The 72,089-nt window shown below is 40.0% G+C and overlaps 1 long non-coding RNA gene across 1 annotated transcript; it reads right to left on the bottom strand.

Annotated features, from left to right (window-relative positions):
* Positions 1–28,437: 28,437 nt before the first annotated feature.
* On the bottom strand, positions 28,438–51,849 carry LOC135982525 (uncharacterized). The gene is made up of 5 exons (XR_010599923.1): positions 51,746–51,849; positions 35,051–35,142; positions 34,474–34,625; positions 33,242–33,336; positions 28,438–32,529 (listed from the first exon to the last, which is right to left on the bottom strand). It is a non-coding gene; the product is annotated as an uncharacterized LOC135982525 (long non-coding RNA).
* Between the last annotated feature and the right edge of the window lie 20,240 nt (positions 51,850–72,089).

Consider the following 72,089-nt stretch of genomic DNA (forward strand, 5'->3'; position numbering starts at 1 on the left):
CCACTCAATAATTTCTGCCAAATGTGTTCAGTTTACAAATTATTTTCTTTCTAATTTTCTAACTTCCAGCTCTTCAAACTTAACCTGAAAGTCTGGCTGGGCTCCATCCTTCTTGTGCAATATCTCCATTAATAAAGGATGTGCAGGACAATTTAGGTTCTCAGTGACACTCTTGGAACCCCACTGTCTTCAAATTATTGCTTCAGCAACATCAGTGCAATCGTATTACTGTCAGTGGTTTTGCATAGATGTGACTAATTGGAGCCTATTAAACAATTCTGTTGATGATTCACAAAGAGGCTCATTTCCTCTTGGTTATTGGCTCTGCAATGCTAAAATGAATAAAATGGCAGCAAAAACATATTTTTGCCACTGAAGTCAGCAGATATGTCACAAAAAGTCAGCTGATCTGATAAGTAAGAATATTTTACATTCACTTTTCAAAACAACTCCACTTTAAGCACTCATGACTCTTCTGATGACCTTTACTATAACCTGCTGATCTAGAGGAAATAGAGGCCAAGACAAATCAAAAGGCAATTGAACTTTCTAGCTGGTCCTTAAGAGGAAAATCCTGCCCTATCTACCTGGCTGCATAAGGCTATGCACTCAGCAGAACTAGAGCCATTCCATGGGAGTAGGGAGGAAGCATAATTTGTGGAGTGCATGCAAAGCTTCCACACCACTTACACACAGCACAGCACAAGAGATCCTTCTTCCCTAGCATACAAGGAGGCTGCAGACTGGCCAGGTGCAACTGCCCAGATTCACCAACCCATATGGACAGATATTTGTACAACCCTGACGAGTTCATCCCTTTACCCTGTAGACCTCCTTGCACATAGCCAATATACTTAAACTGTGTGCTAGGGAGAAGATTTGGACTTAAATCACAAATGACTGCAAAGATGATTAGAAAACATATGAGTGTTATAAGATTACACATTGAAGATATGACTCATAACAATCTGCTGCTATGGTCAGGTTCCCTTTGGAGACTGGCTCCTGGCCCAGCTGAAGGCAGCCAAACTTTTCTGTCCTCTGAGAGGCAAGCTTTGTTGCTATGGTAGTACAGCTGTGATTATGACTTCCTAGGAAGCCTATTCTGTTCTTAATATGAGTGGTAAGAGGAGAAGTCCTATTCCAGACTCTTATTATGGGCCCTGGGGGACCTAGACAGGTGTGTATGAGAAAGGATCATTTACACTAGGACCTAAAGAAAGAGCACTTACAAAGGAGCATAAATATCAAACCTAGTGAGAACAAATGATAAGGAGAGATGCAGCGTAGTCTTGAGAGTTGAAGGAGGCAGAGAGAAGCCCATTAGCCAAACCTATGTCCTGGCACTGGTTGGAAATCTTGGGTTGCCTGTTTGTGTGTTCACAACTCTGAACTACGGACACTGAAATACGGAGACATGACTTGTGCCTCATGTGCTTTGTCCATGTCCAAAGTAGACTTCTTGGGGCAAGAACCATGGTTTCTTGTTCTGCATGCATATCAACAAGGATTCCATAAATATTAACCAATACAGATTGTTTTGTGCAACCCTTCGTGGGTTTTCATGTGTATTTTTATTCCTGCATTGTCAATCCTATCAGGGGCATTGGACAGAAAGCGTCATGGCCTGAGAACTGAGCAAGAAGACAGGAACTCCTGAATGCTAATCCAGGTTCTGTCTTTGTGGCCTCAAGGAAATTCACTTAACCCCTCTATGTATCAGTTTCTCCTTGTGCAAAATGAGGATAATGCTTACTGAGCTTCCCACAGGGATGTTATAGGAATATTTAGTTAATTTGCACAGTACTTGGAAAATCTAAAACTGTCCTCTAAGCATAGCCACTTTTACTCTATTTTGGGAAGTATTAATCATTGAAAATGGTGCACCTTGAAACACACTGGACTTCAGAAATATGTATTGATTGAGTCTGTGTGGTCCCAGAAGTCCTATCTCACTTTCTTGAGGCTATACCTGTGGTATGGGGCTGTTCATTAACAGACCAGTACTTATGGGTATAACCCTAGCAGTTCTAAGGAGATTGTGGGGATACTTCAATCCAGACCTGTCTTGTTTTCCTTCAGTTCTGAATAGTTACTGCTCTGTAAAGCAGATAATTAAAAATTCAAATAAACAATTAATTTTAAATAAATCATATACCACCCATGCAAATCAAGATAATTGTCTTTAAATGAAGCCTAATTATGGCTAGTCACAGATGTTATTCCATAACTAAGAAAAATAATTCTATTTTAGGGTTAGCACTTGGGATTTAAGACAAAACTGTAAAACTTAAAAGATTTAAGAATTATACTGTAGGAAGTCAGACTATAATAAGCTTTAGATCAACAGTTCATATAGCATCAAGGGATTCCTAACCGCCCAAGAGAAAGAGTTCCTAATATACTGTAACCTACAACTTTTCCCTTGAAATGTCTTAGTTCCATGAAGCAATAAAACAGTCTGGACTAAGTTACTGAAGTTCTTTGAAGTACTGGAGAGACCCATAAATAAGGTGAGTACTTTGGAGGGGGGCTCATTTTGTGGTACACATATACAACTATTTCATAGTCATGTTGATTTGTTGCTGCCTGTAAGTCCGTTTCCTGGGAGCTATAAATCTTCATTCAAGTAAAACTAAAATGTCATCAGTATTCATTTGATGCATTTTTTACCCCACCAGGCAAAAAAAAAAAAATGTCAGCATTCATGTAAGCCCTTCTATGCACAACTTGCAGCTCTGCACTAAAATTAGGGTTCATAGATTCATACAAATATTTCATACCATATTGTAAACATTTGGTAACAAATGTACCATTTCATGGCCAGAAAGAGTGGTAACTGTCACTGGAGAAATAAAACTGAGTTATTGTTTCCAGTTTCAAAAGAACAGCAACAAGTATAAAAAAACTATATGTGATCTTTGTCCTTTTCTCCCCTCAGACACCTGCACTCATCTAATGTTTCACTGAGTCCTGAAAAATAAATGCATAGCTTCAGTCTCCTAATCCATGTGGCTCCAGAGACCACTGTTACATGAGACCTTAAACTGATGATGCTGGGCGTCGTAGGGGCAGCTTAATCTTTTTTAATTCAAATCAACTGAGTCCCATGTGGCGCTAGGATGATACTCTATATGCTGCAATCAGACTGACCTAGACTTCTTGTGCTCTAAATGATTAATGAAACTGCCTCCTAGTTTGTTTCCATGGTGATCTGAAACTTGACACTATGTAGGAATCTGCCATTCACACTGAATGAATTGAGAAGGAGGTAGACAGGAACAAAACTCCACCAGTTTTACAGAGTATGTTGAATTTTAAATCATTAGTCGCCTAGTACTCGGATTGTTGACTCTTGAAAATCTGAGTGGGATAATATATCCTAGTTAATATAGTTTTAATTGGGTACTTTATTGGTCAATTGTTTAAGTATACGCAAAGTTAGTTGCTTCGAATACTACCTTTTGAATAATCTGTCTGTATGTAAATGTAGACTAATGCTGGAACAGTTGATCAAACCATTCAAGCTAGGCAAATGTCTTCAAATTTTGTAAAATGTGCATTTTTTCTAGAACAATTTCAGATTTTCTTCAGTCCATGAAGAAGGCCTTAAAGTTCCCTTGCTCATCCATTTTAATAGTTTGTAGTGTAATGAATATTTCAAATATTTCACTGTAGTGTTTTGAGGCTTTTCATATACAGTAAATTCCTTTTACTTCATTTTTCAGAGGGAATATTGGCCACCATTAAGGGGAAAGACTGAATATGTCACAGTGTTAATGGTGAGTTACTGACAATCAGTGTTAGCGTATGAATGTCAGCAATGAGAGGAAGGATTGTCCAGTGGTTAGGGTACAAGCCAGAGACCAAAGATCAATTCCCTGCTCCACCACATACTTGCTGTGCCTCAGATCCCTTTCTGTAAATGGGGACGATATCACTTCCCCAGCACACGGGTGTTGTGAGGATAAATACATTTATGACCGTGAGGTACTTAAATACTATGGTAGTGGGAGAATCTCAGCTTTCCTCTAAAGAAAAAGTTGCAAAGAAAAACTTGGGAAGGGAAACCTTAAAGGTTCAAACACCAGAAGGCAAATAAAAACAACCTAAAAAATATCTTCAAAAAAATCTCATGAATTCATGAATTTTAAGCCAATCTGATTATTTTGGTGAAGAGAGAGGTGTCCATGATTTTTGAACATTTGGGGTTGGCAATACTTAGCCGGTATGTATATGTCACTAGTTCATCTGACTCTTAAAATGAATGGGCCAAATTCCTAAAAAATGAAGGCAGTGGGAAGTCCTATCCAGATGCAAGTGCAGTGCCACAAGTTGTCCACAACCCCAGATTCTCTGCGTACAGATTGCTGGAGAGGGAGATGTACTGATTCCACAGGTGTGGAATAGCAAGTTATACTTGCTTCCACCCACGAGGGTGAATTAGGCCAGATAACTGCCTTTCTCTGTGCATCCTCTTAGATCCAGGAAGTTAAACTTGAGCTTTTAGAGGAGAAAATACACATTTTCACATCCATTAGAGAATAGCAGAAGAACTGAGTGAAAGTCCAAAACATGTTTATGAGGGTGAGATTGAAAGCCACTTCACATACCTGGTGTCTGGCTACTGCCAATGAAATCGGGCAGATTTTAATGCCATTTGTCAAAAGCCACGCAGACAAAAACATTCCAAAATCTCTAAACTGACTCCCTGAACTCAAGCCCCAGACTTGTTTTGGATGAAAATTGTTCATAATTTAATACCTGTGGCATTGATTTTCTTGCATATGGTACATTATGAGAAAACAAGAGCACAATGATATTTCAGGCAGGGACTGGCTATCCCAGTTGAGGGATTTACAGGTTCATGTCCTGGACAAGCATGGAATCAGAACCATGATTGCTACAATCACATTTAAACAGAGATGTGGCTGGGAAAGGTTCTAACATGTTCTCCCTGTCTTGTGTTGAACAAGATTATTTTGTCTAAGGTTCACATTATAAAACTATGCTACAGACTATCTAAGGACATATCACAGAAAAACAACATTCTCATTGCTCAGGGAAACAGTGCTAGAACACAGCCAGCAACATCTATATTTAAAGGCAGTTGTATCTATTATGACCATGATCCCATGAGCCTTAAAGAGGGATATTTGTACAGGTAAAAACTTTCACAGGCTGTGCCTGATTTAACCATAAATCATAGTATTCAGATCTTTTGTGTTTGCGTAGCATTTAGCCCTGTGGGACCACAATCCTAACTGGACTCTTGGACACTGCTGCATTATAAATAAATAATAATCATTCAGATTTTTCTTTTTATTGTTACCACGGTTACAACAATAATGGGCATCCTCTCCCAGAGTTTATCACCAGTGCTAAATTTGTATACAGTATGAAACTGGGAAGAGTGAACATATGTATTTTGGAAGAGAGGACTGAAAAATGAAATGGTATTGATACGTTGGAGAATAGGCTAAAATCAATATAATGAGATTCAATTAATACAAATTTAAAATACCATAATTCTTGTGAGAAACCAGTGATCAAATGCAATAAGAATAGAACTAGAGAATATTGGATAAGTAGGAATGCTATGTATCTGAACAGTGTCTAACACTTTGATTTTGGCCCTTGGGTGCTACTGTAACACAAATAATAAACAGTAATAGCATACTACCATAGAGGGATCTGGGGATTTACATGGCTAATAAAGTGAATATGAACCAACAATGCAACACTATGGCAAAATAAGGCAAATGCTCTGTATTGAGTTGTATTAATAGGAATGTCACAGGTAAAAGAAATAAGGTAATTATTCTGCTCTACTTACCTGGATAAGCCTCATTTGGAGCACTGCATGCTGTTATGAATACCACATTTAAATACACACACACACACACACACACACACACACACACACACACACATACGGTAATGGGAGAACTCAAAAGAGAACAAAAAAATGAGAAATGATTTGGAAAACAATACTTACAAAGAGATAAAAAGCACAAGGGTTATTCAGGTTAGACAGAAGAAAATGGAGGGGATGTAGGATAGTACACAGATATGTAAATTTATGTGATAATAATTAAAAGGATATATTATTCTTTTTATATTAATTTTATGCTAATGGTCTCACTAAGTCCTGAAGAAAATGTAGTGAGTGATAGCAGGGACAATGCAGGTTAAATATTAAGGGGAAATGTAGAACTATAAGAATACTTACGGAACAAGACATCCAAGAAGCTTATGATATCACCATTTTTGGAAATATTACAAATATTGGACTGGACTCTACATCTGGCTGTGGGCAACAATTCCATTTTTTGAAGGATTTTGACATTTTAAAATTTGGCTTTGTTTAGAATCAGAATGAAATGTGAATGTTGAAATTCTCCATGATGGAAAATTTAAAAAAATAATTTCAGATTAATCAAAATGCTAATTTTGAGGCAACACAACCACCCCATGAAGATGGATCTTGATGTCATAAGGATAGAATTGCAGGTTCAGTGTAGGGTCTAGACGAGGATGGGGAAGCTGGGTTCCAAAGGGGAAAAATACTTGTAAAATCACAGATAGTAACAGCAAAGGGAACAAATACTACAATAGGACTACACAAGTACCTAAACTTCGCTCACTAAATTAGAAAGCAATTATGAAAAATGTGCCCAAGTGATAGTTTCTATTTACTTCTATTCATTTCCTACTAACTAGTTTCCAAAACACACAAAATGACTCATAAAAGTAGCTATCTAAAATATTGTCTATTTAAAATTCACATAGCAATATTTGAGGCAGTATTGTTTTTTACTAGTCAAACTTTCTGATTTAGAATCACATTAAGGTCTTTAGTATCAGAGGGGTAGCTGTGTTAGTCTGGATCTGTGAAAGCAGCAAAGAGTCCTGTGGCACCTTATAGACTAACAGACGTTTTGGAGCATGAGCTTTCATGGGTGAATACCCACTTCTTCGGATGTCTTTGACATTTATACAAAAACCCCTCCGTTTTATAGATACACATTGTATTTTACAAGTTTTATAGATACACAATTCAAAATACAATATGTCTATATAACACATAGAGAGAGATCAATTATAGATATATTGCATTTTGCATTGTGACCCTAAAATTTATGCTCCCTCCTCTTGTTGTCAGAAAGCTGCATTAGCAAATTGCCTGTCAGTTTTCAAAGCTCAGTACTTAGACTTTGCAGCCCTGGGGATATCAGTAACACAAAGTTTGCCCCTTGAAGGCTGGAATGACCTGCTCCCTACAGCTCTATCTATCATATAAAAATGTACTGCTCCAGTATTGTCAGTTTTCACAGCCTAATCTTGATATCTCTTTTCAGGTTTCCTGCTGACTGACAATGTCAGATACAACATTGCACACAATTTTTCTTCTCTATGCGTGAAATTACATATACAGGAAATTTGAAGAGAATCAGCAGGATCCTGATGTTGTTTCCCTGTGTGCAATCAGAGTTAACCACTGTTTAATTCTGAAAGAAGAACTGGGCAATTAGTGGAGGAGGAAAAAATAAAAGAGGTTTCTGAATGTTTGTTCACATTTTTAAATGAGTTTGCTAAGAATTGATTTAATTCCCTTTGTGTTCTTTTTAAACAACCATTCCAGTGACTGCATTTACTTACTGGCAAGACAGTTTGTGGAAACACCACATATTAAGTAAATTTTGAAGAATATTGGCAGAAAGTGATTTCTGAATTCTTAAACATAAACATTTACACCCGAAAACAGGTTATGCTCAGCCAACAGAGAACAGAAAAAATACCTGACATATGCATCCAATCAAAATTAACCTATGTATTTCAGATTTTGATTATTAGCCATGACTTGCTTGCTAACAATCTGCAGATCAAAAATTGTTTCCAAAAATTATTAGCCAAATAATTTATAACAAATATTATATTAGTTGCTCATAAAACATTCACATAACAGAAAAAGAGGAGAAATTTGTCTAATAAATTATTCACTGGCAATTATTTCTATATTTCTGTGGACCAGCAACAATAATATGGTATGTGCACTAATGTACCCTCATCCTACAGACTGCTTATTCTAAATGTCCCACCAATTTAGATGGAGACTAAAAGACAATAATTCATCCACCAATATAAGACAATGCTCCATTACTTTCAGATCAGTGAAAAACATCCCAAACAACTTTTTTTACACACTAATTTCAACATATGAATTTAAACAAGTATGGGAGGGATCAGGGAAGATGAATTTGACAAGCAGAATTAAAAGTAGACCATCCTTTTTTACCCCTGTGGATACTTAAATTACAAAGCTAGCTGTAAAAATGTAAGCCAATTTCTCTGCTGATGTAAAGGGGCAAAACTGCACTGAAGTTAGTGGAGCTGTGCCCATAGAGCCAGATCATCAGCTAGTGAACATCAGAATAGCGCCACTGAAGTCAGTGGATTTATATGGATTTATACTAGCTGATGATCTAGTACTTGCACCAGCAGAGAAATCTGGCCAATAGGTGGGTTTTACTTGATACTTTATTTCCCAAAAGACATTTCAACAAGTGGAGAGCAAGTCCAAGCTATAATGGAACTACACTACAGTGGCTACAGTGGCAAAGCTTCCTACACTGATGGAAGGAGTTATTCTTTCTGAGAGGTGGTAGCTAGGTTGATGGAACTAGCCACATCTACAGATCAACCTAATTATGATGCTCAGGGTGCGAAATTTTTCACAGCGCTGAACAACATAGCTTGGTCAATCTAATTTTGAAGCATAGAACAGGCCTTAGACATATGAAGCAGATATTCAAGTGCCCACTTGATAGATGTAACCTCTGCCTATAAGGCAAATATTCCCCTTGATAAATAATAATATACAACACTTCCACAGGACAAAACAATTTATCTTCAATGTATTTTACACATATTAATTAATCCTCAGTAATTCCTGTGAAGTAGGCATATAGGATTATTCCCATTTTAAAGGTGAGGAAACTGAAGTAAAGTGACATGTCGAAAGCCACAGAGGGAGTCATTCTCACAAACGGTGTCAAAACTCAAGTATTCCTGCTTCCTAGTCTTGTGCTCAAAGCACTAAATGGGGGTTCTCAAATATTTCCATAGTGGCCTATATCTCAAAACTAGATATGCATATGGAACACCTATCCTCCAATTCATAATTGCATAAACCACCTTCCCTCCCATCCATAGTCACTTGACATCCCCCTGGTAACTAATGCAAATGCTTACATTATAAGTAACATCAGGAAAGTACAACTATTTTTTCTTCTTCTTTTAATGCAATTTAGCAATTGGAAACAAGGAGAAGAGCATCATATGATGATGTACTGGTGATCAGCAAGTGGTTTTGGGACCACCACTGATCCACTGGCCACAGTTTGGGAATCTCTGTACGCACTCATGGCTCTGTCTAATAAGTGACCCTTAGCGTGTGCATGTAACTGTTCTCCAGCACTCCCAGAGGCCTGCCCTAAACAGTCTCCTAATCAGAGTGAATGGGTAGCCTTTCATTCTTTCTTGCCCTGAATGGAACCTGTATAACAAAAAAGCAGAGCTTTAATTTGCCTAAAGAATTTTGTCCCATCCAAATGGAATTTAAGCCTTCCTTGACAACTAAGAATGAAAACATTTCTCTGTATAGGGGACTGATTTACCTTCTCCTGAACATAAAAATCCCTTCCAGATCAGGCTGGAGAAACAATTGACAAAAGTAAGTGCCACCTGGGCCAAGGTAAAATTTCCCCCCTATTTTTTGATTGTTAGTATTAAACTTATTTTATCATTATTAACATATATGAACTTTCAAAAAATATTAATACATCTTATTTCTAACCTATATTTGTTACCTTAAACACTTATTTGTGTTTTCTCAAAAATGGCAGTCATATATTACATTATATTACGAAATCTATTTGATCCTGTCATTTTTTCATGAAAGGATTGCCCATATTTTATTTCTCCATTTATTAATGTTGGGGGATCTGTCCTTTTCCAGAACTGAGCTATCACACATATGGCTGCTAATAGTAACTGTGTTATCAATGAGGCCTTCCTCCAGTCAATTTTCTTCTTTGGACTATAACCTAATAGAACACTATAGATTCTGTGGAACACTCTCCCACTTGTAAGATGCATTAAAAAAAATCTCCCTGCTACAAGAATTCAGGAGAAGGTAAACCACGGGCACCAAAGACTCAACCAGAATTGCAAAAGAGGCTTTCTGAGGTAATATTGCTAAAGGTATCTGTATGATAGTACCCAGCCTGCTTCGGGGGTTGTTATTCTAAACACTGCATAATTACATAGTAAAAGATTTTTTTAAATGAACAAATTACCCTTTTATTTTTCTTCAAACTTTTTTTAAATTGTGAAAATTCAATATGTAAATTCAAGCTTCCTGCAGGCAACTTTAACATATATGACCAGTACTTGAATAAGATAGGTCTGACTGGTTTGGCAACATTCCCAGGGCTATATTTTCATATGGATAAACTATTTTTGAGCATTTTTTTTCATTATATTGATGTAACCCATGCCTGCTTAGTGTGGTGCTCTGTCCCCCTCTAGTGGCACCTACACCATCTAGAGATTGATGAGTCAGCTACAGCATTGGCTCAGATCGGGGTAGGCAATCTATGGCACGCGTGCCGAAGGCGGCACGCAAGCTGATTTTCAGTGGCACTCACACTGCCTGGGTCCTGGCCACCAGTCCGGGGGGCTCTACATTTTAAATGAAGCTTCTTAAACATTTAAAAACCTTATTTACTTTACAACAATAGTTTAGTTATATATTATAGACTTATAGAAAGAGACCTTCTAAAAATGTTAAAATGTACTACTGGCGCGCAAAACCTTAAATTAGAGTGACTAAATGAAGACTCGGCACACCACTTCTGAAAGGTTGCCAACCCCTGGCTCAGATCATGCAATAGAGGCATGTAGGTATGCAGTAGAGGCTCATGCATTTAGCTCCAGAAATCCCAGGTTTGATCCTGCCCAATGACGACAGGGGTCTGTTGTAGGGTGACCAGACAGCAAGTGTGAAAAATCGGGATGGGGGTGGGGGGTAATAGGAACCTATATAAGAAAAAGACCCCAAAATCGGGACTGTCCCTAGAAAATCGGGACATCTGGTCACCCTAGGTCTGTTGGCATTACACTAATAGTTCCTCCTTTAATGTTAGACATGCAGGTCTTCTCTTTAATTCTCTAATTCTCTTTAAATCTGAGCTTCCGCAAACATACTGTGGCCAGGGACTAAAAATATCCCACTCACTGCTAGTGTATGTCAGTATCTTAGGAAAGTAATTTAGAAAAATGGCTACGTATAAGAGCTTGGCTTCAAATCATTCTTATTTTTTACCCCAAGGATCACAAGCCATAGGACAACCAGGGCCCTAGGTCCTAATCCTAATGTGTTATATTTTGTGTGTGTCACTTTTGTTTGTGTGGCTGCCATGGAGTGAGACTGAGGTAGGATGTCCTCTCTAGCCTCTGAACAGGTATGGCACGAATAATAGCAATACATGCTTCCACAGGCTACTGTACCAATAAACTTTATCCTTGCTCTGGAGGAAATGGGCCAAATGCTGCCCTAGGTTCCACAGTTGTAAATCAGGTGCAACTTCAATTAAGTCAATTCAGTTACTCAGGATTTATGCTCAAACGCTGTGAACAGCAGTTGGCTATATCTAGAGGCGAGATGACATTTCTGTTTTCTATGTCCCATTCAAATTAATGTCAGCAAAGTGGCCAGATAATGCAAATTGTTGTGGTGTTTTTTGTAATACAGACCCTTGTCTACAAGGGAACTGTATTGAGACTACCAAACTATTTTGACTTCAACTGTATATGAAATGGCAGTCTAGAAGTGAAAAAGCATTATACCTCATTACCATTTTGTGAGCCATCCTGTCCCTCATTATTTTACCTTTTTAACTCTGTTTTACTTTTTCTTCTGAATGACTGTGAGCCTATATGATTTTGCCAGGGTTTTTTCTTGGCCATTTTTCATTAGTTTGATGAGAATGAGACGATCACATACATTTTCATTGGTGACCTAAATTAGGATTTGAACTCTGGTCTCCAACATTGAAAGCCCAGTGCACTGAATCATAGGATTCTCTGACCCTTATGGATTAGATTTTCACTGTTACATCCTTTTAAATGTCGTCTATGACTTTAACACTATTTCCCATACAACTTGGCAGGGGAGCTGCTTGGATTCCAAATATGAAGAGGTTGGCATCTAGAATTTCAGTTCATTTTTTTATCCTGATGATCAGAAACCTTTATTTTGGGTCTGAAACAGCCAGGTTTGCGGCTAGTAAAATCAGCATATCAAATATTGAAACATTTTATTCTATCCATCTCAGGTAATCTAATGAAAGCTACAACTCTCATAAACAAGCACTGTACACAACAATTCTTTAAACCTTCTTTACTTTCATTAAGACTGATTAAATGTAATACGAGATTATGACATTTAAGGATCACTGCACTCTTACTTATTATACTCGAATGAATATCCCTTAGAAGGAGCCGAGGTCTGATCCTGTAAAGAACTAAGGAGTTGAAGGCACTCCACACTTTTTAGGATCAAAATCCAGGGGCTACAGACCATACTTTTGTTACTACACTGGTGATTTCAAAGGCCCTGTGATGTTTTTGGGGATCACCCAAAGAAGTATGGGGTTCTGTCACTGGCTGCTTTGTAACTTTGGGTGCCTTAACGCTGTGGATCAGAGCTTTGACATCACTAGCCCGACTACAAGCATCAGGCCTTGCTCTAGCTTCCACCAGCCTAGTTTCTCCCTGCAGTGTGACCTCAACAACCCTTCCAGTCCCAAGTACCCCCAAATCATCTCCCTAAGTTCTTAACTACCAGACACTCAGACTTTCCCCCTCCGGTTCATCACCCCTGAAAGGAGTGAAACCTGACCCCAGTTATCAGTTCACTTTGACACACACACTCCACTAATTTTGCACAACGGAAACCTGCCTGGGGTAAAAGCAAACAAAAAGTTCTTTAAATAGAAAAATCATAGATTCAAGGATGAAATAGTATGGAAAAGCAAACACATACGGAAAATAAACATAAAGGTGCAATCTCAGGCTTTACTCTTCTATATTAGCTAAATTTCCCTTTCTAAAACAAGTTACCAATTCCCTCTGAAAAGCAGGGCCGGCTCCAGCAGAGAAAGCACATGCATGGGGCGGCACATGCTAAGGGGCATCATTCCGTGCATTCTTGGGGCAGCACAGTCCGGGTGGCTTTTTTTTTTTTTTTTGCTTCGGCAGTTCGGGCGGCTTTTTTATTTTATTTTATTTTTTTGCTTGAGGCGGCAAAAATGGTAGAGCCGGCCCGGCTGAACAGTTTCCCAGCATGCCTTCTGTCCTAGAAGAGATCCAATGTTTCACGGACAGCCCTCCAATTAGATGTTCTACACATATGTACATGCATATATTCATAACCATAACATGTACACTTATCTCCTGACATTAAGTTCAGAATATTACACGCTTACGTAAAAGACTACACTTGACATATTTTTATACATAATATTGCTTACTCTTTGGGGTGCAGACCCGCTGTTCTCCCTGGAGTGTCTGAACCGTGCCTGTCATAGGCCCAAATCTGCCATTCTTACTCATTTCAGGACTATACCTATAGCACTGTAGCCAATGGGAGCTTTGTCCTTATGTTCAAAGGGAGCAGGATCATGCTTTTGGAGCAGCACCTGACTCCATGAGCAATTCCATTGAAGGCAATAGGACTACTCATGGAGTAAGGTACTACACAAATGAGTTATGGGTACCAGATATGGGACCTACAAAAACACGGTCTCTGTTCTACTGATGGGATTCAAACTCGGTAATTTTTAAAGTCTGAGAGACAGAACTATTGGCATTTTTTAATATGGTCACAAAAAGTCAGAAAGGAAAGTGAAGTGGGACTAATTTAGATGAGATTACACTCTGTCATGCTCATTGTTTACCTTGTTCTTGATTTCTCCCCCACTTTATTTTTTACAGTTATCGACAATTTGCTGGCTTCTCTTTGTTTGTTAATATTATTCCATGTACATATTACAGCTTTTACAATGTCTGTGTAAGTGTTGTTAATCTCTGCAACTGAACATGTCTGAAACAAAGATCCTGTGCCCTTTGCAGGCCAAATTTACTATTCTAGTATGAAAGACATGTCTCTCACTCTTGGCTTAGTGAAGGCTTTAACTATCCCACCCTATTGGGGTTCTGAGAAACATTGTGCCTCAAGCTGATGCAGAGGAAGGCAATTGTATGGCCTCAGACCTCTTCCCCACCAGCTTTGGTGACTGTCACTATGGCTGCTGGCCTCACACAATCTTTGGATTCCCTAAACCTGTTCTTCTTTCCATGCTGGTATTTCTAAAAATCATTGGAAAGCTTGTAGGAACTAAAACCACTTATATTCTCTTTATAAAAATACAATATACCTCAGCTCTGTCCCATGAATTATTTGCTTAGTGTAGAGGACTGGGTTTCAAGACATTAGGGTCCTATTCTCATTGCTGCCATTGACTCTCTGCATGATCTTGGGCATATCATGTAGAAGTCTGGAGTCATTCTGCATTTAGACCTCAAAACTAACACTCTCAAAAGGCTGGCAAGCTGAGTTCTTTAACCCACTAATGCCTCTATTTAACCCTTTACAAAAGTGGCATGGGGTTCTGTGAGTAGGATACTGAATTAGGATCAAGAGACCTGGGCTCTATGTCCTGCTCTGACATGGACTGGTTATAAACTTTAGGCAGGTCACTTTACCATTCTGTACCTTAGTTTCACTATCTGTAAAATGGAGATAATACTACTTACTCTCTGTTGTGTGATGCTTTGAACACAATGGATGAAAAATGATTTAAAAAAGAGCTAAGTATCATTATAAAAAGTTAACTCACAAGGATACCAATGAGGGTTAATTCATTAATATCCGTAGCATTCTTTGAGACCAACAGCTGAAAGATTGTTAATATTTTAATTAAAATAAACTTGATAAGTGCTTTAAGATCCCAATGTATTAAATCATATTTTTGTAATAAATGACTCATTCTATGTGTTTATATTAAATCATAATCCTGTGGTGATTAATTTAAAATCTATACAAATCTCCATATGCTAACCAAATATGCCTAAGGCTGCATTAATTCCAAGTAAACATATTTTAATTGCATACATTACTGATGTTCTAATACATTACATGACTATAGTTGACTCCAAAGAGCGCAGTACTGTACAAAACATTTATCTGCGTTTTATATGCCAGCTTTTTTTATAGGCCTTTAAACTTTTTCTGATAGCTCACTAAAACTCTTTGCACAAGCAACACAGTTGCACAAAAATAGTCATTTGTGTTTGTAAATGCACACCAGGTTATTGCACATCTAATTGTTCCCCTAGTGCATGCCAAGTGTCCATTTATGTAGGCAAAAGAAGATAAAGAATGTTCACAGTTGTGTGTATGCAATTTTGCAAGCTGTTCCAGGGGCTGGGTCAGAAAATGTGCTCTTTGGGACACATTTTGTGTCTACATCACTATATGGTAAGCATTCATTTTACAAACCATTGCACAGCTTATTCTGTACCAGAAAGCTGACAGAGATTTGAAAACATGCACAATAAAATAAATGAAAACTCATAGTCCATCTAATACATCAAAAAATGAATAACAAGCTCTAATTACAGAGTTCAGTATCAGAGAACCGTGCAGAATACATAACCCAGACCATAAAGGTACATACATCAGCATCAGCATTTCTAGAGTTCCCATCAATGTGATATCTGCATGTCTTGGTTCACATTCAACCTACTTTCACAAACTTCAGCCCACATTTTTAACAGTTTGGTGAAGACAGGCTCAGGTTGTTCACATCAGCCTCGATTCAGCAAAGCACTTAAGTACATTCTTAATTTTAATCACATGAGTAGTCCCACTTAATTCAAAGTTAAGCACATGCTCTGTGCTTTACTGAATCAAGGCCAGAGTTGCAAGGTGTGAGTCCTCTTTTCTGAATCAAGGCCAGTCGCTTTCTCTTTGCTCTCAGCAGCTGCACCCTTCCTCAAGTGAGAGAGACTCCTTCCCCCTTGAAGATACCTAAGTGACAAGGCAAAGTTCCAGGGGTTGTTGGGGGATAGGGATGTCTTGGGGTTATAAGAAGCCAGCGGGTGAGGGGAATCAGAGTCAAACTTCCAAGCAACCCCCAGAGGTTGGTTCACTTTCCAGTCCTGTCAGAACCAAACCACAGGGTACTGTTCCTGACTCCCTTTGCAAGCTGAACACAACACAGTTTGCACAACTCTAGTATCATCACAGATGAAGCGTATTTCTGTACACGGAAACATTCCTTTGTCTGTCATTACATATGCCCAATTGGGTAAGTCATGTTCTTTTGACTGCTTGATTGCAATTTGGCAGTAGTTTCTGACCAATTTGCAAATTTTATATTTTTATGTATCGGATTCTGTGTTTGCAGTAATGCAAACCTGAAGAAAATGTATATTGTCCCCTACGGCCTAAAATGAATACCTACTGTTTAATGCAGGTACATAAAATAAAGCTACATGTCACCACTGTTTTTGTTTAGACTAATCTCTTGATTGACATCAGGCTATAACAAAAACTTATTTTTCAGATATACTAGCCATAAAAGTTTATGTGGAAATTTCTTATGGTAAATTGGTAAGTGCAAATATGACCCACGCTAGTATTTACCTTGATTTTGATGTAAATATTTCAAGGAATTATTCAATCATCCTAAACTACCTAAATATAACATTTCATAAGTTTTCCTCTGAGGCACTGGAGATTTCAAAACACTGTGCATTAAAGCAACAGCACCAAGTCCTGGTCTATGGCTGAGACGCCTAGGCTCTACCATAGTTCAAATAACAATTAAATAAATAAAAATAACAACCCTCAGCTTACACAAATGTAAGTCCTGTGGCTTGAAGCTCTGGAAGGGAAGGCGCTCTCTTCTCCCATCTGTTGGAGAACAGGGGAAAAAGGTCACAGAGCTGCTTCATCTCAATAAGTAGTTTATCCATAACTCCAGATGGATAGAAGCTCTCTGCCCCATCTATTGGTGAATACAGAACAGCATGGCTACAGAGAGAACTACTTTTACATAGCCTTTCTACACAGAATTCCCTCAGTGACACGTTGGAAGCCACCATAACTGGTCACAGATTTAGAATTGGCTGGGTTGTGGAACAGAATTCACAGTGGAGAGAGAGGAAAGGGGCTCCTATCTTGGGGCAAGGAGTGGGTTTAAGGGTCCTATATGCTACTGATTCTTCTCCACTGAAGATCCTGTTCTGATGAGAAATGATGCAGAGGCAGCCCTTCAGATGGAGATAATACAGAGGCAACTCCTTGATGGGGTAAAGTGCAGAGAGGACTCTTCACTGATGAGGGCAGCAGCAGAAAGAGGACACTCTGGTGAGAGCTCCCCCGCCATTAACTAAAGTTGAAATCACTACAACTGGGTTCAGTGACACAGCTTCTGGGCAGGATCAGGCAGCACTTTCCAAGGGACTGGAGACAAGCCGACCTGGGTGTATCTCAGCACTATGGGACTACACTACCCACTGACACCAAACCGTGAATAGAGTTTAGCAAATGCTGAAGCGATGTGGTACGAGGGCATTTGGCTATGGGACATTCAAACAGCGAAGTGAGGGACTAAGATAACAGCCTTCTGTCAAAGTTATTGTGGAGGGTTATTTTTCTTATCATTCATATAGATATATTATTGCTGTGTTTTTCTGAAGTTGATTCTGTGTTCCCCTTTCCCCTAATAAAGTTTGCCTTGCTTCACTCACAGGTGAAATAATGCCTGTTAAGATATGTAGTGATCCCAGAAATTCTGAGCTGGGGCTTGAGCTGGAGTCATTTGTTAGTTTTAAAAGAGATTCCCTAGCTTTTTGAACCTGGCCGTTGTTGCTGCCAATGCCACTTGGGTTACACAAATAATGCAAAGTCTGTTCATCTTGCTGTCAGAGGTAATCTTCTTGCTGAAGGAGATAATCTCCCTTGCTTTCACATATTTGATATGAAAAGTTCCACTTTGAGAAAATGTCATGGACAACTAGCTTTGGAAGACTATGGATTATGCTGAAATGAAACTGTAGTTTTATTCCTTTATTCTGGTAAAGCTTATTAAGAGAAGTTCTTGAGTCCTACTCTCCATGAAACACCCCGACGATAGCAGTATATGAATGTCACTGAAGGGGAAGTGAGCCACCAGTTGCCTACATCCAGTATCCTTGATGCAACTAAGGGAATAAATTAGTCATTAGTTGACATTCCCAGCCCCCTAATGCCACTAGGGGAGAAAGAGTGGTCTCAACTGGTATCAATCACAATAGGGATTATACCATCAGCTGCCTTTCCCTTGGGTCCACCTACGAGTTCCTTTTGTACAGGTTTCCTGCACCAGCCAGAGGGAGAAAAAATCCTTGATGGCCTTGACTGGGGGCATGCCACGGCAGAGACTGCAGCATGATCACCCTCATGTTTAGCTTGTCTTTTATGATTTATCTCACAGGCTTTTACATCCTACTGAAACAACATACATGTGCGTGGGATTTCTTTTCAGAGCTGTACAAGACTGTCCTACCTGCTTAGCTTATTTTCACAGTATACCGCAATCATTTAACAAAAAGCTTCTTGAGCTTTTGTCCAGAACTACCAAGCAAAAACATTAATGAAATATCCCAGATCTTTTTTGAAGGAGCACAGCCCCCAGTCTCCTAGAATTCTCTATCTTTGGTCTCTGCCTTATTACTTAAGCCTAACACGTGAAATGTGCCTAATCTCAGTCTGAGTACTTTTTGCCTTGACCTAAAGTATAAACTTTACAGGAAATCTGCAGGAAGAATCAGGAGAAATAACAGGAAAAACTGTTAGAAGAATTAATAAAAATAAGACGTTCTACTTTTGTAATAAACAGCTCATTTACTGTAATGTGCTTAGGGCCTAATTCTGTCACCTTTACTCATGCTGAGTACCATCTTACTTCTCAAGCAGTTCTACTAGTTTCACAGAGTGAGGTGAGGTTCTACTCAAGGTGAGTAGAATTGGCAGAATCTGGCTCTTTATTCATTGAGTACTGAAATTTTCATTCACCCTGCCACTCTCTGATATCTCTCTTTTGAGCTGGTGCTTGTGCAGCTTGAGTAACTCTGCTCCATACTGGAATCTTCATCTCTTCAGCCAGGTCTACACTACAGACCTATATCGATATAACTACATTGCTCAGGGGTGTGAAAAAGCCATATGCCTGAGAGACGTAGTTATACTGATATAACCCCCATGTAGACAGTGCTACGTTGACAGGAAAGCTTCTCCCATAGATACAGCTACCACCTCTTGGGGAGGTGGATTAACCTATGGGAGAAGCTCTCCCATTGGGGTAGTAGTGTCTACACTAAAAAGCTACAGCAGCACAGCTGTAGGGCTGTGCATGAAGACAAGTCTTACTTCTTCACTACCCCGCCGCGCCCCCCCTTAAAGTTTCAAGAACTTTCTTGGGGGCTGGTCCAAGGCTGTGGAATGAACTTCAAGAGCTAAGAAACACCACAAACCTCATCAACTTCTATTCCAAGCACAAGATGAAAGGAATTCCTCTTGCTTTCTCTAATAAAAGCACATAACAAAAAATTAAAAGAAATCACTTAAAAAAAATCTATAGATAATTTTCCTCAAGTGGAGAGAAAAAGAGAAGGCAAGAACCACACACAACAGATGCTAGTCATGTTGCTTAGCGACTGGAAGGCAATCTGATATCAGCATGATGGGTGTATGGAAAGAACCAGAACAGAATAGAGTTTATTAAATTTAGTGCTCATTAACGTTTTCTCCGAGGAAAGAGACTGAACACAAGTCAAGAAGAAGTTCAAAAGAAGAGTCTTCTTTGTTCTATGCCTATGACCTACTCTTGAAAGCAAAAATCATCTTTGCTCCCAAGGACTGAATTTTGAAGTAACTCTTTCTTGCAAATTGCATTTTGTCTTCCTCCTTTTTCTTGTCCACAAGTCTGCCAACTGTATTACCACCACTTCTGTAATACTGGAATCTTTGGCATGGGAAGGTGGTTATTGTATTAATCAATTATAATGGTTCAGATGCTCAGCCAATGTGAACTGGTGTAGTTCCATTGGTTGCAGTGGAGCTCTGCCAATTTACACTAGCTGAGAATAAGGCTCTGTTATGATTGCTGCCAGAATTCATACTTACTTTAATAGAAATTCAAGTTTTCATTTAACTCCTTCCATTAAATGTTGGTTTCTGATGGACAACCTGTAGCCCTGTTATTCTGTTCCAAAATTTAATTGCCATCTGGAATCTGTAGCAACCACTTGAGAATTTTACACTGTATTATCATAAGACTACCTCTGCATTCTGCCACTGTGTGCTCTGGAATCTAGTTTTACACATATATAACTCCAGTGAGATCAACATAGAATCATAGAATATCAGGGTTGGAAGGGACCTCAGGAGGTCATCTAGTCCAACCCCCTGCTCAAAGTAGGACCAATCCCCAACTAAATCATCCCAGCCAGGGCTTTGTCAAGCCTGACCTTAAAAATCTCTAAGGAAGGAGATTCCACCACCTCCCTAGGTAACCCATTCCAGTGCTTCATCACCCTCCTAGTGAAAAAGTTTTTCATAATATCCAACCTAAACCTCCCCCACTGCAACTTGAGACCATTATTCCTTGTTCTGTTATCTGGTACCACTGAGAACAGTCTAGTTCCATCCTCTTTGGAACCCCCTTTCACGTAGTTGAAAGCAGCTATCAAATCCCCCCTCATTCTTCTCTTCTGCAGACTAAATAATCCCAGTTCCCTCAGCCTCTCCTCATAAATCATATGCTCCAGACCCCTAATCATTTTTGTTGCCCTCCGCTGGACTCTTTCCAATTTTTCCACATCCTTCTTGTAGTGTGGGGCCCAAAACTGGACACAGTACTCCAGATGAGGCCTCACCAACATTGAATAGAGGGGAATGATCATGTCCCTTGATCTGATGGCAATGCCCCTACTTATACAGCCCAAAATGCCATTAGCCTTCTTGGCAACAAGGGCACACTGTTGACTCATACCCAGCTTCTCGTCCACGGTAACCCCCAAGTCCTTTTCTGCAGAATGGCTGCCTAGCCATTCAGTCCCTAGCCAGTAGCAGTGCATGGGATTCTTCCGTCCCAAGTACGGGACTCTGCACTTTCCTTGTTGAACATCATCAGATTTCTTTTGGCCCAATCCTCTAATTTGTTTAGGTCCCTCTGTATCCTATCCCTACCCTCCAGCATATCTACCACTCCTCCCAGTTTAGTGTCATCTGCAAACTTGCTGAGGGTGCAGTCCACCCCATCATCTAGATCATTAATGAAGATATTGAACAAAACCGGCACCAGGACCGACTCTTGGGGCACTCCGCTTGATATCGGCTGCCAACTAGACATGGAGCCATTGATCACTACCCGTTGAGCCCAATGATCAAGCCAGCTTTCTATCAACCTTATAGTCCATTTATCCAGCCCATACTTCTTTAACTTGCCAGCAAGAATACTGTAGGAGATTGTATCAAAAGCTTTGCTAAAGTCAAGGAATAACACATCCACTGTTTTCCCCTCATCCAGAGAGCCAGTTATCTCGTCATAGAAGGCAGTTAGGTTAGTCAGGCATTACTTGCCCTTGGTGAATCCATGCTGACTGTTCCTGATCACTTTCCTCTCCTCTAAGTGCTTCAGAATTGATTCCTTGAGGACCTGCTCCATGATTTTCCCTCAGATCCTCCTTCTTCCCTTTTTTAAAGATGGGCACTACATTAGTCTTTTTCCAGTCATCCAGGACCTCCTCTGATTGCCATGAGTTTTCAAAGATAATGGCCAATGCCTCTGCAATCACATCTGCCAATTCCTTTAGCACCCTCGGATGCAGCACATCCAGCCCCATGGACTTGTGTTCGTCCAGCTTTTCTAAATAGTCCTGAACCACTTCTTTCTCCTCAGAGGGCTGGTCTCCCCATGCTGTGCTGCCCAGTGCAGCAGTCTGGGAGCTGACCTTGTTTGTGAAGACATAGGCAAAAAAAGCATTGAGTACATTAGCTTTTTCCACATCCTCTGTCACTAGGTTGCCTCCCTCATTCAGTAAGGGGCCCACACTTTCCTTGACTTTCTTCTTGTTGCTAACATACCTGAAGAAACCCTTCCTGTTACTCTTAACATCTCTTGCTAGCTGCAACTCCAAGTGTGATTTGGCCTTCCTGATTTCACTCCGGCATGCCTGAGCAATATTTTTATACTCCTCCCTAGTCATTTGTCCAAGCTTCCACTTCTTGTAAGCTTCTTTTTGTGTTAAAGATCAGCAAGGATTTCACTGTTAAGCCAAGCTGGTTGCCTGCCATATTTACTATTCTTTCTACACATATCAGAGTTATACCAGTTTAAAAATGGTTAATGCAGAGGTGATCCAGCCTCTTATTCTTGCTTTTAATCACTGTCTCACCACAACTGCAATTTCTTCTTTTTCCTAAATTTTTATGTTCTAAATTTCAGTGGGAGAATAGAGTTGTAAATGGATAAGGGAGCCTACTCTCTTCTTCCAGGAAGGAAGAAACTTTAATTGTCACCCTCCATCACCTTCAATGACTTCCTTTACATCTGAAAATCCAATTCAAAACTTGTATACATTACCTCTTAGACCTCCTACACACTGCTCCATAGTTGGACAGTATATCTTTCTCCATTATCACCATCATTATATATCTGGAACCTTTTCCCTCTTCTCTCCAAACCACTATGTCCTTTAATTCACCTTAAAACCTTGTTCATCTCCTTAGTTTATGACTGACTCTGGCCAGCTTTTTATGATAAAGTGTCTTAACTACAAATGTACATAAATTTGTAGATTTTCATGTCAGAAGGGGCCATTATGATCATCTAGTCTGACCGCCTGTATAACACGTGCCATAGAACCTCACTCAGTCATTCCTACATCTAGCCCAGGGATCGGCAACCTTTGGCACGTGGCCTGTCAGGTGCGGGCCGAGGGATGTGCTGGCCGCCACTTCCCGCAGCCCCTATTGGCCTGTTACGGCAAACCGCGGCCAGTAGGAGCTGCAATCAGCCAAACCTGCGGATGCTGCAGGTAAACAAACCGTCCCAGCCCGCCAGCAGATTTCCCTGATGGGCTGCGTGCCAAAGGTTGCCAATCCCTGATCTAGTCCAATAACTTGTGATTGAACTGAAGCATATCTTTTAGAAACACATCCAATCTAGATTTAAAGACTCCAAGTGATGGAGAATTTACCACAGCCCTTGGCAAACAGTTCAAATTGTTTGTAGAAGAGACTCTATTGTATTAGGTCTCTTTTTAAAATGAATATTCTTAACTTTATCTTGTTTTTAGGAACAAATATGTAGATATGTTGCTTCTACTTAGTGAAAGATACATGTAAAAACCAAGATCTTAAAACCTCTGGGAATAGTGGGAGCTCAACACCTGTTAGATTTTGGGCCAAAAGGCCCACACAGTGTAGCTGTAGTAGTATGAAGTGTTCATAGTATCAGTACCTAGATATGACATGGTGATAAATGTTTTCAAAAATTATAGATTAATGTTAAATAGAAACCTTGCTGAGATGATCAGGATGTTTTAGAACCAGTTGGAGCAAAATATAGGTACAAAAAACCATAATTGTACGTTGTGTAAAACCAGACAACATATTAAAAAGCCAAACAATGGAATGTTGGGGTCTACACAGGGGCTGACAGAGACTAGAACAGAATACACCTCTCAGTGAGTAGAGTTTTTAGTTGTCTATTACAAAATGTAGTGGGACAGACTAAGGTGGGTGTCTAGGGTAAGTGTGCACCCCACTCTCAGGGCTATTACTGCAAAGGCTTAGGCACCCACTGTCCAAAAACACAGTCGTGGACTCGCAGTAAGTCTAATGGTCTCAAAACACAGACACTCCAGGAGACTAGTGAAGGAAGTCAACTTCCTTAGTATTAAGGGCTGCAAGAGACAAAAAGGCCATTTGAAAATCAATCAGGCAGTGCCTTTCTCAAGGAATTATACACTTACCAACTTGCCTCCCGTTTTGTCTCTTATTTACTCACCTGAGGAAGGCTATACTGTAATTGCTCAGATATACAATGCTGTGTGTGTGTCACCATTTAAGGGTCAGTACCTTAGTTTTGTGGCAGAAAGTGAAAGAGGCCAGAGACATGATACAATGTTACTCTGCAGTTGATGCAGTACTATTCATTTCTTTTAAATGGCACCAGTGACCCACATTCCTGCCAGTTTAGCAACACAACATTAAAAAGGTAACATTAGAATGGAACCTACTGCTGCCTATGATATCAAACAAAGAACCTTATTGAGGCTCCTATTTCTGTCCCTTGCTTGTTGCCATTACTCATGCCATGTTGTGTCATCTAATTTCAGGTTAAATTCTGTTCATCATTTTTAAGCAAGGCCCCTGGCTGGCCCAAGGTCAAAGGACCAGAAAGTTGACTTAGATGAATAGAGCAGGGGGAGAGTGGCTCTATCCCAAGAATTGTGCCCAGTTGGAATTTTGCCATTGATTTAAACAGGGGCAGGACCAAGGTTCAACTGAGGACAAAATTAGGCTCATTGAGTGAAATCTTGGTCCATTGAAATCAGACTTGTCATTGATTTCAGTGGGACCAGAATTTCACTTACAGAATCTAAATAATATGGAATTTTGTCCAGAGATGTAGCAATTAGTTTTACAGGCCAGAATCTCTGTGTTTTCTTTTCCACCCCCAAACTCTGGATGTGCCTTTTTTCTAATATTATGGTGTTTAATAAACTTTGTCTTGCTAATCCGAACACAGTAGAACCTCACTTATCTACAATCCATTAAGGTGCACACTTTAATCTGCAAAACCAACAGGCAGCCCCTCCTCAACTCTAAGCAAATATTTAATAGCCAAGAGCTGTAAGGAGGCCTCATATTACTAAACTATCTTGTCAAATCTTGAGAAATCCTGAGCTCCTGCAACTCTTACCGAAGCCTTACAGAAGCTCAGCACCTCTCATTTTTGCCCCATTACTTTTGCAAGCTGTTGAGTACATTTATCAGTATACTGTGAAATAATAGCACAAACAATTACAGCTAAACTGAAATAAATGATCAGAATATGTTTTCTAATACATCATATTTGCTCTTCCAAAGTATTTGCTCGCTTACTTACTAATTCACAAAATACAGTAATTCCCAAAGGGTTTCCCAGTCAATAGTGTGAATTAGTAAATTGTAAATGTATATGTCTCCTGATCTAACTTTGGTGAGGCATCATCTCTTTTGATAGTGATTTTTGGATATGTATGTTTTAAGGATATGTTTTTACTTCTTTGTATATATATTTTTAACAAGTGAAGCCATGAAAATGAATGCAATATAATCCTGTCTGCCCCGACTGAGCCCATGAGAATGGTGTAGAATATACCCATACGGGTTTTGTTTGGATGTGAGTGAGTGAGAGAGAATATAACAGAAATATGCTGCCACAAGGGGGTTTTCTTTCAGATTTTATTTGCACACATTTAACATAATTATTGCCAAAGTGGGTGATTTGTAATACTCACATAGGCAGTATTTGCCACATAAAGATTCATACTGTCCCACCCACAAGCTGGTTATTTGTGTGATGCACATATAATGATAAAGCTTGTGGTCACTGTGACCAAATCTAATTATTTTCACTTGTGCCGCTTACGTAAACCCTTTTCTCAGGAATTAGTTATTTCATTTCTTTACAATTGCCTTTATGCAGTCCACTATGCAATATATTTGCTTTTTAACTAGATGTTAGCTGAAGCCTGAAATGGCTGAAAGTCATGTAATTGATTAATTAGTTTGGATTTCGGGTGGTAATTTTTGCCCATTTCAAAGATAGGGTCTAATTGCAAAAGTTGAATTTGGCTTTGGGTTCAATTCTCAAGCTCCCCAAAGTTCAGGGGTATTTGGATCATGCAATTTTCATTTTTTTTAATTAATTCAATTAATAAACAACATGACAATCTGGTTCTAAAAGCAGGAAATTTGAATTTGTCATGTATACCTAAACTACCAAAATCTGCAAATATGAAAGCATATAAGGACATACTAAGGACCAACACAAATGAGAATTAGGCATCTAGTTCCCATTGAAAATTTCCCACTAAACATTTTCTTGAACTATTTTGAATGGAAGCATTCTAAATATGCTCTTCTGCTTGGGTTTTCAGACGTCAAATATGACGGCAGAGGCAGCGTGAATTGGTAGGAGCCACGGAAAGGCATCCAAATTAGAACACCTCTGTGTTGTGAATAGTTTCAAAGAGACATCATTTGAATTTATGTAGTATAATCTCAGGGGAACCCATTCCCAACTTCAAGACATTCCTTAGTTCCAAAGCAACCCCCTGATGATTTGAATGCCTTCGAAGTGGGATGTCACTGTAAGTTATGTGAGTATTTTTTCACAGGAGACGCCATCTAAGAACAAGAAATTTTTCAGATGGGGCATTCCCAAACAACATGAAAATCTTCAAAGGGAGAGTCCAAAGCATTATAAATGCTATGAAAAGGGATAGACATGAATACACACACATACACGGACATGTGCACACACACCATGTGAAATTTTTCAGGAAAAACAAGCTGCCCTAAGCAATGTCAAGGGTTTTGTTTTGAAGACGGGATCCCCTGCTGTGGCAGTAAGTATGCATGTATGATTACAAAGATGTCTAATTAAATTATCCTTATCTGAATGCTGTCTGAACTTAACAAAGTAGATAATAAGTTCCAGAAACAGATACTGTGTGTGAGGCCAAAATTATTTTACTTCCAAAAATTAAAGCCTGAAATTAGAGATGTATGGGTAATAGAAAACATGATTGCTTCCCCACCCCCACAGTCTGCACCTGATGTCCCCCTTTTGCCAGCGGAATCATAATGCTAAGACATCATCCCAACTCTACCTCTATGAAGAGAATATGGACTTGATTCTGATTTCATTTATATCAGTGGATTTACTTCTGTTTTATACCAGGGTAAGTTACATCAATAACAATTCCCACTCTGCTATATTTTAGTGCTGAAGCCCTAGCTCCAAAAGTGAAGTATGGGACATCTGGATCAGGGTAGTACAAGGGGAGCATCCTCCCTTTTCTCTCAGATTAGTGGCCGGATCAGATAAGAAAAAAAAAAGTGGTGGTACTCTCCCAAACTCCACCCACAACCCTATCTCCACCCCCTCATGGTGCAAAATGTAATGCCATTCAGAATAGACTGTGTAGATCCTCATAATATGATTATTCTTCTACTTTCTTGCATGCTACAATAACAGTGAAATAGTTAACAACACTGGTATTCAGCTATCATTGTTATGCTTCAGTGAAAACTTGCTTGAAATTAATAAGGGCCATTTGCAACTCCCTACACTTTCTTTACAAAGTAGGATAATTTGACTTCTAGTTGGTGAGTATCCCAAAGCTGACATATATTCAAATTTCTACATGTAATTTTGTTTATTTTCAAAATGTACAAGTTAATTTGTAAACTTTAAAAATACATTATAAAATGTTACCTGTTTACCTCAGCAACCTAAAATCCACTGATTTGTTCCCCCTGAACTTTATTAAAGTCAAAGGGGAGTTCACAGTAAAAATCAACGGTATGATGAGACCCCTTTAAAATTATCATGTACCCAATCCAGACATCCCATGCATTTCAAGAAAAAAGTTAAAAAAAAATTTGACCTGTCTCTTAAGCAGAGGAATTTTGTTCTATTTGGTCAAGGAACGCAAGCACACACCCTTGTTTTACTTTAAAGAGAACAAATAAACCAAGAAAGGCTGTATAAACTCTTTTTAGCTACAGCCCTGATCCTGTAAGGAGCTCCATGAAAGCCCTATGGGATGCCACATGAGTGCAGAGATCTGTCTGCACAGAGCTCCTTGCAAGAACAGGGCCAGAGATGGTTACTCTGAGAGGCTAGTTGATGAGTCATAATATAGCTACAGGTGCCTCCTCTGTTGTACTGTGGTCACAGAGCTTGCTATTCACAAGTACCTTACCTTCTAGGTATGGTGTAAATCTAATAAAAAGGTAGACAATAAGGCCATATCCCTCCCAATTTTCCTCGGTTGAGAAATCAGCCTAATAATCAGTTGAATCAGCTTTCCTATGACATCCCTATTATTTTCAGGATTTGACTGAAGAGGAAATACCATGTGAACACACACAGAGACACACACGTGTGATATTTATTTTATTTTATTTTGATTCTGTACCAGAGGAGCAAGAGAACTAGCAAAGACATTACAAAAAACCCAACACCTTCAGACATTTTTTAAAAAGCTGGATATCATTCAGATGATGTTTTGGGCACCAGTTCAAGTTATTTATTATTTTATCCAAATTGTTGATCCATCCTTAGTTTGGTATTGCAAGACTATTAAAGAATAAAAAAAATTCACTGGTCCTGGAAAATCAGACAAGTGTTACCGACCCAACATTTTCTGGTGATGCCATGTCGTACTCTAGGGCTAAGGTGACAAGAGGCACAATCTGGATTTTTGCCTTTGAAAATGTGGGGAAAAAAATGTCAATTCCTAAAGCTGAATTGCTGCTGTTATGGCCCTGCTTTAGGAAAGTATTTAAACGTGCTGAATGTGAAGCACTTGAGTACTCCCCCCCATTAAATTGCTTAAAGTTAGAGACATGCTTAAGTACCTTTATGGGTACAGAATCAGAGCCTATAACACAGAAGTCATTAGGCCAGACTCTGGATCCATTACTCAACCAGGATACAGGGCCTGTAACGGGGACAGGACAGCATGGGGCTGGCATATTTGATACTTCATTCCCCTCCCCACATCGACAACATAGAGGAGTAGCTGAAGAACTCTGCCCTCTGGCAATCTGGGGCTACAGAGCAGCTCACAGTCAGCCAAATAAGGCTGCCATAATTTAGAGCAACTATTGGGAACAGCTCAGAATCTGCAAGGTACAAAGGTGGCTTACTGCCTCGTTGGGAGATGGGCAGCACAAAATCTGATCCCAAGGAGAGAGTTATAAATATGGAACAAAATTCTTTTGCTGCTTTATTGATCATGGAATGTAATAGCTATCACAAGGTCAGAGTGGTTCAGTCCATTTCTGAATAGGCACTTGCTTGTTAATTAGCTGTCTTACACTGTTATATATTATTACACAGTGTAATGTAATCTCATAGTGCCAGAATGTGGGATTAATATCATTAGGGTCTAAGATATGTGGGCATGCTATTACCATGGTGGAACAGATTAAGGTACTTCAGAAATAAAAATCTTGCAGCAAACTGAAGTTTTTCTATGCAAGATAAGTACAAATAAAAATGTGTTAAATCTAGCAGCTGCCCAGTATCTCTACTGACATTACAGAAGGGTCAAGAGTATAAAGAGAGGGATTTTCCTTGCATTGGCCTCAGCAAACATGTATGATCAAGGAAAAAGAAGTGGAAATGAAGACATGCTTCCCTGATCTTAGAGGAAACGCTGGTTGAGAATAGTTCGTCATTCTGTACAGATTGCCTCTGTAATGCTGCCTAAGTCTGTTTCAGACTGGGTTATCAACTGTATAGATTGCAAATTAATGCTGCTTGTGTTGAACTGAGTTCCCTACTTATTTGTTATTAAAAAATAGTTGGAACCGGTGCTTAGAGGTATATCCTGCTTCCTTGTCTGAGCTGGGTTCCCTCTACTGTTACTGTTTCAATTTCTAGAAAATCAAGCACATTTGCGTCCAGCATCACGGATGCCCGGCAAGGGACCTGATTCTCCTCTCACAGTGATTTTACACCAGTGCTACTCCACTGACCTCATGGGGAGTAGCAGTGGTGTAAAATCATGGGGAGTTATTCCAGATTTACAGGGGTGTGTGAGAGGGGAGAATCAGGCCCAAGATCCCTGCCCTGAGACATCCACACTCTAAGGTCCCAATCCTGCAAACACTGATGCACGTAACTTTAAGCATCTGAGAATCAAAGAAGTCAATACAACTGTACCACATTGTTAACCATGCTTAAAAATTAAGTGCATGACCCACTGTTGAGTGTATGTTATGTGCCCCCCCTCTGTGCCAAATCCACAGACGATATAAGTTCTTTACAGTCCCAGATAGGGAGCCTTTGCTCTTTAGCTCTGGAGGTTCCCAGTACAATCCCTGGTATCAGCCAGAATGGCAGCCGTCACACATAAGTATTTGCAGGCTCAGGGCCTTACTGACATCAGTTCATTTATTCACATGACTGCACAAGTGAATAAGGGCCTCAAGTTCCAGCGCTTTCATGTGTAAACTGCCTTTTATTCTCTCCTACTGTTAATTTGCAAGTAGCAATAATTTACATGTATACAGTGGTGCTTTTAGTCCACTTTACTATGGGACATAATTTAGTTACATAAAATAGTCAATACTTGCTAAAAGAGAAACTTGTGGCCTTGTGCTGTTCTACGCACAAGAGTTGATTGTACACGTATTTTTTCTTTTGTACCATTAAGAACTACCATACTTGCGAAGATTGAGAAGTATACCATAACAAATATAGATCTGCAAGGGAAGAGAAATTGTAAAGCATTACAGACATGTGTAATCCAGGCCTTTTAGCTCCCTAGGCTTCATTGGAACTAAATGAATGTACAAATATGTGGGGTAAAGGAAGAGCCAATATTTGAAAAGCAACAAGAGAAAATCTGTACATAATTTGATTGTTTTTACAACAGCATTTTCACTTGCATGTGACCAGATTATCAATCAAAAGACCAGTAATATCTTCAAAAAAGGACTTTTAAAGATTCATCACTTAGTCATATGCATATGGAGAGATGCATGTGCTACATGCAGGAGAAATGCTCTGAGCTACAGTAAATAAGATGTATACAAATACTGGAAAACCAAAATTTCACATCTAGTGCTAATGATGTTTAGCATTCAACATAAAGCCCTAAGTAGGGTTTTAGTGCACACTATTAATACTGTGTATTTTAGGCAGGTATTGAGCACCCAACTCCAGTGTAATGAATGTACACATAAACCTTAAAATTAGTCTTAAAAGCATATAAACCACTTCAGTTGTTAACATTTTCTAAAACCCACATGTGTGGGTAATATCACTAAAAGCAGGTATGTTGGATAAAAATGAATGATGTCCCTTTTCCAACATAAACCCAGGAGTTCATCTTCCAGTATTGTTTATAAATAGAAGAGAGTCAATTTGCTTAGGATCTGCAGGACTTTTCAGTACTCCATTTAGATAATGACAACATTTTTAACACAGCTATCACTCATTAGGTCAAGAGGTTGTGATTAATCAAGAACTGTTTTGGTTTAGGCTGATAGACATCTAGTCTCTTTAGTTTACAGTTGAATGAAGATGGCTTCAACAGTTTACAGAGTGAACTGTAATGATACATTAGACAAAAATTGAGATGCAGAAGAGAAGTGTGATCTATTTAACCATTCCATTTGCATTACAATGTGCTGTGTGTGGATTAGGCTAGGCAATGCTACAGTAAATTAAAATCTGCTGGGAAATTGTTAATGTATTATACCAGTAGGAGTTCATTGGCAGGTTACAGCCTAGATAGATGTCTGCTGAATATTACCAGGCAATATTAAAGTTTGGACTAAAAGAGGAAGATTCCTTCCAGCAATAACTGACTGATGGAGAGGGCACTTCCTGACTGTTAACAGCTGACTGGAAGAGTAGAGATCAGAGGCAAAACAGGTTATGACACAAAATCTCATGACAGAGTCTGTTCTCATGAGATTTTGGACCAAAATATAGACCAGGAAGTGGGGATCTGTTCAAATAAACTTTGGCATGAGCCCCCAGACTTCCTGAATATTAACAAAAGTGAAATGAATTGCCAGACATTTTAGAATATTATGTACAGCATCCAGCATAAATGTCTACTATGTTTTTATAGTGAATTGCAACTGTTGTCTAAGATTACTTTCCCGTATTTTTCCGACAAACACTTCCTGCTCCAGTTTTCTTGATTGCTGTAGTAGCCTTTACTGAAGTGAAGTTCCTCAGTGACCTAGTGTTAAGATGTTCCATTGTAATACAATATGCTCACTAGGAAACATGGTGGTATACTCATCTACTCAAGATAGATGTGAACACTCATTTGTTAATATCCGTAATCAGACCTTTTTGTTTTTAACCATATCTTGAATCATTGTACCGCTGTTATATATATTACATCAAAAGTTTTCATACTTCATTAAAGAGTAAGTAGGCATTCCTGAGAAGATGCACTCTTTGTACAATCAAAATTTAGGACATTATCCTTCTTTCTATGATGTTCAATACCATCTACATCAGAGTTTCACACAACTTTGTGCTGTAACATTGTTCTCTTCTTCTTCAACTCATGACACTCTTAGATTTGTACTCCCTGTATGGACAAGACCAGGGTGAAATATCTGCAATCATTTTTCTTTTTAAATCAGATTTTATAAACTCAGACAGGGAATGGGCTGCATTGCTCTGAACTGCATTAATGAAGTACCATCTCTCTCCCCCTCCACTTTCCTTCCAATACTGATGATGGGTGTAAAGCAGAGTAGCACCAGAGATACAAAAAGAAGTCAACACATTTTTTAAACTATTCTTTGTTCAATCCATGCCGGCTGTTCCTAATCGGATCCTCTGATAAATCTATTATATGCATCGTATGTGCCCTGTACAATACTGTAATCCAGCAAAGAGAACATTAATGAATACAATGTGTGTGAACATGCGCTAAGATGGAGTCTATGTGAACTGCTGTTGGCTAGAATTGTTTGGGAAAATGATGATATATTGTTGCAACTAGTGTTCTAGTTTGCCCCGGATTTAATGAATTAATCTGGAGACCACAAATAATGAAGAACACAGACTGCTGTAGGATTACTTTCACTCCTTAGTGACTCTGTCTGTGCTTAATAAAAGTTAGCATTAGTTAAGAACATCGAACTGGGTTCTGGTGAGCCATCAATACACCCAATTCATACATACTTTGGAATGTTTTAATCCCTTGTCACATGGCACAGGAAATCTCTCTTTGTGACGTTCCCCCCTCACTCTCTCATGGGACACACTTGTCTTGCTTTCGGTATGAAAATTACCTTTTGAAACTGCTCCTTGTTGAGTTGACCTCTTGCCCTTCAAATGGAAGGTTGTCATGCCCTGGAAACTGGTTCTTCTAGTGATTTCTAATGAACTAAAACATCATTCTCCTACAGTAAAGCACTACTAGTAGAAATACAGTATAGTACCTGCATTAGCTATTTAAAGAATTCTGTGCTTTGAGAAAAGGAAATGCAGGACAGACCTAAAGCCATTAAACAGGGGACATGAAAGGGTGCATTACACATGCCTGAAGGATTAATGTCCCTTTATCTAATGACCTAATTAATGTTTTTATAATTTAGCATGCTATTAGAGAGCTTTCAGTGTGCACAATATTTGCAGATAAAACATGAATTCTAATTCATTAGGACGTTGCTTCTTCTGATCCTATTAATACAAAACATAACCCCCATGTAATCTTTAAAAAGTCGGTTATTTCAGTACATTGTACGAAGCTGTAGGCTTTTCTCAAAGAAACTTCAAGGGACATACCAAGAAGCATACTAAGAAATGCTGTGGCTTGAGAACTAATGCGCAGGAAAATAACAAACAAATAAAAGGCAGGATTTGCACAGGAAAGAGAAACTGATAAAACTGAGTCAAAGGAAAGCAAGCATTTAAGGGGACAGAACAACTCAGCCAATCCAATCATCAAGGCCACAATCTTGTCTAGCATTCGATAAAATCTGGAGATTGATACTTTGATCAAACCACTAATAAGCTGATCACCTACTGACTTTTGTCACAATGATCTGGAACATGATTAGATTTGGGGCTCTGACTAAAATGCTTGACATGAACACAAATCACCCACCTACTGAGGTTCACACTCCTTTCCATTTCACACAGTTCAAATACAAAAGGAACAAAGATGACACCAACTCAAGTCTGCTGTGGAGACAGGTTCTGGTATTCAAGTCCTAAATTTAACATTAGACAACTGTCCTTGACTAGGGGTTTTAACACCCAAAGAGGGAACATGATGACTCTCCCCTTTCTTTATGGCTAACTGGGAGCTCCTTAAACTCTCCTTTCTTGTAACATGGGGTAATGGTATGAGAAATGATTCAGAGCTATTGACATGAGACATTTGATCCATCAGACAGAAGGTCAGGTGATCTTGGCTGTGTTCCCAGCTCTGCCCCGATTAGCTATATGATCTTGGCCAAGTCACTTAACCTATCCAAGACCTTTTTCACATCTATAAAATTGGAATAAAAATACTTACCTTTAAATCCTTCCTTGGAAAGGGGAGTTGTGATTTGCTCCTTCGGAGGCTACAGGGAACTGAAGACGGACAAGGAGCTGTAAGACACTTCAAAAACTCAGATTCTGTCCTCTGAAGGCACAGAATTCTTTATTACCTCAGATAGCACACACCTGTAATGCAGAGCAGAGAGAGACTCAGGATCATAGATGACTCATGCCTCCTATACTGGGGGGCACAATCTAAAGGGGCGGGACATATGACCACCCCACGTGTCTCCTCTGCCCACAAACCTCCCTGCCCTGCACCCAGCCCGGGGTCACCAAGCTCTCCCCACCCCACCAGTTACTTGCGGGGGAAGGGGAGGTTCTGTCCTTCTCCCTCTGCGCCTCCCCCACAACATGCTCGGCTGCTTTCCCTGGCAGCCAGGCCTGGGCAGGGAGTGGTTGCTCGGTGGTATGTTGTTCCCTCGCAGAATGTTGAGTTGAGCAAAACTCAAACTTGTGAAAACTAGAAAACACAGAGTCAAGGTTGCCCACGCAAATTTAACTCTGCCCTCTTTCAACAATGCCCCAACACACCTTGTTAACACACATACCTTTCTCTGACAACCCCACAGTTGCTGAAATGTACAAACTCTTCACCTCCTTTTACAATCCACTCTCTCTCACCACAGGACTCCATCTAACGCTATTAAAGGACACAAAGAGAGAGCGAGCGTTGTAACAGACCATATCCTCTGTGGATTGGGCATGGAGGGGGGTATATAATGCTCACCTGCAATATCATGTGACAGCAGAAGCAGAGAAAACTGTTATTAATGCTGCTCATTCTCATAACACTCATCTACCCCACAGGGGCATATCTGATGAGTAATTATTTCATAGTTGTACAGTGCTTTGAAAACTATATAATTCCTCTTATTCCTTTTCTTATGTTCTTCTTCCAGGGCATGTACCAGCTCAGCAAAACAAGTTCAATGTGAGAGTCTCCTGTTGAGATTTCTCTTAAACTGCTTTCCTGAATTTCCAGCCTGATAGCAGGGTTAGGATTCTCACTGAGCCCGCACAGCAACAAAAATGAACAATATGAGCTAAGGTTTCTCTGGTGCAGAGGTAATGAGTGGGATTTCATTGAACGTAGTTAAATACTGTTGCTTGGCAGAATGAGTGCAAACTATTTTTGTTTTTTTAGTTAGCTTTCTGCTGAATTATCACAATTAAATTTGTGAGAGAATCCCAGCCTCAATAGCGTGGGTAGATACTGATGATATCTGACTAATCATCTCTCCATCTACTGCTTTTTGTCAGATGAACAGCACCCACTCCAAAAAAAAAAAAAAGAAGCATGTATAGCTTTGAATTTAATGCTTAACACCTAAGAAGGTTTTGTTTGTGCATGAGGAAAGAGGGACTAAAGTGGGAAGTACCCTTTATTTACTGACCTTGTGCCACATTCTACTATCAGTCAAATCCAGGGCTGTACATATTTGCATTTGACTGAAGGAAGCACCTGGCACAAAGAGTTATTTCCACTGATCTAGAGACGAACACACAGGAAAGCAGAAAGCAAAGCAAGATTAAAAACCTAAAAAGAAAGTGAGCCCATTAAAGCTTAACTACCTACTTTTTATTGCTTGTGGTAATAGATAATTGGCCATCTATAGTACAGTATATTATTTCATTACCTTAATAACTTGGCTCTACATAAAAACTTTTCACACAGCAACTTGGCTCCAAACTGTTAACTTTTTTTATTAATGGTAATAAAACAACAATCAACCCACAATAATTTATCCCGTCATACCCTGGTGACTTGAAGTATGTAGCCTTCTTCTGAACTCTATTAACTTCCCTGGATTCTAATGATATCTTATATTCTTCTAGAAATTGCAAACACCATCCACTCAGCTAAGTGGAGAATTTTTAATACACAACATTAGGCTTTTAAATTGTAAATTCATAAAATTTGCCTTTCAGATCTCCTTAGTCACGTTCACGTAAAACACTTTGGAAAATATAAACTGTTAATTTCATTTTCTCTGTGGGCTTTGGTTAGTGACAAAATCCCCAAGATAATTTCAAATTCATTTGTGTGTAGTAGCTAAATGCCTAATCCTGAATAAGGTCTTTTAGGTTCTCTGACAAAATGCTTCAAAAGCAGATATTCTGGTATTGCAAAACAATTGTGCTTGAAAACACTGCATGCTTCTCCGCAGCAAGAGTCTAAGGGTACATCTACACTACAGCGGGGAGTCGGTTTAAGATACGCAAATTCAGCTACGTGAATAGCGTAGCTGAATTCGACGTATTACAGCCGACTTACCCCGTTGTGAGGACGGCGGCAAAATCGACTTCTGCCGCTTTTTGTCGGCGGCGCTTACTACCACCTCCGCTGGTGGAGTTAGAGCGCCGATTCGGGGATCAATTGTCGCGTCCCGACGGGACGCGATAAATCGATCCCCGAGAGGTCGATTTCTACCCGCCGATTCAGGCGGGTAGTATAGACCAGACCTAAGGGCCAGATCCTCCGCCTGCTCCAGCTGTTCGTACTGCTCCAGTAGTCCAAAGCAGTCTTATACCTGGCTTAAGCAACCCTATGAAAATTTGGACCCTCCCTGAACCCAGCTCAGGGAGTGTATCCAAGCCAAAGAGTCCATGGGTAGGCATTCTTGTGCCCCAGCAATCCCCAGCTGCTGGAATAGCCGCTATGAGCAGCAGAGAGCTGATGTAAGTTAGAGCAGTCATGAGGCTGCTCTAATTTTCACTGGTGGATTAAGGCAGTGGGTGGACCGTGACAGGAGGTGGGAATTGCAAAGGTGAGTTTATTTCCTGCACCCTTTCTTGCCTTTCACTTAGCACAGGTTGGCTGGACCCAAGAACTTGGCTCAAAATATTGATGAAAAGTTCCCTAGTGATCATGTATTTGTATTTGATTAGTTGGAATAATAAAAATGAGAGAAGGTATGCTCAAAGAGCTCTGACTCTGAATACTGTCATTCCTTAGACATCCACATTACCCAGCTTCCCTGGACAAAATCCATTACTCCCATCCTGGTCATTTCTCCTCTAAAAAAGAGAGGCTTCCATTCCACATTCTGGCTATTTTGGATCAAGTGGGGATCTACTTAAATCGGAAGCTCTTGGGCCAGGGAGCGTATTTTTTTTCCTAATGGTACAATGGAGCCCTGACTGGGGCCTCTAGGAGCTACTTCCAAAGCAGCAGCCAAACATGAGCTTTCTTTAAAATAAAATAAAATAAGAGTACAGAGAAATCATTCTGGAAGGTTTCTGATTTTCCTGCTGTATCTAAAGGTGTATGCATACTCATATGAACTAAAGTGAAAGATTCTATATCCAGGACAGATGAGTGTTAAGATGAAAATCTAAAGGTAACATTGTATCATTTTTAAAGGTTGTTTTTGAACAAAAAAATTGTGGATCATGATTAAATAAAAGAATCACAACATTTGGAGATGGACATGACCTATTACTTCATTTGGGACCTGGCCCTGCACCAAGTGAAGGCAATGGTAAACTCTGATTGATAATAATGAGTTCAGCCACTAGCCCAATTCTCTGCCAATGCAGGACTGTTCTGCACAGTAAATTTTTTTTAGAGTTTTTTTTTTCCAGTCTAGTTTTATATGCGTCAAGCAATAGGGCTTCAATCCATTCTTTTGAGAGTCTAGTCCAGTGGTTTTTAAACTTTTTTTCTGGCGACCCACTTGAAGAAAATTGTTGATGCTCGTGACCCAACGGAGCTGGGGATGAGGGGTTTCAAGTGCAGGAGGGGGCTCTGGGTTTGGAGGGGGCTCAGGGCTGGGGCAGGGCGTTGGGGTGTGGGAGGGGGGCAAGACTCTGGGGTGGGGTTGGGGGTGAGGATTGTGGGGGGCAGGAAGGGATTCCAGGTTTGGGAGGGCTCAGGGATGGGGCAGGGGATTTGGGCACAGGGTTGGGGTGCGGGCTTACCTCTGGTGGCTCCCGGTCAGTGGTGCAGCCAGATGCAGAGGCAGGCTTCCCCCTGTCCTGGCACTGCAGACTGCGCTGCACCCCAGAAGTGGCTAACAGCAAGTATGACTCCTAGGCAGAGGCGCGCAATCAGCTCTACATGGCTCTCGCCGGCAGGCACTGCCCCCCCAGCTGCGGAGCCAGTGCTCGGGGCAGCGTGCGGAGCCCCGTGGCCCCCCTGTGTAGGAGCTGGACCCGCTGCCTCCCGCTTCCAAGGACTAGGGACTACTAGTTTTTACTGGCCGGCTGCCAGTGTCCCTGGGTGCTGAGCAAGGCGACCCAGTGCCTTGCATTCCGTGACCCAGTACTGGGTCACGACCCAAAATTTGTAAACTACTGGTCTAGTCCACAAATTAGTAGCATAGATCAGAGTCAGGAATTTTTTAACAATACTAAATGTTCTACTTATATTTTCATTCAAAACTCCTAGTGATGTTCCCTTCTACCACCGAACCTCCCCTTTGTTAGTGTTTATATGTAGCCAGGTATCAGAGGGGTAGCCGTGTTAGACTCTATCAGCAAAAACAATGAGGAGTCCTTGTGGCACCTTAGAGACTAACAAATTTATTTGGGCATAAACTTTTGTGAGCTAGAACCCACTTCTCCTCTTAGGATCAAATACTGTGTCACAGAAGCCAATGTGAGTTTTGCAATTCACTTCAATGACAGAAGGATCAGGTCTTTAGTCATTATTTAGCCAAGTTATATGTGTTTATTTCCTTTCATCTTTGCTCTAAAAGTCAATCCATTCATTGCCATCAGCACTTTTATGGTCTTTCTCTGAACTCCCCCAATTTTCAATATTGTCCTAGTTAAATGTGTGGTCAATTCCAGATGTGGTCATATCAGAGTTGCATAAAGAAGGACTGTGACCATCACGTCCCATGACATGCCCATGACATGACATACACCCCTACCCCAATATAACATGATCCGATATAACACGAATTCTGATATAACGCGGTAAAGCAGTGCTCCGGGGGGGGGGGGGGGGAGGGGGGCGAAGCTGCACACTCCGGTGGATCAAAGCAAGTTCGATATAACACAGTTTCACCTATAACGCCGTAAGATTTTTTGGCTCCCGAGGACAGCATTATATCGAGGTAGAGGTGTATATAGCACAATTGCACTGGCTATTCTTGCAGTCGTAACACATTGAAAACTCATGTCCACTTTGACTGTGAGATCTCTTTCAGCATTGCTACTTTCAAGGATTTTCCTTCCCAGAGAATATCTATGTTTCAGATTATATTTCTCCTGGTGTACTGGGTTATATTTTCCCATGAATGTCATGGTTATTTTCTAGCTCCATATTCCTAATCCCTGTACTTCCTCTTGTATTAGTTCTCTGTCTTCCTAATTTATGTGAACAAGGGTTTCTAGGATAGTATCACCTGTGAGTTTCAGTAATTATTATTAAGGTTGCACAACACTTTCAATTATTATATTGATTTCAGTTAATATTTATATTGCAATAGTAGTCCATTGCCCTAGTCAGGATCAGAGCTGCATTGGATTGTAAACTCCTTGGGGAAGAGACTGTCTTGTCATGATGTGTGTGTACAGTGCTGAGCAAAGTGGAGCCCCAATCACAAGCACAATACAAATAAGAATTCACCTATTTGTGCTAGGTACGGTATACAGATAGGAAGATATGGTCTTTTGATGCAAAGAGTTTACAATCTAATGTATTTACTCCCTCTTCTTGGTATTAATGAAAGTTAAATAAAATTGATCCCTGAAACAACCCTAGACACCTGCCCCTGACTTGACACCCTGCCAATTTCTTTAGAGTCCTTCAATTAGTTTTCAGTTCATGTAAACTAGTTCTCAACCTAGCCAATTGGAATGTATTTGGAGAATGAGATTGCATGAGATGATGCGTCAATACTTTAATAATAAATTCCAAATATGTTATGTCTGCCACATCCACTTAATCCACTATTTTTTGCAGTTTTATAAAAAAAAAATACTGAAATCAGTCATGGGATGAGTCATTAAATTTCCATAGTCCACATACAGATGTGATGTATACTGAGTGCTGGAGTATGATTACAGAACCTGATCACATATGCAGTGAGTAGAACTGGCTAGGGTTTGCATGCAGCTCTTATTGAAGTAAATGGAAAGACTCCCATTGGCTTCAAAGGGAGTCGCATCAGGCCTTAGCTTGAGGCAAGTTTGGTAAAAGCTATTTCCTCCTTCCTCTGAGGAGGCAATCAGGAAACATATGCAAATCTTTGCTTCCTGACTGGCTAATCAGAAGTGAATAATATTTTTTTCTGGATCTCTAACTTCTTCTCCTTATTACAGTGTTAGTTTAAAGGAACAAACTGTTATATTTCTGAAACTCATAGGCATAATGGAAAGATTTCCAGATATTTCTGCTGAAGACATTCAGAACGCATGTAATAAGACTGTAAATTGCCTTCAATAGTTCTGTTAGGGGGAAAAGGCTAGAGTGGTGAAGGAATGGGGGTTAGGGAGAGAACCAAGATACAGTTAATACAAGACAATAACAATAATAGCTACTATACACACAGTCTATGACTGTCTTAGATTACTGTCAGTCAGACAGAGATGAGATCTCAACAATATCTTTTGCTGTGTCTCTTAAGCAGATTTCCTCTCCCCTCCCAGACAACTAATGTAGTTCAGATATCCCATTGCATCATTCTGCAATATTCAATTTGTTTGCTGATTTCTGTTTATGAATAGACCTGGCAAATGTAGAAGCATGACATAGAAGCTACTTCTGAAAGTTACTCACGACTTTGATAAGATTCAAGTCATGCAAAAAATTTATTTTTTGGTTCTACACAGATATCCCTTCCTCAAAGCATATGTAAAATTCTCCCCAAGTTCTTACCAGTACTTTTGAGTAGAAATAGACAAAATTTTCTGAATTCTGATTTTTTGTGGAATTTTAACAAAACAAAAACAAGAAAAATGATTATTTTTTTTTACAAAAATGTACATTTTCCTGCAGCAGCTTGGTTGAATCTGGCTCAGCACCACAAAAAACTTGAAAGATAATCCCTGTCATCACTACAGTTCTGGAAAACTATCAAAGTTATATGGTCTCATAAACTGCTCATTTCATCTCCATTTTTCAAACTGCTGCATTCTAAAGCTTGTTGTTGGAAGAGGGGAGGCAGTCACACTCCTTCACCTCCATCCCTGGGCACTCATCTAGGGTGTCGTCTAGTTTCACAGTCTTTTGTCAATCATCAGAATCTCAGTGTCAGTTTTCATTAATGGCTGGCTTTTTGGAATGTTGCAGACAACTATGCAAATCAACAATGTATCCCGTGCTCTGGCAGCCCTATTTATTGGTGAATGCACATCTGCAGTTGACTCCAAATCTCACACTGTCACAACCTAATCCCATGAGATCTAGAGGGCAATGATTAATCTGATTATCAATATTTGCCAATAGCTGTATGCTATTTGATTGAATAGTTAAAAACTGGACACCTCCCAGCATCCCATCCCTAGAAGTAAGAGGCCAGATTTTGATCTCCTTGACTGTAACTCCAATGAAGTTACACCAGCACAAGTGAGATTAGAATCAGACATCTAATCTTGCACTTTATGATATCAGTGTTAAAATAACAGGCTAGTGACAGAGGGTGAAATACTAACTCCATTGAAGTCAATGGAAAAACTCCCCTTCACTTCAGTGGCACCAGGATTTCACCCCAAATGTTTAAATTTGTTGTGAGAAAATAACTATATTCATCTTGCCTGATAATGCTGTGGGGCATATGCTAAAGCCATTGTGTATTGCAGACAGTGAGAATGCCATAAAGAAACAAGTGACAAAATTAACCAAAACTGTGTTTAAATGGTTCTCACCCATTATTTCTTTCTTTTGCAATAACATAAACATGCTTAAAACATATAATAAATGCACACAACAGGATCAAAATATAAAATATAACAAATCCATGCACTGGAGTGGGGTGCTGAGAGAGGGAAATTGGTGAATGTTCTTTCCCAGTTTAGGGGGCTATGCAACTGCTAAACCTGCTCATTTCAGAGTGATACTGTGTTAGAGAGGACTTTTCAGTTCCTCAGAGAAGGAAAAATCTTCCAAGTGCAGGGACTGCAGTAGCGGTGAATCAACTATTGTAATGCGCTGCCTCTTAAAATACTCCAGGGTAGTCAAGGATTACGAAGGCCCCCATTTTGTGTGAGCTGATCAAATACAGATGTTGCCAAAGAGTTGACCTTGTTGACCGTGACTTAACTAGAGATTGAATGGCAGACAGACGGTCAGTAGTAGGGTGAAGCCATGTTTTGGCGATAGGGTGTAAATGTATATACAGTTTACAGGATGTGAATGACACTGAGCAAACATCTGGTCTAGTGATAAATACATGTTTTACTTCCCAAAAGTTTTATCCCAGAGAAATGTGGTAAAAATAAATAGTGCCTGACTTTGCTAGGTGTCCTGTGTGTTTGTCATGGTCTTGGAAAACTTGAAATAAAAAAATATTAAAAATGGTACTAACTTTTCTCTCTCTTCCTGCAGTATCAGATTTCATATAAAACTCATCAGCTGAGCTGAGTATTTGTCTTGATCAATGGCAGGAAACCAGGGGATCAAATGTTAATAAATCAGAAACAGATACCCCACTTGAGCAGAAATATATCACTAACCTGAAAAATAGGGCAAATTATTTGACAAGTTTTATATGTATGTGCATAGAGAAAACAAAAGCTTTTCATAAAACACTTGAAAAGTTGGAACAAAGAACAAGGAAGGAGAAAAAAATAACACACAGTGCCAACGAATATAAAATATAGCACACAAAAGGATCCTAGTTTACTAGCTTAGCTTACTTTGAGATTGACAAAATTAAATGAAAATTCATTAATTAATACAACACAATGAACAATCTTATTTGTTTTAATAGTAAATTAGCTCTTTTATTTTGATGGTACCCCATAATAATTGAAATCCTATTATAGATCTTCCTATAATTTGATGTTTTAAAACATTCCTTGAGCTATTAATTAATTAATAAAGAGTGATAATAATTGTAAAGTACTGACAGATTCATGACGTTCTTGGTTTGTTGGTATGTAAGTAGATAAAGACACACTGACCAGCTTTAGCTTAATCACTCTAAACGTTTTAGGACTGACTTTTTAAATTTAAGTTTCTTGTATTCGTTTCAGATAAGCATCCTAAGAGTGTGGTCTTTTCTTTAAATGGAAACTGTTTGCTTCTGTGCATAGCCTACTAAATTAAATTAGAAAATGCTGGTAGGCCAGCAGGACAGAATTTCCCTTCCTTCCTATTTTCTCATTCTGCAATCTATCACCTAGGGTAATTAGGACCAGTGAGGGATCATCTTCACTGGATTAACCTTAACTAAATTGTATGCATTCAACATGTGCTCTTTTGATTAACTTGAGCCTGGACTGCTGCCTGTGGTACACCCACCTTGTAATTCTACACACTTAATTAATTTCAGATGAATAGCAAGAAGAATACATTAAATTCTACAATTAATAAACCTATGTTAGTTGAGGCATTTTATGTTAACTCTATCGTTAAATGAACAGAAAGAGAAAGAAGAGGTAACATAAAATGCATAAAAATAGAATATAAAAGAAGAACTCCAAGTGAGCCAGCTTTGCCAATGAATTTACAAATTCTTTCTATAAGCCTACAGTGCAGTACACATACAAAATTTCCACTGACATCAATAAGAATTTTGGCCGCAGAATCAGGGCCTACATTTTAAATTACACAAAGAACATAAATTGCAATGGGAGATCCTGGTAGGAACATTTTAAAAAACGATTTAACAATATTTAAATAATATTTAATTCAGTTTTGCATGTGGCTTCACTCTTGCATAGACATTCTTTGTCATAAAAAAAACTTGTAATGGTCACTGGCGATAGCCCAGACCTCCAGCCCTGACTCAAACAAACATGTTTGTCTCATCCTTATTGCTGTGTGAAACATGGGTAAATAGCAGAGGAAGTGCCTAGGGGTCCAATCCTGCAAGGACTCACCCATGTGAGTAACCATGCCGCTGTAAGTCTCCCATTCAATTCTACAGAACTACTCCTGGAAGTAAAATTGCTCATGTGCATAAATATTTCCAGGATTAGACCCTGACCATACAGGAGGAACAGACTCTACACAAAGCCGTGCCAAATGCACAAAGAAAATAAACAGAAGGCATAGGGGAAAATATTTTTTTGTCTAATCCCTTTTAACTGAGGTTAATTTAGTTGCTAATTGTAAAAATAAGGACTTATGATCAGATTCACAAAGATATCCACCCAATATCATTTTTACACCAGTATAACTGCAGTGACTTCAGCGAATTCACTACCAGTTTACACTGGTGGCAGTGAGACTTCAGGGGACTACATATGTGCTTAAAGTTAAAGTACTTTGCTGGGCTGGGGTTGAATGCTCAGCCCCTTACAGGATCAAGCCCTAAGGGAAAGCAGAGTCAGATGCATAAAAAGTAAATTATTTTCAGAGAGATGTTGTTTCTAAGTTAATTCTGGCCCTTTAAAATCATTCGCTATTTTCCTCTTTAGAAATCAGTATTATAATGAATGCAGCCATGAATATCCATTTCACTTATCTTTCATCTATCTTTGGTATTTCTATGGTGCCTGTTACCATGGCATTTAAGCACAGTTTGTTAACTTCCAGTATCTGATTTTACTGCTAAGCACACAAAAGACGACTAATAATATATAAATACGGACAATAAAACAGTCTACGAATAATTTTATTTATAATTGGCTATTTGGCCATTTTATAAAATCATCCAATCATACTTCTTTTCTACCATTTTTATCTATATAAAATCAGATGTTTATCATAGGGCTGTCGATTAATCGCAGTTAACTCACACGATTAACTAAAAAATTCGTGATAAAAAATGTATCGCGATTAATGGCAGTTTTAATTGCACTGTTAAATAATAGAATATCAATTGAAATTTATTAAATACTTTGGATGTTTTTCTACATTTTCAAATATATTGATTTTAATTACAACCCAGAATACAAAGTGTACAGTGCTCACTTTATGTTATTTTTTATTACAAATATTTGCACTTTAAAAACAATAAACAAAAGAAATAGTATTTTTCAATTCTCCTCATACAAGTACTGTAGTGCAATCTCTTTATCATGAAACTACACCTTAAAAATGTAGATTTTTTTTTCTTACATAACTCAAAAACAAAACAGAGTAAAACTTTAGAGCCTACAAGTCCATTCAGTCCTACTTCTTGTTCAGTCAAATGCTAAGCCAAACAAGTTTGTTTACATTTATGGGACATAACGTTGCCCGCTTCTTATTTCAGGTGACATTGTAAACAAGAAGCGGGCAGCATTATCTCCTGGAAATGAAAACAAATTTGTTTGTCTGAGAGATTGGCTGAACAAAAAGTGGGACTGAGTGGACTTGTAGGCTCTAAAGTTTTACATTGTTTTATTTTTGAATGTAATTATTTTTGTACATAATTCTACATTTGTAAATTCAACTTTCATGATAAAGAAATTGCACTACAGTACTTGTATTAGGTAAATTGAAAAATACTATTTATTTTGTTTTTTACATTGCATATATTTGTAATAAAAAATAAATATAAAGTGAGCACTGTGCACTTTGTATTCTGTGATGAAACTGAAATATAAACAACATATTAGAAAATGTAGAAAACATCCAAAAATATTTAAATGAATGGTATTCTATTATTGTTTAACAGCATGATTAATCACATGATTAATCTTTTTAATCATGATTAATTTTTTAAATCACTCGACAGCCCTAGTTTATTATAAATTGTCATTTGACTACTGTTAAAAGATTATAAACAGCTATTCCGTATATGATATGCAATCTTCCTAAACTCCCTGGCAAGTTTATATAACTATTTCAAAAGCAGCTAAATGACTTAAGAACCTAAGTGCCGACTTCAAAAGTGACTTAAGTGTTTAACTCTGGAATTCAGGTTCCTAAGTTATTTAGGCACTTTTGAAGTTTTCATTTCAAATGGATTCAGTTAAACACAATTAAATGAAAGTGTCCACAAAGGGGTTTAAAGCAGTTCAATCCACTTAAAATTCATACCTTATGTTAATTCAGATTTCCTAACTTTCCTAAGTGTCCCACCATGTCCCTTTACTATATCAGCTGGCTCCTGTGCCATAAGGACATGTGGGCCAGTTCTGCCTTCTGGGAGAGGTGGTAAAAACTGCACTTAAGGCAGTTCCATTCCTTCTGAGAATGAGAATTTTGCCATTGACTTCAATGGAACAAGATTCTGCCTCGCTCTTAGCAGGGTGCAAAGTGCAGGGGACAGCATAGGGAGCCTTTCCCCCACTACTGGATGGTCCAGGTTAGGGTCAGACAGAAGTCTAGTCCTCGTGCTCAGGGCAGCATAGTGGCTGTTCCCTAACGGTTGTGTGGCAGAGGGCAGAGAGGAGACAGAGCCATGGTTCATTCTGCCACTTGCAACAGTCAGCAGAGCTTGCCAGTCCCACAGGGGGAAATAGGCTGTAGCCACGGAGGAGGTAGTAGTGGGCATGCATCCCTGGAGCCCTGGTAGGCATTCACAGAATCATAGAATATCAGGATTGGAAGGGACCTCAGGAGGTCATCTAGTCCAACCCCCTGCTCAAAGCAGGACCAATCCCCAACTAAATCATCCCGCCAGAGCTTTGTCAAGCCTGACCTTAAAAACCTCTAAGGAAGGAGATTCTAACACCTCCCTAGGTAACCCATTCCAGTGCTTCACCACCCTCCTAGTGAAATAGTTTTTCCTAATATCCAACCTAAACCTCCGCCCCTGCAACTTGAGACCATTGCTCCTTGTTCTGTCATCTGCCACCACTGAGAACAGTCTAGATCCATCCTCTTTGGAACCGCCTTTCAGGTAGTTGACAGCAGCTATCAAATCCCCCCCTCATTCTTCCCTTCTGCAGACTAAACAATCCGAGTTCCCTCAGCCTCTCCTCATAAGTCATGTGCTCCAGCCCCCTAATCATTTTTCTTGCCCTCCGCTGGACTCTTTCCAATTTTTCCACATCCTTCTTGTAGTGTGGGGCCCAAAACTGGACACAGTATTCCAGATGAGGCCTCACCAATGCCGAATAGAGGGGAATGATCACATCCCTCGATCTGCTGGCCATGCCCCTACTTATACAGCCTAAAATGCCATTAACCTTCTTGGCAACCAGGGCACACTATTCTGTCACAGTGATAGGTCTACACCAGGGGTGGCCAACCTGTGGCTCCGGAGCCACATGCAGCTCTTCAGACGTTATTATGCGGCTGCTTGTATAGACGCTGACTCAGAGGCTGGAGCTACAGATGCTAACTTTCCAATGTGCTCTGTGATGCTCACTGCTGAACTCCCTGCTCTGCCCCAGGTCCTGCCACCACTCCACCCCTTCCCCCAAGCCCCTTCCCCGAGTCTGCCGTGCCCTCGTTCCTCCCCCCTCCCCACCAGAGCCTCCTGCGCACTGCAAAACAGCTGATTGCGGTGGGCGGGAGCCTTGGGGAGGGAATGGGAGACACTAATTGGCGGGGCTGTCAGTGGGCATGAGGCACTGGGAGCAGGGGCAGAAGGGGAGCTGATGTGGGGATGCTGACGTATTACTGTGTCTCTTTGGCAATGTTCACTGGTAAATTCTGGCTCCTTTTCAGGCTCAGATTGGCCACCCCTGGTCTACACGATAATCAGCATGGACTGTACAGGCCCATCCAGAATTACTCACAGTGCTAGCCTATGCTGAAGCACACACTGCCATAGCTTCACTGGCACTTCAGGACCCAAGCTAGCTAGATTAAGAGCTAGCTTAGATATGTCTACTCGAGGTGCACTCGTACCCTATGATTCCAATATAGACATACACCCTGAGGCAGAGTGCCTCTCTCTCTCTCACTCACTCACACACACACACACACACACACACACACCAGAGAGCAGCATTGCAGGTTGGCCCTCCCAAGCCATTCCCATTTCCCTACTCATACCCTTTGCACTTCCTGTGGTTTTCTTGTAAACTTCTCCAATAAGATTTTCGAAGGAGCAGTCGCTGTCAGAGCTGGGCCTGGCCAGTCACTCACACACAGACATTTGGTAAAATGGTATTTCCCCCAGGTTGTGCTTCATGAACATGTTCATTAGGGAATAACTTGAAAAAAACAAACACAAACCAAAAGCCATTAATTTGGGGCCCGATTCTGCACTGTCTTACCCAAGCAAGCAGCATCAGTTCGCCTAGCTGTAAAATAGGAGTAATGAGGCATAGAGATGTTAACACTCAGGGAAGAGCCAGTGTGTATGTGATAGTGACATGATCAGACCACATTAGGAACTGCTTCTAGTCTTACATTTTATGGGTCCAGTAAATCAGAGTATTAAATAAACCTATTCAAAATAATGACATTGCTGCTTCAGTTAATGACTACAACACAGAACTTTTCATCTGCTGTCAGAAATGTGGAAAATAACCCCATTTATTATTATTATTTTATGATTCTTTTGTTTCAGCTCTGGCAGTTCCTTTGAGATAATAGCTTTTCCCCCCTCTATCAGCGCGAATACTCTCCTTGTTGTTTAACAGAGGTAGATACACACTTAAAATATTATATATATGTCTGCATTTCTAAACTAGTCCTTAAACTTTCATTTTAGTGTTTGAGAGTTTCTGAGCATATCAGCAACTAGAAAGTTATGCATTTCCTGCATTTTTATCTGGTGACAAAATCATATATTCGTACATAAACATTATTAATTTCTCTCTATTGGTCCATTTTAACCACAATATTTTTAACACTTTATCATGTAAAAATAAATATTCAGAAACTAATAAAATGTGGATTATTCTCCTGATGAATCCTAATCACTTCTTTGATCATCTATTATATGCAGTAACTAGCTATCAGGAAAAAGTTTCAAACTGGCATTATGTATTTAATAGACCATAACAAATTCTTCATCGTTGTAAAATTGCATTGTGAAAATATTTAATTCTATTTGGTTAGTTTTTAAAATGTTTATTGACATGTGAAGTAAATTACTTCATGAAAAGAATTCATTGCAAATTCTCAGCTATCAGTTTAGGAAACAAAGTCCGCGTTTTTTGCTATAATGCCAACAGCAAGTAACCCTTTCCATAGATTAAATATTGAGCAAAATTACAACCTGATCCCGAAACATTTATGTGCATGAATAGTCCCACTGAGATAAATCCATATAATTGATAGTAGTGGGATTGTTTACCTGCATACAGTCAATCAAAAGCATACATTCTGAAGAAGAAGGGGCTTAATTTTTTAATTATGGCCATTTTTAGAGCTCAATCCTGCTTTCAACATTAGCCAGATTGGGCTCTTAGTCAAATACAAAATACTACCTTAAATCGGTAATTTTTTTTATTCTCCTTTTTCTTCTTTCAGTAAGGAGACTGGGTCTTACTTTAAATGAAGTACTGGACACTAATAAAAACAATATAATCACCCACAAGCAGAAACAGAGTCTGGATATGGGGTAAAGCGGGAATTAGGTAATTATTTATTTTCTGCCCTCTCTACTACAGTGTATGTTATATCATCATTCACACTCTATATAGTTCTAATTGTTCTTTAAAAACTCAATCTTGAAATATCAGTTTAATATACAATGTACTTAAAAGGAACATCGTTTTGGAAAATGTGGTGCCTTTTACACCAGTCTGTTTCAAAGCTGTCGTGTACTGACTCTGCTATACTGAGGCAGAAAAAACATATAGCTTCTGAATTAAATTCAGTACAGTATAAATTTAAAAACACATATTGGTTTAATTCTGATACCAATAATTATATTTGTTATACTATTTAAATATTTATTTATATTAATTGCATTTGATAATGTTGCTAATGTTGTTGATTTTACTCTACAATCAAAAATATTTACGAATAAAGCCTGCTGACCTATTCCAATCTATTGCGGTTTAACCAGTTCACGTCTAAATCATTGTTGGCTATAGAAATTAAACTAAAAGACTAGTTCAAATACATTTCATTCCATTAATAGCTAAGAGGATTAGCATCAGTGATATAGTGCATTTTTATTGTCAGATCTTCATTAACAACTATCGCTTTTTAACTTGACTATCAAACACTGTGCCTTGTTTTAAGCTTGTGCACTACATGGACCCTTTTATAGCCCAAACCTATATTTTTACAACAGATTTTCAAGAGTTCAACACCAATTAGTTCCCATTTAAGCACCTCAACAAATTACCAAAAAAAAACTTAGCTCTTATTTAGGTATCTAAGTGAAGTAACCAGATTTTCAAAAGATATCAGAGCTGCAGGATACTGAGCATTTTGAAAGTCTGGCTACTTCATTTAGATACCTAAATGGGAGCTGATCTCTTCTGAAAGTCTGATTACGGATGCTGAGCACCTTCAACAAGTTGATATAGAGGGCAGGATTTTCAATAGTGACTATTAAGTATCAGGGGTTAGCCGTGTTAGTCTGTACCCACAAAAATAACGAGGAGTCCGGTGGCACCTTAAAGACTAACAGATTTATTTAAGAATAAGTTTTCATGGGTAAAAAACCGACTTCTTCAGATGCATGGCCACTTCTTGAGATGGATGCATCTGAAGAAGTGAGGTTTTTACCCACGAAAGCTTATGCCCAAATAAATCTGTTAGTCTTTAAGGTGCCACCAGACTCCTCTTTGTAATAGTGACTACGTTACTTTGGAGTACAACTGCCACTGAAAGTCAATAGGGCTGTGCTCTGAAACCAATTAGGTACTTTTGAAAATCCCACCCATAATCTCCGATTCAGCCTGCACATAGAACAATGAGTCTAGCAATGCCAACAATGAACAAGCTGAGTCTTCAGAATCAGTGATAATCGTTACATCTGTTTACCTTTGGAGAAAAGTGGAGATTTTGAGATGTTAAACTAGCCAACAAGAAGGAGTCAGGGTTCTTCAGAAATGATCAAAAATTAAAAATGCAATCTGCCCTCCTTGGGACAATAGTGGTGACTGAAATGCTTAACCTTTTAAAAATCGTAACAAAAATTAATACATGATTAAATTAAGGCTAAAAGGCTAAAAAGGAGCTAAAACATACCAAACAATTGTACTCTTCCACTTAGATCTCTTAGCAAATGTGCAATATCTCAACATAAGTACTTTATTCAGCACTTTCATTTGCTATTTGTTCCCTTTTCATGACCAATTCCTAGACACAGATACATTATAAGTAACATACTTACACTTCAGGAATGTCTTCATTTCTATCCTGGCATTCACATCTGTACTTGTTTAATGCTCTGCTGGTGGTCTGTGCTCGATGGTATGCCAACTGCTATGTTCATCTTAAACAATATTTACATTGATTAGGGACACCAGAGTGCTGGAGACACTTATTAGAAAATGAACATAATATCCTGGTTTACAACATCCAAATATTTTCAAACTAAACTGCTATTAAGATATCATGTAAATGCATAATCAAGCTAGACTCACAAAATATGAAGGCAATTTTGTAGAACCACATCTCGTGAATATGTTACAAAAAATGTGTGTTTGCACAAATAATTTACAAAAATCCAAAATCCAAAATGAACACTTTAATGAATTGTATTATAATAGCATCTCAAGATCGGGGCCCCATTTCACTAGGCACTGTACACAGATATAGTAAGAGACAATCCCTGCCCCAAAGAGCTTACAGTCTAAAGGAACAAAATAGACAAAAGTGGAAGAAAGAAGACGCTATCCCTATTTTATATATAGGGAACTGAGGCACAGAAAGATTAAGGCTTGGATTCACAAAAAGGAGTTAGTTGTTGTGATCCTGAGCATTGCAGCAACTAACTTTTAAATACCTAGAAAATCACTGAGATTCACAAAGCTTGAGTTATGCACCTAGGCTCCCTATAAAATGAATTAGAAGAGGCACCTTAGACTCGATTCACAAAACCCAGCATGCTAGGCACCTAAACTAGCTAATGGAAATGCTGATGAGAGACGTATATGCTAAGCCCAACCCCTCTCAAAGAAATAAGGCCAGGCTGCTCTATCTCGGCCTACAAATCTCAGCTGTGAACCCCCTCCTGGAGTCCGTGCCTACACCATTTTAGTAAAAACCTGTGGTTGGGTGGTGGGGGAAGAAAGAGGAGGAGGAAGAGGACCTCCCTCATAATTATGGCTTTAATTATTTTTCCACAGTGGAACAGCTTCCACAGGAGAGATTGAGGGAGCCCCACATCAGAGTATCCCATAGCTCAGTAGTGAGAGCACTCATCTAACAGGTAGCAGATCCCTGTTCAGATCCCTTCACCCCCTCAGATGGAGGGTGGACTTGAACCAGGGGGCTCCCACATCGCAGATGGGTACCCTAACCACTGGGCTAAACATTATGAAGGAGGTGCTCCCCACCCACCCACACTGCTGTATGTGAACTCACCTGAGGGGACAGATCCAGTAGGCATGATCAGAGAGCACCTATTGTATTGGGCCCCACACTACCTTCGGTGGCCGAACACCTAACTTCCCCTGGTTTGTGAATTGCTCTGGTGCTTAGGTGGGAGAGGCATCCAGATGCTTCGAGGGAGGCAGCAGTACACATGCCCAGACACAGAAATATAGGTACCCAGGCAACGTTTACAGCAAAAAATGTAGGTACCAAGTGAGTCTGGGCACTACAGGGCTCAGTTTTATGCACTGAAGTGGTGGCAAAACTGGGACTTACATGCCTAACTCCCTTTGTGGATGCAAAGCCTGTGGCAAAACCAGGAAGTGAACTCAGATCTCCCGATTTTCAGTACAGAGCCCTAACCCTCACTTTTTTAAACCAACGTAACTGGTTACAAGTTAGTCATATGACGAGAATTATATTTGTGATATTGCCCTTCTCAAAGGGTAGTAGTGCATACTGGCAGGTGGCAGTTTATGTCTGACATAGAGATCCACAGAAGAGTTTGGCCAACATGGCAGTCATCTTCCCTGAATTTCATGCTTCACTAATGCCTCCTGCTAACAAAAGGAACCAGCAAGTGACTCCCAGCTTCTCCAACTTGGGGGAGCCTCTGCAACGCTGAGGCCTTGTCTTCACAGGGGAAAAAAGGTGAATTCTTAACTTGAGTTAGTAAACCTGAGTTAACTATCATGTGGTAAATCCCTAGAAAAGGCAAGGCAGTTTTTAGTTTTCATATGAGTTAGCAGGTCAAGGTAAACTCCAGGCTCCCCCATAGTCTACTCTTTCTGACAAAGCCTTATTTCCTATACTCACAAATTTTACTCTTAAGGTTAACCATTCTAGTGTTACGTAGCAGTTGTGGAAGGTCACATTCATGCACAGGTTGAGGCAAGACAACAGATAACATGGGCAAATCGTTTGGAGAGTTATGGGGTTGAGGCCCAAGATCTTGAATTTGATTGGGTCTTCCACAGGGAGACAGTGGAGGGAGCAGAGCTCTGGAGTGACAGGTTAACAGCAGCCAGTGTCACTGAACATATGGGCTGCTATATTCTGAACTGTTTCTTTTTTAACAGTGTCAGTTTCACACCTAGCTACAGAGAACTAAAATAATCAAGCTTTTATCCCTGTGGCTAAGTCTGAACCCAACAGGTGTGGGTACAGCCTTGTTGCATTTTCTGTGGCCAGGGCTATTTAGGTATCCAGAAGTAGTGACGAACTGAGGCTGTATTGAGGACCAAGACTGTGGAGTATTTTAATGATCTGAGGACACAGTACAGTCCCACTAACCTGTGCCACATCTCTGAGATGGGACATCAGGAATCTATGATTCTCCATATCAAATGAGGTGTCCAGTAATATGAGTATGGATTTATGGCTCTTGTCCATGGCCAAGAGGAGATCATCCATCAGATCATCCATCCATATCCTGGCCTGAAACCTGACTGGGAGGGAGCCAAGATATTGGCAGTATCTAGGTAGGGATAAAGGCAGCTTTTGATTCGCTTCTCAATTTGCTCAGGAATGGGAGGCTATATGATTTTATCACCAGTCAAGCTGCTCTGTGCCCACTATGTTCTGTGCTCATGCTTCAGGGTGTCAGCCAGCCACCAGCAGGGATCAGGAAGGGATCCCCCCCACCCTAGCGTATTCTGAGAGGTTTTTATATCTCCTTCCTTTGTAGCTTCAGGGATTGCTATGGCTGGAGATGGGACATGGGGAAGGGTGGACCAGGGCTGAGGTGGTACTTGAGCATTCTCTCTCTCAGGTGGTTGACTGCTTGGTTCCTGGATCTCATTTACTTTGGTTTCAGTTCGGTTGTTTGGTTTAGTATGTAGGTGCTAGGTGATGTTAGTGGCCTATGACATACAGGTCAGACTAGATGAACTAGTGGTCCCTTCTTGCCTTAAACTCTATGATGTTATTGCAGACTTAGGGCTGCCATACCATCTGTGGTTCCTACACAGGGAGATTTGTTCCGAATATATGCCATTTCATCCTCCTCATTACACTGCCAAGGGAGCAGAGTGCCCTGCAGAACCCAGCTTAGAGACGTGGTATAGGGGTGTAGGTTAGTGGCACTCTGCAGAGTGATTCCTTTGCTTTCGAGGCTTACAGGATTTGGCCATTTACATATATATATATTGTGTGTGTGAATATGCAGGTATATAAACAGATATCTATCTACTGAATAGAGACAGATATGATGATAAATATAATCTATCTCAGCAAAATTTTCATGAGAGTATATCAGCCAAGGAACGAAATCTACTCAGCTGCTCTTTACCAGGATAATGGGGGTGGAAAAGATATTTGACTTCCACCTAAAACAAACACCCATTTTGGGCAATAGATGAATAGAAGTGGATTAATAGAATTTTGCAAAGCTGGTCTATCTACATATCTGAGTATTTATCTCATTACCTGACTATCTCAAACACATTGGGAAGGGGAAAGGACTGTCCTTAAATGCTGTGAACCAACTGAAAGTTGAAACATACAGTATGTCATCTTTTCACAGTGTATGAGTAAGAAGATGTCTGTCCCAGTAAATGATTGATTGGGACATGTGTGAAGTAGGTTAAGCAAATAAAAAGTGATCCCTCTAACTATTGTTTTGCGGCATTGGTTAAATGTGTAAAAATAAAACAAAACATAAGCTATACATTCAAGATGCAACCCAAATTAATCATGGTTGTGTACAATCCAGCTGTGAAATATGAGATTTACTACAACTGTTTCTGTATCCCAGAAGTTCCACGGGACTGTTTTATGAACTTTTACCAGTTTATTTTTTAATAACAGAAGATGGAAAAGGGCCTCTTTCTGTTTCACTGTGTTCTCTACCAGTTAATCATGGGTCCCCTGTTACTCAGAGAGGAAAGTTGTTTTAGTAATTCGGGAAATAAAACTAGCGCTGAGTCAGCATGAAGGCTGAAAACGACAAGTTTAATATTAAAACACACATTTGAAAAAATAATTAGAGTCACTGTTTCAACTGTGGATCCCTCACCTCTCACCCCAAATTAGCTGGTATTTCAGGACCTGATTAAACAAGTGTCATACATTTTGACATGAGAAATATGTCCAATTTCTAATCAGCATGAAAAACTGGGTCCATTGAACAGGAAAAAGGGTAAGAGAATTAGAGCCAAAATACAATGTTCTGATGTAAGTAGCACTAAATAATTTATTTGTCATGGCAATCTGCTGCAGAATGTTTAAACATTACCTTAAACCAGACCAATGTGGAAAGATTTGATGCAGCACTTTAGGGCTTGGAATCTTGTTTTCAATATAAACTGTTACGGTGTTTTTCAAAAATGTATTTTTAATGATGTTTCTAAAACCAATGTATACTTACAGATACCTGTGGGATTGTGATACTTTATTTATCTGGAATTCTAGTTTTTATGGGGAAAATAATTGGAAATGTAGTATTTGCCAGCAATTAATCTTTTATTTCTAAATTTGTTAAACAAGTCCATATGTAGTTATTGCTTATATTTTGAGGACTGGTAGCAGTTGAAAGCTGAAATATCCTACAATTGTAAATTCAGGTAGCCTTTTGGCAGAGGGGAGCTTGATAATGTATTGCTAGGTATGGCCTAACAGTGAATAATGTTTTTAACTTATGCAAGACATAAAACTTGATTTTTAAAATAGTAGAAAACCTGAACACATTATCCTAAAAATTCACCCAGAAAGCTACTTATTGTCATCATCTTACTAGTCTAGGGCCTGATCCTCCTCCTGCTGAAATCAATGGCTAAATTCCTGCTGATGTCATCTGGATCAGGATCAGGCCCTTCCTTTAATTTTGAAATCTGGTAACACTGTTGATAACTACTTCTCATTGAGGACCTGAGCCAAAGCCCAAGTCATTAAGATTTTTATATTGATTTCAATGGGCTTTGGGTCCAGTGCTGAGTCTCCCATCAAAAATAAAACATGGGGACCTGACCACGTACATTTTAAAGAAACACACTTCTTTCATTTCTAGCCCCTATGAAGAACTGTATACACACATAGAGTCTGTAAAGCAGCTATTAGGTGAGGCCTCTCACTATTTAAAGTAGTCTAAATACTATGCTTTTAGTAAAGTAGTCTTCATATTTGTGTAGCTCCTAGAAAAATAGGACCCCAGTCTAAACTGGGGCCTTTGGATGCCACCATAATTTAAATATTTATTACCACTCACAATAATGTGATAAATATTTTATTTTTATATGTTAAAAATGTCCCCACGATAATGTTACCAAAATGTTCCTAATAAGGGGGGAAATTATTAGCATTAAAATACTGTGCTTTTTAAGTAATTTTATACTGGAATATCAAAAACGATAGGTTTAAATACCTTAATTTTGATATTCTCTGGGACTTATTCAGAGGAACTATGGCTACAAACAATAAATATTTACTGCAAAAACTCTCATCGCGCTCTCTCTCTCTCAGCATGGCATATAAACGTGGTTAAAAAAAAAGAAGAGGAATTGTTGCAGAATTTTTTTTCAAGATATTGTAAAAGTTCTTCTCCCTTTCCCCACAGCCCAAGGAAAGATTGACTATTTCAATAAGCTGTATTAACTCCCTGTGATTGTGAATTTTATTTTCTTTCTCTCTCCCTTTCTCTTCTCCACCCGCTATCGTATGGATATTACTGTTTTCCCAATTAAAACAGTAGAAGAATTGTATTACTGTGTGTATTTTAACAAAACTGAAAACTTGAAATCAAAGTAAAGGTAAACTAAAAAGTAAAGGGGAAAATTATATGTTTAAAGAAGAACAAAATTAATAATGAGCGTCAGCCCTACATACAGAACATATACCATTCATTTTGTTTAACTCTGTCCCAGTTGCACCAGGGCTCAGTATTCAGACATGAACAACAGTCAGTAATGGAATCTTGCAATTTACAAAATGGAGCAGGAAAAATGGACTTGCACTAGAACTTTCATACTTTTCATAGGACCTTCATTAGTGAGACATATGGACTATGTTAGTATTTCAGATTACTGGCCCAAAGTCAACCTAGAAAAATTAATGTCCCAGAAACATAGAAATTGCCCCTTTTCACACCTTGGATAGGAAAGGTCGAAAGACGTCAAACTAACAATGTTCAACTACTAATTTTGAAGTAAGTCATTTTCTGCATAGTTAACAACTGTATTGCAATGGTGGCTACTCCTTTATACATGGATATATGACCCATCACAACTTATCACAGGCTTATAATTATGGATTGCAAAGTAGTGTATAATGAGATGAGGTCCATTCAGCAGTATACAGTAGTGGAAACAAGCCAACATTCATTAAAGATGTACTACCTAGAAGCCCAAAACCTAAGATAGGTTTCAGACACAATTTTCCCACTTGTCTCAAGAATAAGGCAGAATAGCAAAAACAGAGGTAATAAAAACTTGGTCCATCTCAATGACTTGGCTTGTACTCTTGGCAACAATAAGCCAGACAGACCACAGTTTAGCTGTACTAGTGAACGTGCAACACCCTTAAATCTGCATCTTCATCTTTAGGGGTTGTTTTTGTTGGATTAAAGAGACAGCCTATTGGCCTAAATTTAAGAAAGAAAGCAAGAAAGATCTGAGTAATTAAGACACCGTCAGCTGAGAAACATTTGTCCTACCAAATTACATTGATTCATCTGTGGCCACAAAATTATGAACTGAATTCTCAGAAGGTGGGAAAGACGACGATTGGTGAAACTGGAAGAAGAGTCAAAGTATTTGAGAATAACACCAGGATTCTTTACATGGCTTTTCTCTTGTTTGTATTAGAGCCCATGTAACAAGAGCCCTCACCTGCAAGGATTGAAACTTTGATCTCTGAATCTAAAGGCAAAAGCCTCTGCAGTTTGAGCTAAACTGCCAGGTCTGGAAGCATGAAGATTGCAGCAGATATATAATCCTCTAACCATGCTCTAGATGGGGACAAAGAGGCAGTGTCAGCATGGTTGTACCCCGACTAAACATCCTGACCAAGATTTGCAAGAAGAGGAACCTAAAGAAAGGCATATTATCAGGGCCAGCTCTAGGTTTTTTGCTGTACCAAGCAAAAAAAATTTTGGCTGCACCCCAACTGCACCCTCCTGCCGCCCCAGCCCTGGGTCACTGATAACTCGCTCAGCAAGAATTTTGGATGTGCACAGAACACAGACAGGATTGGTTCCCATATGGTTACAGAACTGCAGTAAAGTGGAACAATTTTCAGCTTGTGTGATTGGAGGATATCTGGATGCATATTATAAGACTGTCCTACATAAATGAGGAAAAGTTGAGGTGCCTTTATTATTATTTTGTTCCATTCTTTGTTTCTATGGGGAATTTGCCAATGAGTATCACTGTCTTCCTTTTAAATAAATAAAACTAAAACTTAAAAATAATAATAATAATAAAAAGCAATGGCTGTTGAAAATAGCAATTCCAGTCCTAATAACCACTGGGAAGCATTTCTTGCTCAATTTATTCTACTTTTTCTACAGCAAGTTACAGTGGATCAGTATATTTGATTTGGGAGAAATGAAGTAACAGCTGCCCAAATTGACCTTGAGCACTCCTGAATTTTGAGGGTGTTCAAATCTGGAAGGCAGGTGCTGGATTCCCTTTCTGAATATTAGCTAAATCTGGAAAAGAAAAGTCAATTTCTGCTTCCATGGCTCAGAAGTGTAAATCCTCCTACGTGCCTGGTACTGTATCTAAAGCTGCCCAGTCTAGTAGAGCCTTCCCTCCCTTACTTTTCATTTTAAATTCTAGTGGGATCCACGTACCTGCCTTGCTAGGCTTCAGATAGAGGGGTGCAATGTCCATTTAGTCCACCCAATTCTTTCTTTGGGGGAGAGCCGAGGACTGGGGCGACAGGAGGTGCGGGGGGCGGGGGGAGGAAGAGCCCAGGCTGGGGCGGCAGGAGGTGCAGGTAGGGGCCAGAGCTGGGGCAGCAGGGAGTGCGGGGCAGGGGGGGGGAGGGAGAAGAGCCCCGGGCTGGGGCAGCAGGAGGTGCGGGTGGGGGGGAGAGCCCAGGGCTGGGGCGGCAGGGGGTGCGGGTGGGGGCCAGGGCTGGGGTGGCAGAAGATGCGGGTGGGGGGAGAATCCAGGGCTGGGGTGGCAGGAGGTGTGGGCGGGGGAGAGCCCAGGGCTGGGGCAACACAGAGGTGCAGGGGGAGCCCAGGTCTGGGATGGGGGGCAGCAAAAAACCTAGAGCTGGCTCTGTCCCTACCATTTACAGCAAGCTGCAGCATGAGGTTTCAGTTCCACACTCCTTCCCCCTCCCTTTCCTGTTAATTGCAGCCAAGGGAATGCTGGGAAATGTAGTTCTTTCCCTGCTCCAGGGCTGGCTCGATAGGCAGGGAGCTAACCAAGGAACTACAGCTCCCAGGGCTCCCTGTTGGTTCTCAGCTCCCATGCTGGATTCTTGTGCCCCTGAAAATTTGCCTCCCCAAGCACCTGCTTGCTTTGCTGGTGCCTAGAGCCGACCCTGCATTATATAAACAACTAAATAAGTGGTTACACTTGGGAGACAGATCTGTAAAAGTATGAGCCTGACACCATTCTCTTAAAGCCCTATATAGACACCTAAATAGGTGTCCAGATTTGCAAAAGCTCTGGGCACTGAGGTTAATAGGAGCTGCTTTGTGCTCAGCACATTTGAAAATCTGGCCACCTATTTAAATGCCTACGTAGGGATTTAGGAGCCTAGTGTCAGGCTCCTATTTTTAAGTTATTACAAATCCACCTTCTAAATAAAACCAATTGAAAGAGGTTGTGAATTTAACAGGAAGGTTTTCTTTTGTTGGACTTTCAGTGCTGTGCAAGAGGGATGCATAAGGTTCAATCTCTAGCATGTTAGGCACCAAAATAAATATTTCAAACCTACCACGCACACAGAGAGAACATTGAGGTAGAATATTTCCTAACTTCACTTAGTTTTGGCACAGATGTCTCTATTTCAAATTAAATGGTAAATAACTTTCTTTATAATCGGTGTGCTATGAAAAGCCTTATAAACTTCTCAAGATTGAACTATTTTCTTGCGTACTACAGATGTACGGCTAATCTGCATCAAGGTCACAGTTCAGAAAGGTACTAAAGCATTTGCCTAAGCTTAAACACATGAAGGATTCTATTGACATATTGGCACTACTCACATGAATAAAGTAAAGAATGTACTGCAGGATTGAGGCCTAAAAGTGCTAAAGGCCTAATTCCACAGGATGCTGAGTCTTCTGTAAGGGGGCCACCACAGCACTGTGGAGACCGGGTAAAGGAATACCAGTGAAATTTGCCACAGAGAAATACCATATTTGGCCCAGTTCCATTGGAGATTGCAATGAAACCAAGGAACAGTTAAGGCAACTAAAAATATCACTTGAGATTTGCTCTCCAAAACAGATAAGGATTTTGGCCACTGTCCTGGAGAAAAGTGTGAAATCCTTTTAAGCAAATCACTTCCCATTTCCTCTCCGTTGCACAAAAATTTCCTTCTTCTGTCAGAATCCTGAGAATTCAGAGACAACTGGAGCCATATGCCTGTCTTAGAATTCCAATGCCTCCTGAATTGTCATAGTGAGAGAGGTGGGGAACGATTTACTAATTTATTTGCTGCATATGTCAATTGCTAATTCATATTGAAAAATTATACATAACATATTTTCAGTTGAACACCAGATTGACTGGAACAGAGAGAGAAGCAGCGCAGCATTCGTAATAAATAAGATGGTGCTTGATCAGTAAAGCAGCTGTTCATTTTCAAATTAAACCTCCTGATTTTTGACACTTAATGAAGTTTTCCGCAAATGCTGATGCTGTGAATATTTTCATTGCACTTAATAGGTTAATTCTTTGTCCCTAGGGTTACCATTCGTCCGGATTCCCCCGGACATGTCCGGCTTTTTCGGGTTAAAAATAGCGTCCGGGGGGAATTTGTCAATGTCCGGACTTCCCCTCCTCCCCCCTCCCATGCAGAGCGTGCGCGCGGTTTACAGAGCAGCCGGTGCTCCAACAGCCAGAGCCAGAGCCCTGCTTGCACTTCCCCCTCCTCCCTCCTGAAACTTGACACCACTCCCCTCCTCTCCCTCCCTCCCTCCCCCCGCCCTGCACTCACAGATCACCGGCCGTTCGCCTGGAGCTCCGAGCCTGCTGCCCTCCCCCGCTGTGGAGCGCGCTGCTCTGCAGCACAGTAAGGGGGCTGGGGGCCAGAGAAGCGGCAGGGAGGTTCTGGGGGGGGGGTAATCAAGAGACAGGGAGCAGGGGGGAGGGTTGGATGGGTCAGGGAGTTCTGGGGGGGGCTGTCTGGGGGTTGGGGGTGTAAGGTTTTGGGCAGTCAGGGTACAGGTGGGGGGGTCTCAGGAGGGGGCAGTTAGGGGACAAGGCACAGGGAGGCTTAGGTAGGGGGTGGGGTTCTGGAGGGCAGTTAGGAGCAGGGGTCCCAGGAGGGGGCAGTCAGGGGACAAGGAGCGGGGGGGTGGTCGGGAGTTCGGGGCGGGCTTTCTGGGGGAGGGTGGATAAGGTTTTGGGCAGTCAGGGTACAGGTAGGGGGTAGGGTCCTGGGGGGCAGTTGGGGGGGGGTCTTAGGAAGGGGCAGTTAGGGGATAAGGAACAGGGAGGCTTAGGTAGGGGGTGGGGTTCTGGAGGGCAGTTAGGAGCAGGGGTCCCAGGAGGGGGCTGTCAGGGGACAGGGAGCAGAGGGGTTTAGATGGGTCAGGAGTTCTGGGGGGGGCTGTCAGGGGGTGGGGGTGTGGATAAGGGTTGGGGCAGTCAGGGGACAGGTAGGGGGTAGGGTCCTAGGGGGCCAGTTAGGATGTGGGGAAGGTCTCAGGAGGAGGCAGTCAGGGGACAAGAGGCAGGGAGGCTTAGGGAGGGGGTGGAGTCCTGGGGGGCAATCAGGGGACAAGGAGTGGGGGGGAGGGTTGGGGGTTCTGAGGGGGCAGGAAGTGGGAGGGAGTGGAAGGGGCAGGGGCGGGGCTAGGGCAGGGGCGGGGCTAGGGCGGGGCTCCTCCCGTCCTCTTTTTTGATTGTTGAAATATGGTAACCCTATTTGTCCCTCACTTTGGATCTCAGGCAGTTTATCTTCACTGAAGTAGCAGCAGTTGCTCCTTTCTCTTCATGTAGATGCTCTGGTGTCTGATCCTATCCCCCTTTGCGAATATATAAAACTACCATATTAGGAGGCAAGACTTTTACTTCCAAACAGGAAGAAAAAGGACAGAGTCCAGCAGGGGTCCCTAAATGTCCAAAATTAACTAACTTTTTTTTTTTAAGTGACCAAGACTGGCCATTTACTCACCCTAATCCTCACAGTAAAAAATAAATAAAAAGAGAGAGTGAGAGAAAGAGAAAGAGAGCAGTGAAAGAACCATACTTTAAACAAATTTAAACAACATAGCATGAAAGTAAGGGGTAAAGGGTAAAGAGTGCTTTGTGATAGAGCAAGGTCACAGACTATTGTTATTCTAAGATGTCACAAATAATTTATAAAGATGACTTAAAAACAGCAGACAATTTATTTACCCATATAATGGGTAACCCAAGACCTAACATGGCACAAATTATATATGAATGACTGCTGTCAGGGTCTGTCCACATCTCCAGTGAATTCAAAAGTGGGATGATGTGAGAGCAGGAATTTATATATATATCACATCATCCTATTTTGAATTAGCAGAAGATATAGGCAGACCCTTCCAGCAGTTCTTCCACGCATGCTACAATGTACTCTTCCTGCTAGAGATTGATGCTTCTAGTGAACATTGGTACTAGGATGGACAGCATCCAAAATGACTCATAACAAATAGCATATGGCATGAGCAGATTTAGGGATTTGACATCTGTTATGCTGACTAATATTAAAACTTCTCACACTTATATTTTAGCCAGCAACTGAAAACAATAAATATTGTCTTCACAGATCCTACCTGAGGAAATCCCATATCCTCTTTTTTTTTTCTCCAGAACTAATACTGCTTACTGGAAAAGAGTAGAATGGATTTTGTCTCTAGGTAGTTGAAGATTAGCTACAGTTCTCTAACCCAGAGATCTTTGAATTAAACAGTAACAGAAAGTTACGTGTGGATATATTTAAAACTTGTTCCTGTCCCACCTATTTACAAGCCAAAAAAAGCTGGGTGCCTATGGGCTAAATTGGACAGGCATCAATTAAAAAGCAAGGATGAAATACTACCACTTCTGACAGTAGAAATTTTTTTCAAAATTAATATGTGATTAGTGCATTGACTAGGTCTCCCTTTCAGTATGGAAAAGGTCAGAAAATGTATTTCAAAGAACCAAGAAGCATTAAATCTATTTAATTTTTTAACTTTTTTTTCAGATTACTATTCTTCAGAGAGAAATGGAACCACAAAAGCAGATGTGTGTAACTGTAAAATTAGCTGATGAAGCAGAATGTCTGCTTTACAAAAGATTCAGTGAGTGAGGACATCAAAAGTAGTGGGCAGCCGTGCCAGCAGAGATTAAAATATGTATCAGAATAGACACATTAGCTATCAAAAGGTGTCCAAAGACTGCATTGTGACTAGATGATCTAAGTTACTCCCTTTCAGCTGGGAAATGCAATAGTTGCCAACAAAAATGTTAGAGTTTGACAAGACTTGGCAAATAGCTGGGATATAAATTTGTGTTTTGTAAGTTATAAGGCCTTCCAGGAGATGTGACAAATCCTGAAAAAGGCTGGAAAAGCATGCACAGCCCACAGAAACTTACTCCCTTTGCATGGATCTGCCAAAAGAAAGGAAATATGAAAAAACAAATGCACATGAGATTTGCCAGTGCCAGACACACCATTTCATTTAATAGGCACACCTCATAAAATACTGAAAAAATTAATGATTGTAATATACAGTATGTATATTATAAATAGTGACTGGTTTTGAAGGCAATAGCAGTAACATATTGCCTAAGAGACAGAAAGGTTATTAAGATTGGAACAAAATGTCCAAAGCCAGAGGACATTAATAAAATAAAATAATAATAATAAATTACTATTTCACACTTTTATAGAGTTTTTCATCTTCAAATCATTTGCAAACATTGACTAATTGTTGTTAGTTAAATTTTAAAGTTAATGGGGCAAATCCTTTGTACACTTCACATGCCTACTGAAGTCAATGGAAGTTTAGGGTGTGCAAGGAATGCAGGCGTGGGCCCATTCTTAGTAATGGGCAGATCAGCAGCAAGGAAATCTCAGCTATGAGTGAGGTTAGGGATGTTATCCTTTATATGGTGAATCCAAAGTTCATTGATCATGAAGTAGGAAAGCCAGGAATAGTCCTTTTTTAGAGCTCTGATGTGATCCCAACCTGGAATATTATGTTCAATTCTGGGGCCCCATATTTCCAGAGAGATGTTGACAAATTGAAGGAAGGTTAGGGAAACACATACATGGATAGCAGCAACTTCATAACTATGAGATCTTCTACTGTGTTATAGAAATATGTTCCAATGAAAATGGTGGGAAATGTTAACATAAAACACTAGAAAACATACTATAGGGAACAACCCTGCACTAGCAGGGAAATGGAGTGAATATTGTACTAGAACAATGCCATTTCTAGCAGCTTCAACCATTCTAAACAAAAACTAAGTTTTTTGACATAAACTAAATAGAAATGTCCCTTTAATAAATAAACCAAAGTAACTACCGTTACTCTTCACTTAATGTTGTAATTATGTTCCTGAAAAATGCAACTTCAAGTGAAATGATTTTAAACGAATCCAATTTTCCCATAAGATTTAATGTAAATGCGGGGGGTTAGGTTCCAAGGAAATTTTGGGGGGGCAGACAAAAGACATTATATACTGTACAGTACTGTACTATACTGTGGTTGGGAAGTGCCCCTCATACAGGCACAGCCCGCTGCAGGCAAGGACGCTAGGAAGCACCTTCGCAGCAGCAACTTCCCCGAGAAGAACAGGCGCCAACTTTGCTGGGAGATGCTCCAGGCCTGCCTCTTTCCATCCCCGCTCCACTCCAGGCCCACCTCTTCCCACCCCCACTCCACCTCCTCTCCAGAGCATGCTGCATCCTTGCTCCTCCCACTCCCTCCCAGAAAGTCCAAACAGCTATTTGGTGGTAGGGGAAGCGCTGGGAGGGAGGGAGAGGAGGCAGAGAAGAGGAACTTGCGCAATGCTCCCTTGTAAAGTCGCTGCTCTTCCACAGAATCTTACAAGCAGTGGACAGAGCAGGCGGCCAAATGACGTTATAAGGAAGCATTGCACAACTTTAAACGAGCATGTTCCCTAATTGAGCAGCGACGTAACTTTGAAACAACATTAAGTGAGGAGTTACTGTATACTGTTCAAAACTGATCATGTTTAATATTTATTAACAGAGGTTTAACATTTTAAAAGATCTTCAGTGGAATGGAACTAACTGCTGGAAAAAAAAACGTTTCCCTCCTTTCATTTTTGTACATGTAGGTCATAGGATTGTTTGTAGTTAAATATTCTAACATACAAAATGATGGTGTTTATATAAAAATGTAGCCCCTTGGGATAACTTCATGGGATACACATTTCTCCCCCCCTCCCCCCCCCCCCCCCCCCCCCCCCCCGAAGCTCCTGTCACACAGTCTTGATCCAATTGTTTTCTGGTGAGAAGATTTTCTTAGGTGAATGCCTACAACTTATTTCCCATTCTGAGAAACATATCTTTTCACTGCTCTGTGACGACTGCAAACTTCAATAATTAGCCTGGGACATAATGATTTGTGAATGAGCCTGCAACCACAAACTCAAGCAACCCCCTGTTGTATTATTTGAGATGGAATATATGGCCCAAATAGTCAATGATATCAACCTGACTCTGTCACTGTCCAACATTAAACAGTTTTAAACAAGGTTTGGGGTATACAAGGTCTTTGGTATACAAAGACCTCAGCCTGCCTAGTACCACAGCAAACACTATTAAAATTCCTTTTTACCCTTTTATTGAAGATACAGAAAAAAGAAGTAATAACAGTTAATACTTTACATTTCCAATCTTTAGGTCAGGCTTTCATTTTAACTTCATTCCTTGTTCCCTTTCCCTCTTTCTGGAAAAAAAATTTATAGGGAAAAAACCCATTGTTTGACAATCTTTTCGATGGTATTAAAGATGGTAAGAGCTGTCCATTCTGGGGAAATGAGAAGTTAGTTGAGATGGGCTGGAGCTATTGTTGCTGGTGGTGGTGTCCTAGAAGACAAAACAAGACTAACACAAAAAGGGGTGGGGGGATGAAGAGCAAAGCTAGCTTGTCTCCAGGCTCTCTCTCACTTGCAACCTTGCTGCTGGAAAAAACACAGGCACAGCACACGGTCTTATCAGCCACTCTGAGACCTGGTGAACTCGTACTACCAGCATCGGGCTGTTCAGGACATTACATTTCAGTCACAGGCTTACAGCAGTGTTACAAAATGTACAGTTGTGGCAAGCTAAGCCAGTCTCTTATTAGACAGAAGGAAAAAGGAGAGAGATAGAAAAAAGAAGATATAAGGTGGGGAACGAAACGTACCCATGGGGAGGGAGACAAAGCCTCACATCCCAGTTGGTGTTCGGGATTTACCTGAAGCTGGCGGAATTGGTCGTGTCATCTGGGTCCCTCTCTCTGGCCTGGTCTGGATCTCTCTCAGGGTCAGGACAAAGAAGGCACAATGGCATCACACTGGATCTTGATGTCCAAGGAGCAGCAGTTGCATGATGGTGAAGCTCTCTTCTTTCCCTTCTCTTGTCCTTCAATCAGTCAGTGTACTCCTTCCCTTTGCCTTCATTACTTTTCCCCAAAAGCTTTTTCTTTTTAAAAATTTTCTTATTTTTTTTTAAATCCCAAAAGGGCATGATGGAATAGCCATCTGCTCATTATTTTGTTCACTAATTAGGCCTAATTTCTGACACATCAATTTTGGTTCATGGATTTCCAGTCCCCAACTTTTCTTGTTTGCCAAGAGTGATCTTAACAGTTATTGTAAAGCCTTTTCTTTTTGCATTAATTCAATCTGTCTCCATTTTGCACCTTTTCCTAACAACATTTATTTTATGAGTTATTGTGACACTTAATGAACTTTAACTCACTTTTCACAGTTGAGCTCACAATTAGAGTAAATCGATTGATTGAGCTCAACCCATCTCCTCAACCCACCCAAAATGTCCACCCTAGTCCATGCCACCCTCTTTCCATGGCCAACAGGTGCCCTCCATCTGCATCCTCAGTTACAGTCCATTGGGGACTGTCCTTTCATCTCCAACTTCTGCTACATTTCCCCTGGGGTCTCACTTTGTCCTCATCAGGTTTCCTTTCACAGATAGTACTACCCATTTTGAGATGACAAGTGAGAATTGCTTAGAGGGACAAAATACCCACATGAAATCTTCTCTGGGTCCAATCAACCCCATCTGTCCTCACCACCAGGTAGCCTCCCAGTCTAAATGACTCAATCCCCAACTCTCCTTCAGCCTTTTACCAGAACCCAACTAGGGGGAGTATAAACAGCACATGAATTAAGTTTTGAATATCCCACAAAAAATTGTCAGGAATCCCCTCAGCTTTCCAGAACTCTACCCCTCCGCCAGCACATTCACTACTCACTGCTGCACCCAAATATATGCACACACCATCACTCGGCTCACACATGTACGTGTGTAAACACACCGCCCCAAACACTGCAGGATTGGCAGCTGCACTCCTGTGTACAATGTATATATGCTAGAAATATATGAACAATGTATGTAGTCTAGATCCCAAACCAAAATGCTGGATACCAATAACTCCAAAATGTTTTGCATAGTTAGATCTGGTTTTGAACTTTGTCATTTAGGTTCAGGTATGATATATTAAACTGTCATACACTTAACTTGAACATTTTAAAAATAGTAATGCATTCTGAAGCTAGGATTTTCAAAGATAAGTGCCTCAAGGTTTGGCTCCTAAATCTACAATTAGGCACCTAAATAAGTGGCCTGATTTCAGAAATGCTGAGTTCCCATTGACTTCAATGGGAGTGTCTGGAAACGCAGCAATTTTGAAAATTAGGCTATTTAATGACATGCCTAAATATGGATTCAAGAGCCAAACTTCAGTCTCCTAATTTTGAAAATCTTGGTCCCAGCATGTTTATTTATTTATAGTGTAGCTTGAATTTCCTTGAAGAGCTTTTATATAATTTGGGGAAGTTGCTCGAAATTAAAAAATTATTCATTTTTTCCAGGAAGTACATAAGCAAATTTATAATAGCCCATTTCTGCCCCAAACCTCATCAATACTGCATAACTATTGTATCTTCCAAGCAAGCTACTGTTTTTCTCAAAATGATCAAAGCATGGGGATCAAAGCATATGCCCCAAAATAACTGGCTGCAGACATTACTTGTTCCGATAACAAAAATGTAGTATGTAGGCCAATATTCAATAAGAAGCAAATTATGATTGGTATCATCTCAGTCAAATCCTTGAGAGAATCATGCTCTATGTTTGCTGCCAATCAATTTCTCAGCATCAGTTAATTTCCATATCCTTCTTTTGATGTGCTTGAGTCACAGCACAATCCAAAATATAATATATATACCAAGGCAAGGAAATGGATGGGTTGTGATATATAAGTGGCAGTTCTCCGACTGCCATCATACCAGGTTTAATGCCGTGGGAAACGTCTTAAAGGATACTGGGTTTAACCTTACTTGGAAACTGATATACAAACATTTACTCTTAGCCCAGTGCAATTAAATTTACAGTCGTATGATTTTCACAATATCCCCCAAAATGTAATTTTCTGTAAATTATCTGCAAAGTGTATATGTGACAGAGTGCAGAATGCAAACAGGTGAGCATGTACTCTGATCATTCAGATATTTATTAGTTCCCCTCGAGAAAGCTGAGGTAGGTAATTAGTCAATCAGGCTGGCCGGCTGAGCCAATTACCCCATCCACCCAAGGCTGATAAAGAGGCAGGAAGGAAGTGCCAGAGGGAGGAGAGAGAGGGAGGAACAGGGTTAGCTGAGCCTAACCATGAAGAAGCTCAGAGTAGGGAGACCTCTGTTCTCCTCAGGCCCTGGGGAGAGGGCCAAAAAGCTAGGTTAACATTGTTGTGAAAAGGGTAGAGGGAACTTAAAAGGACACAGTGAATGTACAACCACAGGAATCTGTGCAGTTTCTGTGGGAAGAAGGCAGGAGAGGTGCCATGCCCTATGACAACATATAAAATATGATAGCTATATAAAGTCACTCGCAGAATCATAGTAGTTTGAGATGCAAGAGTCTTATTGGGTCATGCTGTCCATTGTTCTTAAAAGGCAGGATATCATCTCTTGCTTTTTAAGATAGGCTCTAGTTACCAAATATAGATTTGGATCCAGTTTTCATGTACTCCAAACTTTGGGATATATGGTTCCAGGCTTTGGTTCAATTTATTATGATGTCAGAGACAATTTGCAAATTTCAGATCCAGATCTGGGTTCCAATATTGGGTGTTTTGATTGGGCTCATATTTACCTGATAAAGGAGAGATATTGATTCGATACTACTTTTGATCCTCATCGAAAGGCCAAGAAAAAGCTTTTGTTGTTGTTTTGGTAAAATTGCTATATTTTAATATACAATAATTACCCTGCTATTGTGTGGAAGGAAATATATCAGTAAATGCATTAAGTATGGTCTAGAAATTGTCAGCCACAGGACACAGATTGCTGTGTGCAGATGACAGATTGCTGACCAGAGTGGAATTACTGTTGGAAGGAATTCAAGGGAAATATATAATCTGATGGTATGAATAAGAAGCAGAAAGAGTAGAGAAGAGCCAAAATTATGAAGAAGTAGTTCCTAGTTAGTTTCACCTTGGAATTGGGCTTCATTCTTCCTCTTGTCTCTTACTTCTATATCTAGCAATGAAAGGAAAGGAAGAAAAGAGAGAACAGGTGAGAGAAAAGGCTCTAATGTTAATGCAGTGTGAGTTGTTCAGTCTGAACCATAAAAGTACTTGAAACTAACCTTTGTTTGAATTCCCACAACAACTCCTCCCCGCAGCAATAGTTTGTTAGAACTTTTTGGGGTCAAAAAACCATCTGTACAACCTTTTTGCAATGTTTCCATTGTTTTATCAGAATACCTGCTAGCCATTTCAGGCTGCTGTTCTTGGTTTATTTTGAAATTATGCCAGGTTTGTTTGAGAAGGTAACCCAGGACAAGTCATTGGGACACTACCCTGTATCATAACCTGTTGCCACCTATTTGTAATTTGTGTCTCAAGGGTTTGGCTATATAAAAATGAAGGAATGCTCAGCTGATGATTCTAAATGTTCTTTCAAGTCCTCTAAGGGCTGGTCTACATTAATGAGGTAAGTTGATCTAAGTTACATTATTTCAGTTACTTAAGTTACGTAACTAAAGTCAAGGCAACTTAGATTGACTTACAGCAGGAGACGCTCTCCTGTTGACATAGCTTCCGCCTCTGGGGGAGATAGAGTACAGACACTGAGGGGAGAATGTTCTCCCATCGACTTAGCGTGTCTTCACCAGACCTTCTAAATCGACACTGCTGCATCGATCACAGCAGTGCCAATTTAGCACAGAGGGCATACATGTCCTACGTCTCTGCATAAAAATGAATGGGGAGGTGGAGAGAGCAATATGTTGAGTTCCCACTCTCCTGATGCAGAAGTGGAGCTCAATTCTTGTTCTAGTCAACCCCAGCAATCAGGTGACATCGATTTAATTAAAAAAAAAAAGCTTAAATTTTCCTTTATATTTTAGTTACCTCATTTTGGGTGCCTGTGACTGCTGGCCTCACAAGGCCCAAAAGCCCACTCTGGCTTTATCTATTGCTAGCCAAGCACAGAGGAAATGTTTTTGGAGTCATGAAGAAGTAAGAAGTTCGTTATGGCAGCTGATATGATATGATAGAGGGTAAAATAAATTACTAAGGAAATTACAGACCATGTCAAAGAAAGTAATTCACTAACAGTCCAACCTTGAGATTAGCATAAAAGTGGTGGACAAGATCGTGGCAAAGCAAGTACCTTTAACGCTTTAGTAAGCACCATTGAGGTAAGTACTCTTCACTATAACTATAGTCATATATATAAGTCGTGCTTCTCTTGTGGATCAGTGCTACACATTAAGGTATCCAACTACGCAAGGTAGAC

The sequence above is a fragment of the Chrysemys picta genome, chromosome 3, assembly GCF_011386835.1.
Source record: "Chrysemys picta bellii isolate R12L10 chromosome 3, ASM1138683v2, whole genome shotgun sequence".
NCBI classification, from domain to species: domain Eukaryota; kingdom Metazoa; phylum Chordata; order Testudines; family Emydidae; genus Chrysemys; species Chrysemys picta.